At 43.0% G+C, this 72,089-nt stretch overlaps 1 protein-coding gene across 1 annotated transcript; it reads right to left on the reverse strand.

Annotated features, from left to right (window-relative positions):
* Positions 1 to 10,967: 10,967 nt before the first annotated feature.
* OPRL1 (opioid related nociceptin receptor 1) lies at positions 10,968 to 46,392 on the reverse strand. The gene is made up of 3 exons (XM_038750707.1): positions 46,128 to 46,392; positions 17,219 to 17,574; positions 10,968 to 11,653 (listed from the first exon to the last, which is right to left on the reverse strand). Exons 1-3 carry the CDS (start codon positions 46,352 to 46,354, stop codon positions 11,130 to 11,132), a joined length of 1,107 nt encoding a protein of 368 aa, XP_038606635.1. The 5' UTR covers positions 46,355 to 46,392; the 3' UTR covers positions 10,968 to 11,129.
* Between the last annotated feature and the right edge of the window lie 25,697 nt (positions 46,393 to 72,089).

Genomic DNA, 72,089 nt, shown 5'->3' on the forward strand with positions numbered 1-72,089 from the left:
CCATAACTGTAGAGAGAAAGATGCTGGGTAGAAGTAAAAAGCAGTGGTTGATAAAATCCCTAGAAAAGCTTCTTTGCTCAAGGAGCGGGACACCAGATTCCCAAATGGATGATCATCTCGTTTAAACTTGTCTGCGCCATTTCTGGTAGATGAAACAACAACGTGGCTCAGGGGAAAGAACACAGGCTTTGGAGTCAGAGGTCATGGGTTCAAATCCCGGCTCCGCCAACTGTCAGCTGTGTGACTTTGGGCAAGTCACTTCACTTCTCTGTGCCTCTGTTACCTCATCTGTAAAATGGGGATTAAGACTGTGAGCCCCCTTTGGGACAACCTGACCACTTTGTAACTTCCTCAGCGCTTTGAACAGTGCTTTGCACATAGTAAGCGCTTAATAAATGCCATTATTATTATTATTATCATATTTATTTTGTGTGGAGCACTGTACTAAGTCCTTGGGAGAGTACAATGCAATCAAGCTGCACCATAACTTAGTGGAAAGAGCACAGTCATGGGAGTCAGAAGGACCTGGGTTCTAATCCTCACTCTGCGATGTGTCTGCTGTGTGACCATGGACAAATCCCTTAACTTCTCTGGGCCTCAGTTACCTCATCTGCAAAATGGGGATTTAGAGTGTGAGGCTCATGTGGGACAGGGACTGTGTCCAACCGGATTAGTTTGATCTACCCCAGTGCTTAAAACAATGCTTGGCACATAGTAAATGCTTAACAAGTACCATAATTATTATTGTCAAGTTCCTCTAGACTGTAAACTTCTCGATAACAGGGAATGTGTCTACCAACTCTCTCTTCCAAGTGCTTAGTACAATGCTCTACACAAAGTAAGCGTTTATTACATGTCATTGATAGAGTTGGTAGACGAAATGCCAGACCACGAGGGGTTTACAGTCTAGAGAGGCTTACACCTCTCTAGGGAATGTGTCTATCATTATATTGTACTCTCCCAAGTGCTTAGTACAGTGCTCTGCACACAGTAAGTGCTCAATAAATACGATTGACAGACTGATCACTCTAGGAATTTGGTTGATAATAATGCTCTGAAGATTTTCCACTTGGTCTGGTGGGTGAGCCACACTGACATCCTCTTTATGTGGATCTTTCCATAGCACAATCAGAAATCAGTCAACCCTGGTTGATGGTTTCAAGGATTTTCAGTATCAGTATCAATATTTTTATTAAGTGCCCATAGAGTGTATAACACTGAACTAAGGGTTTAGGAAATATACAGAATAGGTAAAAGACATTCATTTCCCTACTACCTATAACCTACAATCTAATTTCCCTTCTATACCTAATCTGCAGCAAACATCAATTCCACAGTACTGCACCACCATTTTAGGAATGAATGGGTTAGCGATTTGTCGGGAATATAATCTGGGAACATCCCAAATAAGGTGCCTCAGCATGATAACGAGGCGGAATACCTCAGCTCTCTCCCAGAAGATGGTGATGATGGTGGTGTGCTTGAAATTTGAGGAATTTTCTCAGTGCTTCAGAATTTGATGGAAAGCCTGTGAAGACAACCTGAGCAGTGGCATAGTCTAGTGAAAAGAGCACAAGCCTGGGAGTCAAAGGACATGAGTTCTAATCTGACTCTGCCAATTGCTTGCTGGGTAAGCTTGGGCAAGCCACTTAACTTCTCTGTTAAATTAATGAGCATTTTCCTCCTCTGTAAACTGAGGATTAAATCCTCCTTCCCTCCAACTTAGACTGTGAACCCCATATGGGACAGGGACAGTGTCCAATCTGATAAACTTGTATCTACCCCAGCGTTTAGAACTGAGCTTGGCATATAGTAAGCAATTAATAAAGCCACGCACACAAAAAAAATCCTTTCTTTACTTGGACATTTCTGCAGATTTTCTATAAGATTCAGAAGCCTTTCATTCCTCACACTGATGATAATCTCTTAGAGTGAAAACCATATTTTCATTTTGGCAGCTTTTCTATGTGTAATAAAGTTTAAATCTCAAAGACAGAGAATTTATTCAGAAAGACTGTGAAAAGTTGCTGTTATCTTCAGAGAGCCCTTCCTTTTGCAAAGAGGTAGAGCCATCTGCCCTCTTGGAGGGGCTAGTGTCTTCAAGGAGTTTAGATGTGCTTATCACCAGTGGCAATCTGCATAAACTTGGACTTTCCCACACTTGGCATCTTGACATTGATCTCAGATGTTCCTAGCTTAAGCAAGATGCAGAGACCGATAGCCATTTTGTCAAGCTCATGAGAGTAAGGGGTTGATGATACATGACTTGTTTTATTGCAAATCAGAAAGAAATGACTGTAGACCTGTTACTATTTTTCAATTATGTAAATGTGTTTGATCTCATGTCAAATAGAGTTTGTGTAGAACAGAATCACAAAATGTTCCCAGACAGATGATCAGAAAGCGAAGAATTGAGACAAGAAATCTTAGTTCCCCTCATTATTGGAGTTGAGGCTCAAGAAAGATAATCAGGTGATTATCCAGGGACTAAAGAGGAGGTGATTATCCAGGGACTAAAAAGAAGACCTTAAGAAGTAGAGATTTGTGAAAAGTATTAGCAGAGATATCTACTTGGGCAGAAATGCCTATGTAGGCTGCTTTTCATTTCCTTTTCCCACACTAGAGTGCAAATTTGGGTTGGTCTGGGGATTGGGTATGCTATTGGTTTATTTAGAGGAAAAAACTGTAGCATTAATGTAGTCTCAAAGGCAGAATTTGCCAAAAGACAACAATGGGAATGATTCACAAACTCAAATCTTTCTGATACAGAGAAATGTATCCAGACACAAACACCTGCTTGATTTAACAGGACATATGTTGATGATTTAATACCTCTGACTTAGCTAGATGCAGATGCTATTTCATTCCCCGCCAGAGATTTTTTTTTCTGATAGCATGCCAGTTGAAACTTTAATTAGGATCTCATTCTTTTTTATCTGAAGGAAGGTTGGAAAAATGAAGGATAGCAAACAACTGTAATGATGAAAGTACAAAAGACAACTGTGCTGCAGGTCTTCCCTGGGGTGTCTGGCCTCAGGCTTCAATATCTGCTTTGCCACTTCCTGTCAACTGTTATGTGTGATTATTGAAAGATTTCTCAAGAAAGCAAATTACCATTTTGATTATGGAAACTGTGAAGCCCCTGAGGAGTAATGAATCCCCTAAATTCAGAGGTTGAATGGCTGACAGAGCCTTGGACAGAACTCGGGAATTTCAATTTGCAGGTTTTGGAATCCTCCAATCCTTTGTTTGAAATTTCACCTGCATAGGCCCTGGAGTAATGAGATTGAAACCATCGTTGTAGAATGAAGCTATCTTTTTCCAACCCAGCCAAGCATCTGAAGAAAGGGATCATTCAATATCAGTCAGCATGATTCTTACCTTAGTAACAGTTATTCACATTATTTTCCATAATTTCTAAATTTATTTTCTCCTCCCTCCTGGAGGTCCCTGAAATAAATACTATACCAGTGAGTGTATTAAAGGGTCAGAATGTACCAGGGCTCATAGCACATATTTTCCAGGTTATAGCCTCAGATCTTATCTCAGGTTGGGATAATCCAAATTTAAACTTCAACTTGAAGCTGAGCCCCACATATGAAGGAATGCCTCATTAAACATCTTGGTGGAGAGTCTGCTAAGCCAGATTCCTTTGCAGGTGTCCTCATTCTATGTTGTCACTTGGTGGTTAAATTGAAGACTCTTTAGGGCCCTAGGCCAAGCAAAAGTTCCCTGTTTAAAAAAGAAAATTTGCTTTGATTCTTAAAAAGGAAATAGGCTAAGGAGGCAGCTGCCCAAGTGCACTGCTGCCCAAATACACTGAGGCACAGCTGCTGCCCCTTTGGCCATAAATAATAATAATAATCATTATGGCATTTTTTAAGCATGTACTGTGTGCCAGGCACTGTATTAAGCTCTGGGGTGGATATAAACAAATCAGGTTGGACACAGTTCCTTGTCCCACATGGGGTTCACAGTCTCAATCCCCATTTTACAGATGAGGTAACTGAAGCACAGGGAAGTGAAGCAACTTGCCCAAGGTCACACAGCAGACAAATGGTAAAGCCAGGATTAGAACCCATGACCTTCTGAGTCCCAGGCCAGTGCTCTACCCATTATGCCATGTTGAGTTTGTCAAATCCTTCCCTGTAATTAGCAGTGTGCGGCACCCCTGCACTCCTGCTTGTGGCACCCACTGCAGGTATATGTCTGTCAGGGACAAAATAGTATAATTCATTCACAGAGGTTCTCGGTTCCCAAGTTATATGACTGGACCGAGGTTCATCCTTCACTTAGGAGAGAGACTCCATCACTTCACTGCTGGTGGCAGTTGATTTTGTTGGGATCCAAAACACAAAAGGAAATTGAAAAATAGATTTGCTTTTTAAAGAGAGTTTTCAAAGGAATTGGTGGGAACTAGGTGATCTCCTGGAGTTCCTACCAGATTTCTGTCTTGATGGAATAGATGAGAGCTCCTCATCACTCACCCAAACTACTGACATCCCTCCTCACCTCCCCTTCACACGTGCTATGGAAGCTGGCCAATAGCAGCATGTCCTAGTGAAAGGAGCACAGGTGTGGGAATCAGAGGACCTGGGTTCTAATCCCAGCTCTGCCAAATGCTTGCTGCATGACCTTGGGCAAGTCACTTAACTTCTCCATGACTTAGTTCTCCCTCCTACTTAGACTGTGAGCCCCATGTGGGCCAGGGACTGTGTCCAACCTAATTAACTTGTATTTAGAACAGTGTTTGACACATAGAAAGCACTTTGCAAATACCATGAAAAAAATAGCATCTCCCCCTGTAGACTGTAAGCTCTTTGCAGGCAAGGATCGTGGCTACCAACTCTATTATATTGTAGTATCCCAAGTGATTAATATGATGCTCTGCACACAGTAAGCACTCAATAAATGCCCTTCGTTGATCAGTTGATTGTCTATGAGAATTGTTTTAGCAGGGGTCCCTGATGTGTCTGAAAACCAAGTCAAAATGAAACAAAAGATTCCCAGTTTAATCCTGATAAATTCTTGGAACTCTAATGACTTCTTTCAGCTACCTCAGCCAGTTGGATCTGCAGGACTAATAGCAAGGAGGGAGCATTTCTGATGAAGTTTCTAGGCCAGAAATACAAGAAAAAGAATACCCTTTGTTCCTTCATTCATAATTTTCATTTAGAGCTTCATAGTGTAACCTGAAGGTATAACATGCAAAGTGTCTGTTTGAGAAAGGCAAGTGAGGCATAAATAGTTCCATTGCTGGGTAGCGATAATCACACAGCTCTGGTTTGAAATTACATTGAATTAATCAATCACATCACCTCTAAAGATGTAATAGAGTGAAGTCAATGTTAGGGCTCGAAATCCAATGCTTGTTACAACTGGCATTTCGACTATGATTGTTACTCTAACCAGTGATTGAAACCAAACCCAGAGCTTGGGGAAATCACACAACAAGTATTCATTTTATATTGAGTGTGTATTTATTTCAGTGAAATACTAGGAACATTTCCAATGAACGGAGTTCAGGGTAAATGGGACAGTGGTCAGTCTTCCTTTTCATCAACCTGTTTGGATGGAACTCCTTGACACTGTCTTTTGAATTCAGTACCTTAGGGAAGTCATGGATCAATGTAATTGATCTTAATTGACCCAGGTTTCAGATTGTCCTGAGCTAGGTTACCCTGGGAATAACAAAAAAAGTTTTAATTGCATTAGCCTTGCCACTGGCTATAAGCCTGAAAAGCCTTGTGATTTCTTGTGGGTTAAATCAAATTGTGCACTTGGTAGATAAATGCTTGCAATCTCAGACCCATCCATGGAACAAAGTGCGATCTCTAAAGTAAAAGGTAGAAATCACATGCCTCATGTCTCGGTCTCTGCCACAGACAAGGTTGAGGGGGAAGAAAGGGGCAAAAGGGAAGAGCAGAAGGAATAGTCTCCTCAGGTTCACTCTTTCTCTTCTTTCCTCCACTTAATCCATTAGGAATGGCAGTGGTCTTCATGGGGCGGGGGGGCAGAGATTGTGCTTGCTACCTCTTTTCTACTCTCCCAAGTGCCTAGTACAGTATACAGTAAAATCAAGCCTACAACATTGCTGCCCCCCTGCTTAAAACTGGCACTTGGTTGCCAAGGACAGAGCAGTATGGCATACCTCTATCAAAACAGGAATGAGATGCAAAAGGCAAAGGGTAAAATAACACCAGGAACTGCAAACATTAAATATAACACGGGAAAAGTGCCTACCAATCCTGTCATATTGTACCCTCCCAAACACTTAGTTCAGTGCTCTGCATGCAGTAAGTGCTCAATAAATACCACTAATTGATTAACAGCATAACAAAGACTTTCTATGTGTACACTGTAGCCAGAGCTGTAGGTCCACATACACACATATTCATATCAGTGGTGCTATTTTTCCAATATCAAGGACAACTACATAGAAGTCTATATACTGCATATATAGCATATATATAGATAATTCTATACACACCCTTTAAGTATTATGTATTTGAGTATTATTATTAAGAATTATGGATGAGGCCAACTATTCCTGCATGTCTTACTTCAAGCAAGCCTCATGGCAATCAGAGACTGGAAAAGAAAAAACCTGTTCTCCTCCCCACTTGAGGATACTCTCTCGAGGTGCGGCCTTTTCAGCAGCTGGAAATGCAGTTTTCTTGAACCTGTCAAAAAGAAGTCACTGTGAAGATAGAGGACAGCTATCAGTTAGGTAGCAAACAGTCTTTCAGGGGCTGAGACCACAACCTCATGTGGTGAGAACATGGGAAACAAATGCAGCATGTGGCATTTCCTATAGGGCAACAGTGTAGGAGGAATTCTTTTGCAAACATTAGTTTGTATCACCCATATTTTTATGTTTATCTCCCCGGTTAGAGTGTAATCTCATCATGAGCAGGAAATAAGCCACTTCTTTATTTTGGTCTTTGCTAGTGGCTACTACAGCGCACTGCACTAACTGGGCACTCAATAAATGCGGCTGCTACTACAACTGATTAAAAAAATGTAACAACATTAGTATCACCTGTAAACCCAAAGGGAAGAAAAGTATATACTCTCCTCTAGACTGTAAACTCCTCCTCTGGATGTAAGCGCCTTATGGACAGGAAACATGTCTACCAGTTCTGTTGTACTGTACTCTCACTCAATCAGTGGTATTTATTGAGTGCTTATTGTGTACAGAGGACTGTACTTAGCGATTCAGAGGGTACAATATAACAGAGGCAGTAGACCTGTTCCCTGCACAAAAGTTTACAATCTAGGAGAGTCAGACAATAAAATAAATTATAGATATGTGCACGAGTGCTATGGGGCTAAGGGAAGAGTGAGTATCAAGTGCTTAAGGGTACAGAACCAAATGCAGGGGTAAAGCAGAGTGAAAGTGGATTGCTTTTCATATTAGTATTATTTATCATTTCCCAACACCACCAGCAAGGATAGAAAGTTATCCTTCAGTCCCGCTTCAAAAGAATCTTCCTCACCATCATTATTGCTGTCTTCTGCAACACACATTCACACATACACACACACACTCGTACATCCCCAAATTAAAAGTTCATCTTTAATATTAAAGAAAAAGCAGTGAAACTTAGATTTAGCTCTTTCCAGGAAAATATTTTCATTACCAACAATAGGCAATAGTTATCCAAACATCTTGTGTTCTTCTTTAAATATTACCAAATATCAAACACTCATTGAACTTCTATCTTTAAAGGATAATGCACAACAAATGGTCCTGGAGAGAAAGAAATATTTTAAATTTTTAAATAAGTTAAAGGTAACATAGGAAGCTAGGGTTAAAGACAGCCAGGTTAAATTACTTTATTTTCTGAATCCCTGCTGCCTCCATCTGTTCAAAAATCAGAAATGGAAGTTTGATCAATTTACTGTAACAATGAGAAGGACACACAGCCTAGGAAACCATAACCTTGTTGCCAGTTATCAACACTGATACTGTTTTGGCTGTAAAGGAGCAGCATCAGTAAATTCATTGACATACTATGAAATGTGGTCTGGGGAATAGAGAATATATTTCTTCAAATCATATATGCTAATGGGAGAGCTAGGGCAGAGAACCATCTACACATTTGAGTTTAGTGATTGCCACATTGATCAAGCTGTCATGAACAGTTCAATATATGTTTATTACACATGTCAACAAATGATCCATCTGTTGCAACTCACAAGCATTTCAAATTCCATCCATATTGAGAGCAATAACATTGAAGGCAACACTGCCAATATGGCTCCAAATAAGGACTGGGATAACTGCATTTTAGTAGTAAAAGATACTATGACAATCAGGTTGGAAATGCAACCACCAGCCAGGAATGTAGCCCCTTGAAGAGGAATACTTCTTACTATCAGCTTTATTTAATGACTGCATAATATGAATTGAGGATATTATCCAATGACCCATATTCTGCACTTGAATAAGCTATTTCTTCCAAACTGACATGGAGACTGAAGACTGAGAGTTAGTAGAGGATAGGGAGATATCTACTAATTTTCAATGATTTCGATAGTTCAGGTACCAGGATAACCTAACATAAAGAGCTTGCAAGATTACAAAGCAATGTCATTACATTCTGGATTCTGAAAAGTACAGAACTGCATTTTCTCTTTATAAGAGCACAAGTAGCCATCAAAAAGTGGGTATTGGATTCTTACCGCCGTAATAACAAGCTCAGTCATACAACACACAGGTCAGAATGTCTTGAAAGAGCTTTTGTTCCAAATAATCAGTTGTTCTGCACTCTGCTAGGCACCATACAATAGAACTTTTTTATATTTTTGTTCCATTTGTAACAAAGGTCATTCAGCAATAATCCAAATGATCAGTTACTAGAGATGTCAAAAATGATCAAAAAGCTTAGAAGGAAGACAGTAAACTGAGTTGTTTGTAGCCTTGAGGGTGGGGGACACTCATTATACCACATCTTCTGATGGCATCTTACCTCCATTTCATCTGGTTGGTCCTTGGAAAATGCTTCCCCAAACTGAATAAGGACTCTGAATAAATGATGGCTCAGTATTTGCTGTAAAAACTTTCAAAGTCCACTTCATACCTTGAAGATGTCATGGAGGCTCTTCTAACAATAACAGTACTAACTTCAAAAGGAATTTTGGGAGCACGTTTCACATCAATTGGAATTGTGCCCTGATTTACTGATCCAGGAAGGGCACAAAGACAATCAGTTCTTCATCTTAGATGCCTATGACTAACAGGTTTAAATAGAGATGACAACAGAACAATTTTTCCTCCTCTTCAAGGAGGTGTTGATGTTCTCAAACTCCTATTCCAACTAGGAGCAGCACATATTTCATATATGAGACGCTGTGATAGCTGATGTTATTAATACATATTTATTTGCTGGCAATTTAATAAAATTCTAGCTCTGTCTTTTCCCGTTGCCGAGTACGAAATTCACGAGCTTCATTGATTTCACGGCCAAACCGTTCAGTTATAAAAACCTTCCTGAATCCCAGAACAAGTGGTAGCCATCTCTTGTTCTCCATCCCTTGTCAGATTTAACAGAACACATTCCCATCCTAAAGAAATTGCCATGGTAGATCAAGCTCCACCCAGAGACACTTTAAGATCCTTTTCTTGATCTATACACCCATAAAGAAGGATTTTCAAAGGTACAGCATTAAAATATCAGTGAATCCACACATTGAAAAAATAATTTCATCAAGTCATGCGGAAAGGCTAACTTCACATGAAATCTTTATAGTCCTTCAGGAGACATGCTTTATTTGGATATCCTCTCCCATCCTATGGCGATACCAATTCCTTTCCTCCGCAACCCAAAAGTCCATGTCCCACCCCTATGGTCTTGTATTAAGAAAACAGGCTTCTCTGTTATGCATAGCCAGGTTAAGCAGTAAGGGATCCTAATATTCATATTGACTCTGCTTCCTGTTGGACTACCTTGGTGAACTGATCTGATGGAGATCAGGGGCTGAGCAAACTTTAAACCAGAACTGAAATGAAAATAGAAAAGTGCCCCATCACCACCTCCCATCGGCACTTTCTAGCCTTTCCTTATCTTTAGGTTCCGCCTAACTCGCTGTGGCAAGAACTAGGAGTCAATCTTAGAAGATGCTGCAGGTGAAGAGAGCTCCAACCTGGAATTTCATGACGGGGTGCCATATCTTCAGAGCCAATGTCATTCCAGAGTAGTTCTTCCTTGACCCTTGACCCAAACCCCACCAAGCCTTTTCTACATGACTGGAGGAGGCAGGACAGAAGCGCCAGTGGTCGTATATACAGACAAGGAATGTTATTCTATACACATGGCAGAATCATTCATTATTATAATGAAAATATATGTTTGTAAAAGCAAACTGCATTTTCAAGTGTATTTTGGTTCAAAGAATATTTCTGCTGCCATAAAATTCCATTTATCACGTCTCACAAACTCATTCCAAGGTCATCCTGAGACATGGAATTTTGACTTTTCAATGTTTGAAAGGTAAAAGTAAAGTTTGGAAGTGTTTGTGGGTGTGCATATGTGTTCATGACAGTCCTTGTGTGTGTATGTGTGTGTGCATTAGAGTGTGCATGAAAGTTTACGTGTTTGTATGTGTGTTTGTGTACCTCTCAGTGTGGCTGTTCATCGAGGCTTATGTGAATCAACATCACATTGCAGAGAACTCACTAGACCCTCTCAGCTCACTGCACTCCTTAACGATTTCCTTTTTCCTGCTATGAATAATTTCACAAACGATCCTTGATTTTGTGTACCTTGTTCAATTGCAGTCCTTTCCTTTGGCTTCATTGAGGTCTAATTTCAGAAGACCTTTTAGTGATGGACCCTAGGTCCACCCAGGAGGCAAAAAAGATCCCTGGAACAGAATCTTTGCTCTAGCACTCAAACCCCTCAGGCCTTCTTGGTTAGAAAGTGGCAATTCACCAAATGCCCCTCCCCACCCCACCCCCGCCACAGACAACCTTTCCCGCATTCTTCGAACTGGATCCTCATCCTAGCCCAGGCTGAGGGTGAACGGGAAGTTCCCCACTAGAGCCCCGTGACCTGAGTGAGTTCCGTGTTCGGGGTTGTGGGGCTCTGCGGGCTGGCCGGTATCACCGGCAGTTCCATGCCTAGTCATGCGGGGTTGTTCGTCCCATCTGAGGTCTTGCAGGCATAAGCCACATCCTTGGCAATGCTGCACATCCGGTTGGACATTTGCAATTCAGGCCGGAAGGTGGAAGGGAAGCAGAACTTCTTGAAGCAGGTCTTGAAGTTCTCATCGAGGAAGGCGTAGAGGACTGGGTTCAGGCTGCTGTTGGCGTAGCCCAGGACGATGCAGAAGTGGAGAATGACGACCTTGACCTCGCTGTCCGGCTGAGTGCCCAGGCACTGGACCAGCACGAAGATCTGGATCGGGGTCCAGCAGATGACAAAAACGGCCACCACCACGAGGACCATGCGGGTGATGCGGCGGAGGTTCCGGTCCTTCTCCTTGGAACCCGACAGGACCCGCACATTCTTTAAGCGTCGGATCATCAGGCTGTAGCAGATGGTGATGATTAAGACGGGGATCACGAAGGAGAAGAGAAAGACACAGACCCCGAAGACTGGAGACCAGTAATTTTCTGGCACTGGGATTTGGACCAGGCACTCGATCTCTGTGAGATGAGAGAGAAATGCACACTGAAAGGGGACAAATCTCAGTTTCCCCTTCAACCTTTATAAACAATTACTATTGGGCCAATTAGAGGAGGGATCAATCTGTCAATGCCTCATCATAAAGCGGCCTTACCCAGCAATCCTGTTGAGTAAAAGAAGGAGTGTGGCCTACCAGAGAGAGTCAGAACACTTGGGTTCTATTCCTGGCTCTGTCACCTGCCTGTTGTGTGACCTTGAGCAAGTCACTTAACTTCTCTGAGCCTCAGTCTCCTCACTGGTAAAACAGGGATTCAATATGTATTCTTCCTCCTACAAAGACTGGGAGACCTATGCGGGGACAAGAACAGCTTCTGACCAAATTGTCTTGTATCTACCCCAGCATTTAGCACATTTAGTGCTTAGCACACAGTAAGCGCTTAACAAACACTACAATTATTATTAATCCCCTCTACAGCCTGCCTGTACTTACTCCCAAAATAAAATATATTTGCTCTGGGACCTACTTTTTCTCTGCCCCACATCCCTCAACCTTGATGCTGACTCTCCCAGTAACCTCATGGTTAAACCACACAGTGCAAGAGTTTGATAAATGTTTTGGAAATGTTATAACTTCAGGTGGGAAAATGGAATCCCCAGGGCACCTTCGAGTATCAACTTTGCCTTTTTCTTCGTTTGAAAATTGCATCAACATCCAGGGATAGCATTAGGAGAGAGGATATTAGAGATGAAATTGCATAAACCACAGATTAGAGCATCTCATTTCAAGGTTGGCAACTAATCAGGAAATGTCGTTTGTCCTTGAGGGCTTTCAAGGAAATGAAGGGCAGGGAATGAAGGAAAGGTTACTTAGGGGATGAGAAACCTAGTTAAAATCAAAGGGGGCCTAAGGTTCTTAATTGTTTTTTTAATTTTTGTATTTCAAAAATGGTTCAGACTTCAGAGATAAGAATTAACTTTCTTTGTTCACTGGTGATTATGATTCCAGCCATCTTCCACTGGGAATTTACAGGGCTCTGATAAATCGAATCTGGCTGTCTTCATTTCTCAGTTGCCGATCCATCTCCTGTTGACAGGATGATTTATAACGTACCACAGTAATTCCACTCAGTGAATCAGAGCTGATACCCCTCTGTCTTGCCTCATGCTCTATTAATAAATCATGACTTTCTTTGCTACCGCTTTACCAGCTATACATATCGCTTTACCAACTACACTTCTAAAAGCAGAATCAGAGAGCACTGAACTGCAGCTGCTTCTTAGAAGCAGCACAGCACATGAATAGTCCAAACAAGTTGGAAAGGAAAATTCACAGTAAATTTTTATCCACTGTTCACCCAGATCCAGGAAATGTGCTATGCCTTCTGGGGGTGCTCAGTTAACACTTGTTTCTTTATTTGATTCATCAATCTCCCATTTAGGGGTGGGGAGAATTCTCTGCCATCTAGTAGTTGCCATGTTTTACCCTCATGGTGCCCTCTGTAGTCACACTGACAGCAGATAGGGGAGCAACAGACTCGTAAAGAAAGGAAATCACTTCATTTTTCATTCTTCTAAGGAACTGTCAAGAAGCCAAGTTCAATTTTTTTAATGTTATTTGTTAAGTGAGCTCTTTGTGGTAGGGAATGAGTCTGATGTCTTATTGTACTCTCCCAAGTGCTTAGCACAATGCTTTGCACACAGTGAGCACTCAATAAATGTGATTAATAATAATAATAATAATAATAAGTGCTTACCATGTGTTGATGATACAAGATAATCAGATTGAACACAGTCCCTATCCCAAATCAGGTGCACAGTAATAATCCCCATTTTACAGCCAAGGTAACGAGGCACAGAGAAATTAAGTGACTTGTCCAAAGGTCACACAGCCAACAAATAGCAGAGACAGGGTTAGATTCCAGGTCCTCTGACTCCCAGGCATGTGTTCTTTCTCCTAGGCCTTGCTACTTCTCTATTCCAGACTAAGGCTCAGTCAAGCCTCACCAACCGGAAGGACGGAGGATAAGGGGGAATGAAGAAGCTCATTTTCAGAAGATCAAGCTCATTTCATCATGCTACCAGAGGAAAAAGATGTTATCAAGAAAATTAAATGAGGAAGAGAACCACCTATGAACCCTCTCCATCTGGGTGCCCAGACACTGTTGGTTTGTTTTGGAATTGGTTTTCACTTTTCCATTTTGGACAAAAAAGTCCAGAAAGCTTATTCACACAGGGGAATGGATTTTCTATGGGTTTTTCCTTCCAACTCACTAATTGAGCTCCTACTGTTGTAGTAATTGAAGTAGTAGTCATCGTTGTAGCAAAACAAACCCTGCTTTACTGAAGAAGGGGTTGGGGATGATGTGGGAGCCTCAGGCTTAATCACTTTTATTTTTATGGCATCTTTTAAGTGTTTACTATGTGCCACTCTCTGTACCAAGTACTGGGGTACATACACGATAATTAGATCGGATATAGTCCGTGATCCACATAGGGCTCACAGTCTTAATCCCCACTTTATAGTTGAAGTAAATATTAAATTATTAATCCCTGCTTTAAAGATGAGGTAGATATTAAACTTTTTACATGCCATAGTGGATAAAGCACAGGCCTGGGAGTTAGAAGGACATAGGTTCTAATCCCAGCTCCGCTATGTGTCTGCTGTGTGACCTTGGGCAAATCACAACTTCTTTGGGTCTCAGTTGCCTCATCTGTAAAATAGGGATTAAGAGTGTGAGCCCCATGTGGGACAGGGACTGTGTCCAGTGTGAGCCCCATGTGGGACAGGGACTGTATCCAACCTGCTTAACTTGTATCTATACCAGTGCTTAGAACAATGTTTAGCACATAGTAAGCGCTAAACGAGCACCATAATAATAATAACTGACTTGGCTGTGCCCAGTGTATCAAATTCCTACATAGACTTTCCCAAGTTCTGGCAGGAAAAAAATGCAGGATGGAGAGTGGTAAAGGGTCAAATGGGCTTCCAGGCATCAGAATAGGAGGGCTGACTTGGAAACGATTTTGCTGATCAATCGATCAATCAATCATATTCATTAAGCACTTACTGTATACTTAACACTTGGGAGCATATAATATAATGGAGTTGGTAGACACATTCCCTGCCCACAGATGTTCATGTAATTTGCCAAGTGCTCCTAAAACCCCAGATTTGGGGGCATTAAGCAGTATATCTTAGGTTCCTCTCCTGCTGCCAATACAAATGTGTTTTAACAGTAAAAGCTGCTAGGAAAGGGCTGTGAAGGAAAAATAAGCACTGTCTCAGTGAAAAGGAGCTGCAGTTTCAAGCAGGGAGAGAGGGGTACAGGAGATACAGGACAAAAGCAAATAGGTTGATGTTTATCATGGTTCAGTCAAAGAGATTTTCTTCTGGAGACTTTTTCTTTACTATGGGAAAGATATGGTTGATACCCTAAGGTTAAAATGAATTTTTCCAAACTCTCACCCTGGCTTGTCAATGTAAGGCTGATATTAGCAAGGTACGAATGCAAATTCACCCACCATCTGAATAATTACTGAGTTTGTCGCTATGGGGACAGGCACACCATGTGGTTACCAATGTGTTACCAACTATGTAGGTGGGCACTTTGGGTTATCACTGTTAACTCTCAATACTTTTGTTCACTCAACTTTTTTTTCACATTCAGCTTTCTTGAAAAGGTCAGACTTTTTAATGGGCTATGGGATTGGGGGATTATGCCTATGTTAATCAATCCATTAATCAGTAGTATTTATCAAGCCCTACTGTGCTTGAGAGAATACAATAGATTTAGCAGACATGATCCCTGCCCTCCAATACCTTACAATCCTGTGGGGAAGACAGGCTTTGAAATAAATTACAGGTAGAAGGAAGCAATAGTGTTTAAAGATATATACACAAGCGCTGTTGGGGTAAGGCAGTGGGGAATATCCAAGTGTTTAGCAGGTGAAGATTCAAGTGCTTGGAGATGCAGAAAAGTTGATGTGGCACTAGTGGGTGGAGATAAAGTGGTGAGGTGAGAGGGAATTTTTAATATGGCATTAGTTAAGTGCTTATTATGTGTCAGGCACTGAACTAAGTGCTGAGATAGGAACAATATAATCAATTTGGACAGAGTCTTTGTCCCACATTGGGCTCACAGTCTAAATTTAGAGGGAGAAGGATTTAATCCCCATTTTACAGATGAGGTTCCTGAGCTCAGAGAAGTCAATTGACCCACCCAAGGTCTCATAGCAGACAGGTGGCAGAGCCAGAATTAGAACCCAAGTCCTCTGATTTCCAAACCCACGCTGGTTCCACTAGGCCACATTGCTTCCCAGTGTATTAACTGCCCCATCCTTCGAACAGAAGCATCTAGACCTTGAAGGAAAGGACTGTCTTCTACAATGTATCTGTGCTATTCTCAGTACTCTAGTTCTTTGTACATTATAAGTACTTAATATATTATTAACTAATTGACTATTTGGAAACCCAGGGATTTCCAAATGAGACCCTAGGGAAGGATCTAGGGAATCCAGTCATTCCTCTCAGTGAGAAGAGTTCTTGGCCAGGAGACCCAGGATTTATTAGATAGCTCAACTACAAACAAGGCAGTACTATAACCTATTGAGGTGATGACATAAGTACATAAGTAATAAGCATCACATTCCCAGTGGTCTGAGCAATAAAACACCATTGCCTTACACAGTTGTCTGAAATGTTCCTTATTAATCAATCAATCAATGGTACTTATTCTCCCAAGAGCCTAGTAGGGGGCTCTGCCCACAATAAGCACTCAATAAAATGCCACTGTTCTAAGAGCTTGGGAGAGTACAACGCAATAGAGTTGGGAGAGGTTTTCCCTTTTGGACAGGATTTTCCCTGTCCAAAAGGAGTTTACTGACTAGGGAGGGAGACAGAAATTACTATAAATTACAGATGTGTGCCAATTAATTGCTCTTATCTCCCTCTTTTCTGCTTCTTCTGCCTGACCTCCTAAAGTCCCCAAACTCCAACTTTCCATCCCCCAAACCCTCACCAAATATGAACAGGAGGCAGGATAGAGCACCCACCCAGTGGCTGCTCAAATGACACCTGTTCCCCTCCCAACAGCACCCCAAAAATCTGCCTCCATCTCCTGTTTGCCAAGCAAAGCTGGCAGCTCCGTGCCACGTGTTTGTCTTGGTTCCTGGGCATTATAACACAATTTATCCCTGAACCCAGGCCTGTTGCCTGGATGGGATTTGGGTTCAAAGGGCTCCCTAAATAAATATTCAAGCTCCCAGCCCTCTTCCATCTCCTTGTGGGCAGGGGACATGCCTACCGACTCCATTTTATTGTACTCATCCAAGAGCTTAGTACAATGATCAAGCCCTCAATAAATACCACTGATTGACTGATGCTACAATGTGCACTCTTCAAACTTCATATCCCATTTTAGAGAGCCTGCTGCTAGGGCTGTATATTTCAAGCCCTCCTCGTGAGATAGGCAGATATACAGATGGAGCTGGAGTGCTTAGTTCAGTGCTCTGCACAGAGTAACCACTCAATAAATATGAATGAATGACTGTTGGGAAAGATTCTTCACCGGCCATCTTTGACTAACCATTGTTTTCCATCTCCGCTGACCCCATCACCATGACTGGGATGCCTATGACCGAGGCCAAGGCCCAGATGCAGATGTTGACCACCTTGGCCTTGTTGGGCGTCCGGATATCCAGTGCCTTGACGGGATGGCAGATGGCAATGTAGCGGTCCACGCTCATCATGGTCAGGGTGAAGGTACTGGTGAACATGTTGTAATAGTCGATGGAGATGACGATCTTGCAGAGCATGTTCCCAAAGGGCCAGAAGCCCAGGAACATGTCTGTGCCTTGGAAGGGCAAGGTGAGGAGGACCAGGGCATCAGCCAGAGCCAGGTTAAAGATATAAATATTTGTGGCTGTCTTCATTTTGGTGTACCTCATAAACCAAAAGAGCGAGAGGGAGAGAAAGGAGAGAAGAAGAGTTAAGGCTTTAGTACTACATTTTCCCACCACTGTTCTCCATATTGAAGATGGAAAGTTCATAGTACAGTGCTCTATCCATAGTAATCACTCCATAAATGTCGATTGATGGAAAATGTACATAGTGTACACCTATTCAATCCATTCTGGAATAATAGTAATAATAAGAATAATAATTGTGTGTTTTTGAAGCACTTACTATGTGCCAAATACTGTATTAAGTACTAGGGTAGATACAAGATAATCATATCGGACACAGTTCCAGTCCCCTGTGGGGACTGGAGGAAGAACAGGTATTGAATCCCCATTTTACAGATGAGAAAACTGAGGCACAGAGAAGTTAAATGACTTGCCCAAGGTTACACAGCAAGCAAGTAGAAGAGCTAGGACTGGGCCCTATTGATTCTCCGGACTCTGGAATTTGTACTTGTGGATTATCCAATCTATCAGGAGAAGCAACGTGGCTCAGTGGAAAGAGCATGGGCTTTGGAGTCAGAGGTCAGGGGTTCAAACCCCAGCTCCGCCAGTTGTCAGCTGCGTGACTTTGGGCAAGTCACTTAATTTCTCTGGGCCTCAGTTACCTCATCTGTAAAACGGGGATGAAAATTGTGAGCCCCCCGTGGGACAACCTGATCCCCTTGTAACTTCCCCAGCATTTAAAACAGTGTTTTGCACATAGTAAGCACTTAATAAATGCCATTATTATTATTATTATTATCAACTCACCTTGACAAATTTCGAAGCCTTCACCAGCTACACCAGCTACAGGCTTTCCTTTCTTAGGCTCTTCATCCCTGTCATGGCCCTCACATTCCTCCACAGTGATTTCTCCAGTCACTAGGGCCAACGGTCCAAGTGTGACCCAAACTGCTTCCCCATTTTGTACTTTATGTTTGATAATATTCTTTTTCCCCTTCAATAGCATGAAAAGTAAAGAGTTGACATATACCTCTTCCCCAAGCAACCTCTCGGAGTGCTAAAATGAATTTTCTTTCCTCCTGGCTTCATTTTTGGGTGGAAGGATGGGGAAAAAGGAGAGTGGGAGAGAGAGAAGAACTGGGGGAGAAGGAGAAGAATTGGGGGAGAGGGAGAAGAAGTGGAAAAGGAAGAGGGAGAGAGAGAAAGAAGGGTATGGGGAGAAGGAGAGGAAGGTGTACATGAAAATAGAAAGAGACAGGTAGGGAGACAGAGAGAAATGGAGAAGGAGGCAGAGAGAGACAGAGAGTCAGGCAGAGAAGGAGAAAGAAAAAGAGAACATGAGAGAGGAAGGGACTTTTATACCTATCAAATAACAGGTTGGAATGGGAGACCTTAGAGAAGTTTCAGGGAGAGCTACGAAGTTAACAGTCAGCTTGGGCTGACTGTTTCTCCCTTCTCCTTCCACAGCATCCCCCTCTTAGAGGCCCCATTCCCTCTGCAGCCAAAGCTCTCTTCCCCTCTCTTTCCCATCTCTCCTCAATGATTCCCCTTCTTCATTTCCTCCCCCTACCACACCCCCATCTTCTCCCTAACCCCTCCCTTACTTTTCCCCATTTACCTGCACTTCACCAGAAAACAGGTAGGCTCATTTCAGACCACCAGTTTGCTGGTGAAAAGGGAATAGGAGGAGGAGGAAAAAGAGGTAATGAGTGTGGAAGAAAAAGTGGAAAAAAGGGAGAGAGGAAGGGAGAAGTAGCAGAAGGGTAGGGGGAGAAGGAGGAGGGAGGAGAGAAGAGAAACAGAGATGCAAGGTAACCTGACCTTGGATCTTGGAAGTCCCCTATAGGGTCAATCCAGTCACACTACAAGGCTCCATTGCCAGATCCCTTGGGCGAGTCACTTAATTTCCCTCTGACTCGATTACCTCATCTGTAAAATGAAGAGTAAATCCTTCTCCCTCTGATTTAGGCCGCAAGCCCTATGTAGGACAGGGCTTATGTCCAACCTAATTATCTTATTTTCTACCCCAGTGCCTGGCACACAGTAAGAGCTTATCTAGTACCATTTAAAAATAAGTAAATAAAATCGAAAGTCTATCTTTCTGCAAGGATACCCTCCATTCCTCCGATCAATTAATTGTATCTACTGAGTGCCGTGTGCAGAGCACTGTACTAAGAGCTTGGGAGAGTATAATATGTCAGAGTGGGTAGACCTGTTTCCTGCCCACAGAAGCCAGTTTCTCAGCTCACTTTTTAAATGATATTTGTTAAGAGCTTATTATGTGTCAGGCACTGTACTAAGTGCTAGGGTAGAATCCAGCTAGGTTGGATGCAGCCCCTGTGCCACATAGGGCTCACAGTTTTAATCTCCATTTTAGAGATGAGGTAACTGACACAGAAAAGATCAGTGACTTGCCCAAGATCACACAACAGATAAGTGGTGGAGCCGAGACTAGAACCTAGGTCCTTCTGACTCCCAGCCCCATGGTCTATCCACTAGATATCTGCTTCTTGACATTGAGAAGAAGGGGCACTGAAGAAAGAGGGAGGATCTGGATTGGAGCTTCTGACTGTTCAAGTGAAGCCCTGGAAACCTACAACTCCAATCTCCTCGGGACCGCATTGGCCTATTGAAAATCAGGCAGTGAGGGGCTGGGGGACCTGTTGGCAGGTTCTGCCACTTTAAGGAGAGTCCCTCTTTGGAGCACCTCCAATCTGGACTGGATGAAACATACCAGCCTATCGAATTGAGATGATGTATCGGAAGGAACAGAAACAGCCCTTTGGGTGACATGGTAAAAGCAGTTTAATTGGAAAAAACTCTCTTAAAGTTCTGCAATTAGTAGAGCAAAGAAGCGGTTCTCTATAGCTGAACTAATAAAACCCCTTCAGTGCTAGATGGGATGAGTCTTTGGGCACTTCATTGGAGATTTCATGCAACAAAGGGGGATTCATTGCACTGGAATTCCACTTTCTCAATTCAGTTAGAGCTACAATGAATAATGATAGTAAAATAAGAGTAAGAAAACCTAATAAAACTTGTCCTCATTTGGTCAAGAATGTTAAGGAAAACAAGAACACCAGATCATGGGATATGAGTGGTATGTGGGCCTTTTCTCCTCATCTACCACTTTGAATCCATCTGGCTAAAGAGCTGTTTACAAGCAAGTGAAGTTTTGGTTTTTTTTTTTTTTTTTTCATGGTTTTTGTTAAGCACTTACTAGCTACCAGGCATTGCACTAAGTGCTGGGATAAAAACAAGAAAATTAGGTTGGACCTAATCCCTGTCTCACATAGGGCTCAACCTTAACCCCCATTTTACGGATGAGGTAACTGAGGCACAGATAATTTAAGTGACTTGCCCCAAGTCACACAGCAGAAAAGTGATGGAACTGGAATTAGAACCTAGGTCCTCTGATTCCCAGGTCTGTGCTCTCTCCACTAGGCCACACTGGTTCTCATAATAGAACTGTTTGGTTGGCTTCCACATATTACAAAGGCAGACCAAACACTTATGATCTCTACTTGGAAGAGGAAATCCAAAATATTGTAATTTAAAAGGTTTTGAAGCTAATTTTGCTTTGGCCGGACACTTAACACTTTCCTTACATTTGGGGTTTTTCTGTTGCAAAACCAAAACCCAAAGGCCTAGATTTGAAAACCTGGTGGAGACACCAAAGGTTACATAACCCATTAAAACTCCCTGGAGACATTTAATGTACAGAAAGCACATTGAACTAATGTTCTCAGAAAATAAATTATGTTATGCCATGCTCTTTACAATATCAAAATTGTGTCCAATTTAGTAGCACAGTAAAGCTATATTTGTAATGTATTTCACTCTCAGGCACTTATTTTCTGCCACCTGTTGTGCATTATACTGCCGCTATTACTCAAAATAGCCACTGAAATAGTTTATAATTGGGGAAACTTGTCTCCAAACTACCAATAGCTCCTAAATAAATATTAGGCTGTAAGCTCCTTGTGAGCAGGGAACGTATCTACTCAGTTATATTGTACTCTCCCAAGTGCTTAGTTTAGTGCTCTTCTCTTAAGAACCACCCCATAAATATGATTGATTGACTGCTTAGAGGCAAAACTAGAACTTACGAGTTGAAAACTCAATCAACCCTAGGTTCAGATGGTAAAGTAGAGAGTACAGATGTCACAGAGAGTACAGACCTCACTGGATTCCTAGGAAAGTTTTTCTCTACTTGGGTGTTCCAACTTCACTTTTAGAAAACAGCCAGATGCTCCCCAGTATTCCTAAACTGAGGGGTGGAGGTAGTAGAGGAAGCAGAAGGTCCTGCCTCCTCTTAGCCCAAACACACTCCCCTGTCCCCAGCTGAGATAAACGTTCACCGTCCCTACTTTTCCATAGCCTAAGGAAGGAGGACTAAGATCCTATCACAGGATTCAAGTTAATTTATTATTATGGTATTTGTTAAACTCTTGATATGTGTCAAGTGCTGCTCTAAGCATTGGAGTAAATGCAACTTGATCAGACTGGACAGAATCCCTGCCCACATGGGGCTTACAGTCACAGGAGAGAGAACAGGCATTTCATTATCACTATACAGATGAGAAAAATGATATCCAGAGAAGTTAAGTGGCTTGCCCAAGGTTACCCAGAACCTCTTCTGACTCTAGGGCCCTTGCTGTATGCATTTTGTTTCTCAAAATTCTGTTCGATTTGGAGTCCAAGACTCCAAACAAGGAAAACCACATAAGGGTCTCATCAAAGATCTTTCAAATAAAAATCAGAATCTCTCTCAAGCTTCCTGGAGGCTTTGAGTGACCTGTATATTGACAAGAAGAGACACTGGCTTTGGGGACACCTACAGCTTCTGGTGCCATTTTCCTCCTTGATTCCCTAGGCTACTGTTGAAATTGACAATTAAGGGAATTTGTGGTTGTGTTTTCTGGATGTGAAAAATAAAATGCAAAAGACCTTGGGACTTGCATCACATTAGTCACTGGAAAATACATTACCCTAGTTTGTCTCAACAGAAAAGCACTGAGTCCCTTACTTAACCAGGCAGATTTTAAATGAGTTCATTTCATAGAAACCCAGGCAGGCATCTGCTTTGCTGAAATGATTCAGAAATTCTACAAGGAGATTATTTATCCAAGTAGATTGGGGAGAGGGGGGTCAGAAAATTAGAATGAAATGATTTTAAGAACATGGAATGGAACTTACTATGGGAACGTGCGGGAATTTTTTTCCCCCATGGGGATATGCATGTGATTTATAGTGTGCAAAGAGCAACATAAAATAGGAGAGCCAGAAATTTGATACTCATCATGCCACAGTTCAAAACTGAAGCAAATTGTGCCCCATTTCCTTATACTAAATGCAAAGTTTTACAGCTGAGAAAGCTGAAATGGGAAAGATGCTGTTATTGCCTTCTCTTCTCCCCTTCTAGACTGTAAGTATCTTGTGGGCAGGGAAAATGTCTACCAAATTTGTTATATTGCATAGCCCCAAAAATTTAGCACAGCGCTCTGCACACAGTAATCTCTCAATAAATAAGACTGATTGATTATTTTCTGAGTAATCCCAGAAAAAAGAAAGTATAATAAGTAATGAAAGACCATTAGCTAGTCTGGTGGTTGGAAAATATTACAGCTGGTTTTAATTTAATTTTCCAACAGAATAAGATCTGTAATTTTTTTTTAAGTGTCTGGCTCCCCTGCTAGATTGCAAGATCCTTCAGGGCAGGGCTCATGTCTACTAATTCTAATCTCTTCCAAGTGCATAGTATAGTGCTCTGCACACAGTAGGTCAGAAAATGACATTTGTGGTTTTTATTAAATTCTTATGGGCTAAGCACTGGGGTGGGTATAAAGTTATGAGATACCACTGTCTCTGTCACACGTGAGGATCAGTCTAGTTTATCTCCATTTTACAGATGAGGAAAGTGAGGCTCAGAGAAGTTAAGTGACTTGCCAAAGATCACTCTGTAAGCCAGTCGAAGAGCTGGGACTCAAACCAGGCTCTCATGACTAACAATATCGTGCTGGTTCTCTCCAGTAAACACTATTGATTGATTCACTTAGAGATGACTGAAATGATTCAAATGCAGGGAATAATCCCCTGCAACCCTCTGTCTCTGAAGCATGAGGTGATCAATTTGAATTTTTTTACCAAAATGCCTGACCTCCCATCTCTTCTTCTCAGTAGTATGCTGTCCTGGTTGGCATAAAAAGATGTAAGATAGGAAATCCAGATTTCTAAGTATAGCCACTTCCTCTGTAACACAGTAGGTGTGTTTTTGAAAAATATGCCATGGGGCAATTGGGGTAGCATAACCATCAATTCAAAGAAAACTAATGGATTGCCAGTAGTAGATGGTTCCAGAATACCACTCTGAAAACATTTTAGATCACATTTCTATGTTGTTGTAATGCTCACTAGCAGAACACTTTACACCCTAGCCACTCATTTTTATTTTACGTGTTAAATACCATAAAATAGAGGAAACACTAAAATGCAAAATAAACAATCTGGTCTATATGGCCAAGGTTGAGGCTGGAAAGCACAGCAGCATCATTTCTTACCCAACCCCATACATAAGGCCACAACTGTTTTATTTTTTATATGATATTTTTTAAGTGCTTATTATGCGTCAGGCACTAAGCACTGGGGTAGATTTGAGATAATCAGGTTGGACATAGTCCGTGTCCCTCATGGGGTTCACAGTCTTAATTGTGAGCTGAGGCACAGTGCTTGGTACACAGTAAAAGCTTAACAAATGCAATGTATTATTGCTATTTGTATTATCATTATATTCAAATATAATATATAGTATTATATAATAAAAATAATCATAATAATAAACAGTGGGGTAAATACGAGACAGAGCATCCCTGTCCCATGTGGTGCTCACATTTTAAAGAGGAGGGAGAACAGGAATTTAATCCCCATTTTCCAGATGAGGTAACAGACTCAGAGAAGTTAAGTGACTTTCCCAAGGTCACACAGTGGACAAGTGGTAGAGTTGGGATTAGAACCCAGGTCCTCTAACTCCCAAACCCATGCTCTATCCACTAGATGCTGCTGCTTCCAATACCAAATCTCTCCTTGTGTCAACTTGAGGGCTGTGTTTCACCCAGAGCAGACTCATGGTGCAGGAAGGAGTTTCCCTGATATTTCCATCAGTTATAGCCAATTCATTCATTGGGACCATGTATTACAGCAAAATTGTTAGAAATAACTGAAAATCATTCTTCGGAGGCTTTCAAATAAATAAAAAACTCCTTCACAATGAGGATGGCGGTCTCAGTGCTGAGAAAATAGTTGTCTTTATAAGCAGGGAACTTGTCTGCTAATTCTACTGTACTGTACTCTCCCAGGCATTTAGTACAGTGCTCTGCAATTTGTAAACACTCAATAGATATGATTGATTGATTATCTAATAAGCACAGATTACAGCCCTAGCCTTGTACCTCACACTAGGTTTGATTAATGTTCATAAAGATGGAGATGAAGCTTGGAGAGTCTCTTCTTTGGACTTCCTGTTGCGAAGACCACACTGGAAATCTATGAATTAATCAGAGGAACAAAGGCACTGGACCTCTATGTTGGAGCATGGAGAGAGCAGATGAAATGGTGGACAGGCACTTTATGGTACTAAAAACACCTTGCTTTATTTTTTTCCCCTCCATTTACTTTAGAACTCTTCTGCATCACTGGACACAAAGTTCATTGTCTGGTTTTCTGGAAGCTGGGGCTCGGTGGATAGGAGTATTCTGGGAACCTTTCAGCACTGTAAAAAAAAGGTGTTAGGTACTTCAGCACTTCTTTTGAGGTTGGTCACAGACATTTCATGGTTATTGAAATGACCCAGCTGTTCCTAAGGGCTTCTCTGTTCTCTCAAAACAAAACAAGAAAAAAATCCCTTTCCTTTTTCAGTACCCTGGTGGATGGATGATTAATCTAAGATGGACTGAAGGTCACAGTTTGATGGACTCCATGGAATGTCAAACAAAGCTCTTTGTAGGCCCACTGGCCAGGAGAAGACAAATGAAACCCTTTAATCAAAACATTTATGGCCTCAACTATTTGCACCATAAATCTAGAGCCCCAGGGGCTTCTTCTTGTCATAAATCTCCCAGCAAACCAACTGCTCCTAAACGTGGACATCCAGAAAACTAACTTTTCTTGTGCTTCCCTTCCCCTCTCTCCCAGAGGGAGGCATTTGACGGACACAGCAAAGTTCTCAAGGGCAGGACCACAGTGCTTTGCTTGTTGAGTGTCCACAGAGATACCAGAGGTCAGAACCAGGAAAGTAATTTAGAGTAATTGAGAGCATGTGATAGATTTTGGGTAATTTTGTTCCCCCGGTCCCAGCTAACAAAGATAAAGCTCTCAAGGCATCCTGAGAGAAGCAGCTATCTGACTTGTCTCACCCTATTTGACAGTACATGTATCAGCAGCAGCCAGGAAAGGGGAGAGAAAAGGGCTCTTGGGTTGGCGAGGTTCCTGGAATCCATCCATCAATCAATCATATTTATTGAGCACTTGCTATATGCAGAGCACTGTACTAAGAACTAGGGAGAGTACAATATAGCATACACATTCCCTGCCCAGAACAAGCTTACAGTCTGGAGGAGGATACAGACATTAATATAAATAAATTGCTGATCTGTCTACAAGTGCTGAGGAGCTGAGGCGGGCGGCAAATAAAGGGAAGTGCGGTAAATGAAGGGAGAAAATCAAGGCAACACAGAATGAAATGAGAGAAAAGGGAACAAGGGCTTATTCAGGGAAGGCATCTTGGAGGAGATAGGCCTTCAATAAGACTTTGAAGGTGGCAAGAGCCTTCTTCCTTACTAGTGAAAGATACCAGCCCCATTGCTGAAATAATGAGTTGGTTATTTCTGATCTGCAGTATCAATGTCTGTTTGAACAGGTTTCCACCAATTAATCAATCATGTTTATTGTGTGCTTACTCTTTGCAGAGCAAAGAGCACTTAGTGCTTAGCACTTGGGAGATGTACTGATGGAAAGCAAAGTAGTTGTATCATGGGTTTTAAGGCTCTCTAAAGACATCTCTCTGGGGCTTAGAGGAAATTTTGCCTCTTGAAAAACTGTGGAATTCACAAGACAGACTCTCCAGGGAGAGTAGGACTAGGACCGTGGGAGCAGTTTCAGTGTTTTATCAACGGCTAAATGCAAGAGCTTTCGTTTACCAACCGAGGAGCACTTCTAAGTGGGAATATACCAGGAGATCAAACAAAATCCACAAAATCCCTGAGAATGGAAGGAATAGTCTTCTGATGTTCAGTCACTATGCATTTTCTTTTTCCTGGGAAAAGAACAGAGTTGAATGCAAGAAAAGAGTCTTTGACCCCAGAAATCCAAGTAATAATGTAGTTAGGGATGGAATCTATTTTCAAAAGAATCCACTAGGAGAGAGGAACTCGAAAATAACAACATTAGAGCATGCACAGCGAGCATGAGCCCACTGGAGCCTTAGGAAAAGAGATGGAAAGAAACAGAAATGGAGGCTGGTTGGGAAACTCAGAGATGGAGAACAGAGGAAGGGTGAAATTGAAGAACTCCATATCAGCATGCACTAGCTCATGCAATTCTAATCAGGTACTTAAAAAAATTTCCATTTTGTTCTGTGTAATGAAATCAAAAGTTGTTAGCAGTTAACATGAGGTTAGGTGGCCCTTGCCCACAACTGCCTTGCTCTTTCAGCAGAAGTCAATTGAAAGACTGAAGGAATAAACCTGATTAAGGATACTGACCTGATCCAAAGCTTTAAAAATGACTGGTGATGGTTAAAAAGTGAGACATCTTTCTCCGGGCACTGAATCCTTCAGTTTTTGATTTCCTGTCTCTATTGCGACCAAATATCTCCTGAGCTCTAGCTAAAGAGTGTTGAAAATGGGTACTGATTGCAGGAAAATCAATCAATGATATTAATTGAGTGTAGGGCACTGTACAAGCACTTAGCAGACTATAATATAGCAAAGTTAGAGGACATATTCCCTGACCACAAGCAGTTTACAGTTAGAGAAGGAGCTTTCAGTCTAAAGGAAATGGAGTCCTATAACCCCATATGGGCCAAACATCCTCTATTTCTCCATCTCTAGGATACAGACTCTTCTCAGAGCCCAAAGATCAAAGCCAGGACAATAAAAAACAACATAATATGCCCCCAAAAAGATCGTAAGAACAGGCTCAAGGGAAATGTTACTGATGCAGTCCATTGTTTAAACCCATGCTTATTACGAAGAAAGAAAATAAGTATTACATCAGAAGAATACAAAATAGTGAAAGAGAGGGGGGCCAGGAGTGAGTGGTGTATGTGGCAGCAAATGGAGGGTGAACTTAAAAACAAACCATCTATATGTAATACATATAGATGCATAATATAGAGATGTAGTGTGTGTACTTCTTTGAGCTATGTCCAATCTGATTAACTTGTATCTACCCCAGAGTTTAGAACTGTAACTGAAACAAAAGCACTTAAAAAATAACACAAAAATAAAAATGATTAAAATGTGGTGCAATAACTGGGGTTTTTTTTATATTTGATAAGCCCAAGTACAGTCCCTGTCCCCCATGAGGTTCACTGTCAAGCAGGGGGGAGAACAGAAATCCCCATTTCTTGCAGTTGAGGAAAGTGAAGCACAGAGATGTTAAATGACTGCCCAAGGTCACACAGCAGGCAAGTGAAAGAGGCAGGATTCAAACCCTGGTCCTCTGACTCCCAAACCCATGCTTTATCCACTAGGCCACACTCCTTGATATGCAATGCAAGATCATCCTCATAGAAAAAGTATCCACCAGCCTATAATTTCCTACACTCCCTAGAGTCAGTGAGGTGAGGTATTCCTTAGCCCTGAGTATCAGCTGCCTAAAAAAGGAAGTACTAACTCCGATAATTTACTTTCAGTTCTTTTGAGCTCTATTTCTTTGAGAAATTGTCTAATTTGTTTTACACCCTGGACTTGCTGACTCCTGCTCATTTTCACCCCGAGCCCAGCATGACACAATACAGGACAAACAAGAGTCATGAAAATTATTTTCATTCGTTTTGTACAGGCCTTAAAAAACTGTTGTGGATGAGCTGATATATGAAGCAAAGGGAGTGTGTCAGATACGTCACAAAATGGTTCCTTACCAAAACAACAAATCTTTTGATTAAATGCAACTTTTATTCTTCCTTGGTATCTGCTGATAAGCTTCAAGAAAACAACTATTACCCACCTGTGCCCTTCATGCTTCCAGAAAACAAATACAAATAAAATCCATTCATCAGCTGGCCATGTGATTTCCCCTGAACAGGCATTAACTAATTCTCAAATCAATCCCAAACAAAATGAATTTAAGACTTTTGGAGTCAGAAGCAATCACTTTGTTTTTACACTCTCTATGTAAATGAGCATCTGTACCCGGCAAGCGCCTGCAGGGTTCTCCACCAGTTCCATTTCACGAGAAGAGGAAGTGTTACCAAAAAGAAGGCTGAAACTCAAGCTCAATCAATTGATCAAATCCATCAGTGGTATTTATTGAGTGTCTAGAGGTATTTATTAAGAACAGAGCACTGCACTAAGTATTTGGGAAAGGAAACAGAAGCCAATACTCGTTCTCTGCCTTCAAGGAGTTTACAGTCCTCTAGGAATGTATTACCCACGCTGTTATATTGGATTCTCCCAAGTGCTTAGTAGAGTACTCTCCTCACAGTAGGTACTCAATAATATAATTCATGTGGGAGATGGAGCAAAATTATAAATATTGGGATTCAGAGGATAATAAAAATACTTGAAAATATAATAATAATGATAGTAATATTAGTATTTGTTAAGTGTTTATTATGTTCTAGGCACTGTACTAAACACTGGGGTAGATACAAGTAATTAAGTTGGACACAGTTCCGGTCCCACAAGGGGCTAACAGCCTATGCAGAAGGGAAAACAGGTATTCAATCTCCATTTTACAGTTGAGGAAACTGAAGCACAGAAGTTAAGTAACTTGCCAAAGACCACAGGCAGGCAAATGTGCAGAGCTGAAATTAGAACCCAGGTCGTCTTGCTTCCCAAACTCTTTCCACTAGGCCACTCTGCTTCTCAAGGATTAAATAGGTGGTAGAGCATGTCAGGATCAAGTCACAATAAATGCTGGAAGAAAAAACTGACTATAGATAGGTGCTGAGATTGGGGAAAAAAGGAGCTGAGAAAGGCTGTTGAGTTAACATGACTTGGGGTGTGAAGCAGTCAGTAATCAGGGAAGGCTTCTGAGTGGAAGAGTGGGATTGCAGAGAAGCAGCGTGGCTCAGTGGAAAGAGCACGGGCTTGGGAGTCGGAGGTCATGGGTTCTAATCCCACTCCGCCACTTATCAGCTGTGTGACTTTGGGCAAGTCACTTAGCTTCTCTCTGCCTCAGTTATCTCATCTGAAAAATGGGGAATTAAGACTGTGAGTCCCATGAGGGACAACCTGATTATATTGTATCTTCCCCAGCGCTTAGAACAGTGCTTGGCACATAGTAAGCGCTTATTACTAAAATTATTATTATTATTATTATTGTAAAATGGCTTTGAAGATGGGGAGGGCTGTGGTCTGGCAAATATGCAGGAGGTGGAAGCTCATGAACAGGGGAACAACACAACGAAAAGAGCAGGTTCCAACGGTAATTTCATTTGGTCCATCCTTGGAATGACCTAGTGATGTAGGTCTAGGGAGCAATGGAGGAAGATGTCAACTAATTCATGGCTTGGTCCTCACAAAGGGGGTGTTTCTTCCAAAGACGAGGATGAGGAATGGATAGCACCCCACCACTGGTTGTCTGAGAGGCCCCGTGCATGCCACCCTCCTGCTCTCCCAGGGGATTAATTTCCAGGTTAATTGAAGCAATGATTTCAACCCAGGCTGTGGGTTCCCAGAGGTTGGCCACCAAGTGCCAAAGCAAAATTCACTGAGCCCAAACCTCTCTCCCCTCTGCATCAGGGCAGAGCAGGCACCAGGCTGTTTTAATCCTGTTGGGAGGGAGGGGCCTCTGCAAAGAATACTAATTCCTCTCCCCCACACCCTACCGAAGGATACAGCATGCCATGCCTTCCCCGGGCAAAGCCCTGAATGCACACATCGTTGTTTGGAGCTTTGCCCAGAAGCATCTTGGCACACAGGGGAGATGGTCTGCTGTCAGAATGCCTGTTTCAAACGGAAAATAAGGGAAGGAGAGGAAGAGGAGGAGGAGGAGGATGGGTCACCCCAAAGGGCCCCTAAAGGACCATTTTGCCCTACCTTAGGCAGTGCATCCTAGTGGAAAGAGCAGGGGCCCGGAAGTCAGAGAGCCTGAGTAGTAGCTGTAACTGCTTTGTGACCTCGGGCAAATCACTAAATTTCTCTGTGCCTCAGTTTCTTCATCTGTAAAATTTTTTCAAAAGCCATTCTCTCTCCAACTTGGACTATGAACCCCATGTGGGACAGGGACTGTGACTGACATGGTAATCTTGCATCTACCCTGGTGCTTAGAACAAGGTTTGAGACGTAGTAAGCACTTACAAATATCACAGTTATTATTATTATTATTACCCTCAAAGTGAATCAGATAGACGAGTAAGGAAATTTGCTAAACAGGTGCACTTGGTAGTGAAAGGCTACAGAGACAGAAACCTTTACAGTACGTACAGATACTCTGTATTCAGCTCTAACCTCTCTTCTAAGGAATGGATAATACTTTAGAGGCATTAGAAGCAATGTGGCTCAGTGGAAAGAGCACAGGCTTTGGAGTCAGAGGTCAGGGGTTCAAATCCCGGCTCCACCAATTGTCAGCTGTGTGACTTTGGGCAAGTCATAACTTCTCTGTGCCTCAGTTACCGCATCTGTAAAATGGGGATTAAGACTGTGAGCCCCCCGTGGGACAACCTGATCACCTTGTAACCTCCCCAGTGCTTAGAACAGTGCTTTGCACAAAGCAAGCACTTAATAAATGCCATTATTATTATCCCATTAATCCTCATTGCATCCCGAATGTAAATTCATGTCAAGCTTGCACAGTTGGTTTTCAGAGTGTTGTTTATATGAATGTAGTTGGTGGCCCAGCAGAAGCTTATCATCAGAGAGATTTTCCCCCAAAGCTCTGATATTCCTCCACAATGTCATGTTCAAATGGGAATGCAGAAGCTAAAGGACAGCATCACTTGGCACTTCTTAAGTGCCATAATGGTGGACAGCTGGGAGACCCCAGCAATAGACAAATCAACTGGGAGGGGAGATGCCACAGTCTTGGAGCAGAAATTTCAGGAAAATCAGTATAACAAAAGGCAGATTGGAAAACAGGCTGCCCAACTGGCAAACCTGTCACTCCTTCAGAGGACTTTCTTTAAGTGCACACTTTGGTGAGTGGGTTATCAATCACATTTTGGACTTAGTAATAATAATAATGATGGTATTTGTTAAGTGCTTACTATGTGCCAAGCACTGTTCTAAACACTGGGGGGAATACAAGGTAATCAGATTGTCTCACATTGGGCTCACAGTCTTCATCCCCACTTTACAGATGAGGTAACTGAAGCACAGATAAGTTAAGTGACTTGTCCAAAGTCACACAGCTGACAAGTGGCAGAGCAGGGATTAGAACCCGTGACCTCTGACTCCCAAGCCCGGGCTCTTTCCTCTAGGCCACACTGCTTCTCTTGGACTTCTCAATAAAGCAAGCAATAGTATTTATTGAGCTCTTGCTTTGTGCAAAACACTATACTAAACATTTGGAAATGTACAAGAGACTCAGTAGACACAATCCCAATCCTCAAGGATTTATAATCCATCATGGGAGATAGACACTAAACTAAATTATAGGTAGGGGGAGATGACAGGGTATAAAGATATGAACAGAAGTGCTGTAGTAGTAGCAGGGGTGGGAAAACAGGGTGGGGAGAAAGAATAATCAGGAAAAGCTTCTTGGAGGAGATGATATTTTCAACCACATATGGATTGGAGCTCACCACCAATGCTGTCATCTTAGAAATGAGGGACAGATTATGCTCTCTCTCTCTCTCTCTCTCTCTCTCTCTCTCTCTCTCTCTCTCTCTCTCTCTTTCTCTCTCTCTCTCTCTCTCTCTCCCCTTTAAAATCTTGTTTTAAAATCCAAGCATCTCTGGGGGATAGTTCATATTTTATGTTTACAAATGGGTAAACTGAGACTCCAAATTGCTTCTCTGTAGTTATTTAGCAAGCTAAGAATCACAGTCTCCTGAACCCTTGAAGAGACCCAGGTTGGAACCACTCCTAGACCCCCTCAGTGACAATGGCCCTCATCCCTCAACATATCACTCCAGGATGACCCAACAGAACCAGGATATTCTCCTCCATATTCAGAGATTCCACCAAATCCAGTACCAATATCCTTTTATAATGCTGGGTGCAATTTCTTAAAACCAGACCATTTGCCAAATAGAAGTCTGCAAAATGAGGTTGGCATCCAGCTAGTGAAATCTTCCTAAAACCCAGTGCAGTGGCCAAAGAAAAAAAAAAAGCTTTCAATGGTTCAGGTTCCAGTTTCTCCCTCAACACCTCTTCCTGCTTGGCCAGAAGTCAGCTAGCACACCCTGAAGAGTTACTTTCAATTTCAGAGAACTAATTACCTCCAGGAAAGACTGGCCTGTTTCTCTTCCACTCAGGTAACAGGACCCACCCCTAAAATTTGCAGTTTGATAAGTAGGACAACCCCTGTTTTGCGTCTAACAGCTATCTGATGCTTAGTTTTCTCCATCCTCATTGACTTTCTAATTGTCCAGTCTTGATGTCCCTCCAAACCAACCTTATTTAAATGAACCTGGCAGGGAGATTCACAGCGGTGAGTGATGCCAACCCACCTCCCTGGCCTGACTTCAACTGTCTCCCTCTCTAGTCTGTAAGCTCCTTGTGGGCAGAGACCACTCCTACCTACAGTGTTGTATTGTACTCTTCCAAATGCTTAGGGCAGTGCTCTGCACAGTGAGTGTTCCATCAATACCACCGACTGAATTAGTTGTTTTGGGTCTGCTGTTCCCTGAAGTTATAGCGCTACCCCTAGATAGTGCCAGGATTCAGAGACCCATTCTACGGATTCCTCCGCTGCCAGACAAATACACTATTCATGTTAGCCAGTGCTCCCTCCCACCAATCCAATGCAGAAGCAGCGTGGCACAGTGGATAGAACAAAGGCTTGGGAGTCAGAAGGAGATGCGTACTAATCCCGGCTCCACCGTTTGCCTGCTGTGTGACCTTAGTCAAGTCACTTAACTTCTCTGTGCCACAGTTACCTTATCTGTACAATGAGGGTTAAAACCCTGAGCCCCATGAAGAACAGGGACTGTGCCCAACCTGATTTTCTTGTATCTACCCCATTGCTTTGAACAGTGTTTGACACAAAATAAGCACTTAACCAATACCAACATCATCATCAAAGATGCTAGCTTGTGTTCCTTTGTTCCTTGGCCTAGCCTTGCATCATTCAAATTTGAGCTTCCCTTGAAATGACAGAGTGCTTTTTATGCCTTGATCAACATTGACCTGGGGAAGAGGCAGAAGGGAAGGAGAAGGAGGGGTTTGTGGGGAGCAAACTCTCCTCATTGCAACATGGGGTGTGGGGGAAGGGAGGAGACTTGACAGGACTATGTACAGTGTATATGCTCACACTGATGTGAACACAAACAAGCCAGAATGAAAGAATTCCTCACTGACCTCTGATGCCTGCTGTTTCCTCACTCTCCTACAGGGCTTTATGACACCATTCCCTGCAATGCAGTTTAGCTGATCTCTGCCTTGCCTTCCCTTCACCTGAATCTACTTCGCTTCTGATGTTCTAGTTTTACTGTGTCCCATTACCAGATTAAGGATTTTAGGCGTTATTACTGACAAGTTAAGCAGACCTCCTCTTGGGGGAAGTCTCATCTGCCAGTAGACTCAACAGGGCAGCAGAACAGATTGTCTATTATGAAATATTTGTGGTCAGAACAGAAACTTCAGACTAGGAAAAGGAGCAAGAGGGAGCTGCAAGAGACATTAGCATAACTTTAGGGGCCCTTTGACATGTCTCCCTTGATTATGTTGTCCTAAATTCTACCTCATTTACATGCAACAGTAATCACAAACAGAGGCCAGCTGACAACCATCCTATCGTCCAACAGACTTGCCGAGATAATGATGGGATTTTTTTTTCCCTTCCTCTTGTCTTTGCCTTCACACACGGTGACTCAGAGGAGCAACAGCAGCTTGCTGCAGTCTGCACACATTGGCTGAGAGCTCAGGGAAAAGAGGGGTGGAATATGGCCATTCCCTGTTGTGCAAAACAGTCACCATAGATGAAGGTACAAGCCATATCCTCTCTGTTTTCCATCCCACTGACACCCAGTTTGTCCTCCACTCTCCAAGGGCTGATCGCATGTAACCGTCCTAGGGAAATGAAACAACTTCTGTCACAAAACTGTTCAAGCCCCTGATCAGTCAGGAATGGAGTCATTGCCTAGCCTGGAAAAGTTGGAAATGGGGTATTGCCAAACTTGGAATAGTGGGAAGAGTGCTAGGAATGGGGATATGGTCTAGTCTGAAGACAGTGGGAATGGGGGCATTTCCAAGTATGGGAATTGCAAGAATGGGAACATCACAAAGCCTGGGAGAGCCAGGAATGGGAGCATGGCCACACCAGATAATGGTGGGAATGGGGCAATCCCAAAATTGGGAGAGATGGGAATAGGGGTATAGCTAAGCATGGAAATGACAGAATGGGGGCACCTCCAAGCCTGGGAGAGTCAGGAAGGAAAGGAAGCAAGGCAGGGTTTGCAATTAGTAAATTAAGTATATTTGTTTTAGTCTTATTCTAATGCTACTTATAATAATTACAGTACTTGTTAAGCACTTACTATGTGCCAAGCACTTACTATTTGCCAAGCACTGTTAATCAGGTTGGACACAGTCCATGTCCCACATGGAGCTCACACTCTTAATCCCCATTTTATAGATGTGGTAACTAAGACCCAGAGAAGTTAAGTCATTCATCCAAGGTCACCTAGTCAGAAATAGAATCTAGGTCCTCTTGGCTCCCAGGTTTGTGCTCTGTCCACTATGCCATGCTGTGTGTACAGCACTGGACTGAACTAAACACTTGGGAAAATACAGTACAAGTAGATGGCATGATCCCTGCCCTCAAGAAACTTACAACATATCACTCTGGCACAGTAAACAAGAGTGCTCTGTTGAGTCAGGCAGAAGGTAAACAAGCCAGAATCTCTTGCCTACCAGCATGTACACTGCTGCCTACTTCAACCAGGAGAACAGACTTTTTTCTTGTCCTTGGACTTAATAGTGCCCCTGATGGACATAGAAGACTTCAGGTAATGAACATTCCCCACGTTCACTCTAACACAGGAAGAAAGGAAATGCCTTGGGGAAAACAACTGTATTTGAGTTGAGTTAAAACTGTGTTTATTCATAACAATAAGGAAACATTTAGAATGGTTTGTAAACTGGGAAAAAACTCTGGAAGGTAGGAGAAGTCAACTTGGACTCAAGGAAGGAAATGGAAGAATATTCATTTATTCATTCAATCATACTTATTGAGTGCTGTGTGCACAGCACTGTACTAAGTGCTTGAGAAGTACAAGTTGGCAACATATAGAGACGGTCCCTACCCAACAGCGGGCTCACAGTCTAGAAGATCCCTCCAAAGTTTTAACTTCAAAACTCTATAAGTTCATTTCTCTACTGATTTCACACACCAAGAACCCTTGGGTCACTATGATGTCAAAATCTATCCCATTCAGCTTCCAGAACGCCCTGCCTTGTGACAGAAAATATCCTCCAGGCACAGTTTCACTTCTAAGTAGTTGAAAGTTGTAATTATTTTTAAGTGTCTACCCCTGCTGACTAAAAAGAGGTGGTTTTTTTTTTTTTGTTTTTCAGACTAGTGTGAAGGGGAATCAGAGAAGCAGTTTGACCAAGAGGAAAGAGCACAGGCTCTGGTAGTCAGAGGACCTGGGTTCTAATCCCATCTCTGCCACTTGCCTGCTTCATGACCTTGGACAAGTCACTTCTCTGTCGTTCAGTTTCTTCACCTATTAAATTGTGATCGAATCCTACTCCCTCTTGCATTGTCTGTGTCCAAACTGATTATATCTTGTACCTACCACAATGCTAGGCACAAAGCAAGAGTTTAGCAAGTACCTTAAAAGGAAAACGAGATTACTGAAGCTTTGGAAAACTGAAATAATTTGCAATTTGCCTAGTAATGTAGTTCACCTGCTTCCAATCAGCTCTCCCCCATTAGAATGGGGGGAGAAAGTGTCTACTGCTTCCATTGTACATTCCTAGGTGCTTGTGCGGTGCATGGCACCCACTGGATACTAAATAAATAAACCCTTACTGTTCTAGCTGGCACCACCTTCCTCAGGCTAAGAGGAGTTCTCAAAATGGTGCTTTTCATGTGACCTTCACTAATCACTCTGAGTATTACCTTTAATTGGGCTGATCACTGGGCTTTCCTGAAATAATATCGACCTCAATGGGAGAAATGCACATTGTACTTGTTGTAGCCTCTGACCCTCACAGAACTGAAGGGCATTATGCTCCATCATTTTGTTATTATTTGTCTTTGCTTTGCTTCCCACACTGCTTCTTAAGGCATAATAGATTTTGATGACTCTCATTCAGAAGAGGCTATTCAATATTAATTTAATTTCCCTGTAACAAGTACTACTCTACCCTTAGGACATAAGAGGCAAAGGAAAGGGCTACACCTGAAAAGCTTTGTCGTTGCCTTTTGGATTATGATTAATGCTTAACCCAATCAACAAGTTGGGGGCGGGTGGGGAGGGAGGAAAATTACATTAGTTTCAACTTTTTCCTCTGTAATTCCGGGTCTATACCTGGGCACTATCTCATTAAGTAGACTTCCTGGGAGCAAACTGTGTAGCTGAAATGTCATTCAGTTCATGTTCCCTCTGTTCCACTTGTTCTTGTACAGGTACTCATGGAGTGACCCTCTCTGGGTCCAAAGTGTTTAAACTCACAGCATCTGTGGAAAAGGCTGAAGAAGGACTGTGACCAGAAACTGCATCTGTGGCTCTGTGCACCGAGCCTGAAATGGTACAGTGGATGCAAAATGGTAGAGTCGTTCCCATTTCCAAGTCTTGGAAATTGAGGCTCACAGAGACCAGGCTACTGATCCAACATCAGTTTGGCCTAACATCTCAGACAGATCCAGTGGGACGTGTTTAGGTTGAGGTCCAAGGACATGCCACATTCTCTCCTTAACAATGAGCCCCAGCACTTGGTAAAATGCTTGACACATAGTAAGCACTTAAATACTATCATTACTATTATTATTATTATTATTATGAGCCAGAGTCTACCTCCTTGATTAAAAGAATGATTGCTAATCCCAAACTCCTGAAGAACATAGGAAACACACCCGATGTTCTGTGAAGAGTAACAGGACTGTAATTTTTCCAGCAAGGTGGGGAACACACAAAATAAATCATGGCCAAGAAGCTTTCGCACCCAATCTTTTGAGATCTGGTTCTCTCTTTTGAACCAGGTGCTCCCAGAATATGCACATTGTTTTCTGGCTCATGATCATATGAAACAGGATGCCAGGAGAAGTCGAATTTCTTTGTGAAACTCATTTTAATTTTATCTGATTTGGAACTAAAACTCGGAGGGAGAGGAGAAGGAGGAGAAGAATATTTGTTTAGCACTTGGAGAATATTTGTTTAGCACTCACCTGTCTACATGTTTTGTTTTGTTGTCTGTCTCCCCCTTCTAGACTATGAGCTCGTTGTTGGGTACTCTGCACACAGTAAGCGCTCAATAAATACGATTGATTGTTGGGTAGGGACTGTCTCTATATGTTGCCATCTTGTACTTCCCAAGTGCTTAGTACAGTGCTCTGCACACAGTAAGTGCTCAATAAATATGACTGAATGAATGAATGGATGAACTTAGACTGGGAGCCCCAAGTGGGACAGGGACTGTGTCCAACGAATCAACTTGTATCTACCCCAGTGCTTAGAACAATGTTTGACACACAGTAAGCACTTAAATACTATAGAAAGCACTCTGCTAAAGACAGCAGTAGGCACAAGATAATTAAGTTCCTGTCCCACGTGGGGCTCACAGTCTGAGGAAGAGAGAAAATAGATTTTTAATCCATATTTTATAGATAGGAAACCGAGACACAGAGAGGCTAAGGGACTTCCTCGAAGTTATACAGAAGGCAAGTGAGGGAAACCGGAGTAGAACCCACTTCCCCTGATTCCTAAGCTCATGCACTTTTCCTGACCCATGCTGCTTCACTGTAGGAAACCACAGTATGACACTGGGGAAGACCAAGCAAACAGCTGTACATCTTTAAAAATCTTCACGATCTCCCCCTCGAGCACAGAAGTATCTGCATGTTCCAGGAGGCCCACCCATGTCCATCAGGCCCAGTCTCAGTGGAAAGAGCGCGGGCTTTGAAGTCAGAGGTTATGGGTTCAAATCCCAGCTCCACCAATTGTCGGCTGTGTGACTTTGGGCAAGTCACTTAACTTCTCAGTGCCCCAGTTACCTCATCTGTAAAATGGGGATTAAGACTGTGGGCCCCCCCGTGGGACACCTGATCACTGTGTAACCTCCCCAGCTCTTAGAACAGTGCTTTGCACATAGTAAGTGCTTAATGAATGCTATTATTATTATTATTATTTCGGGAAGGCCACGGCTTCCCCTCTAGAGACGAGGTCTTATGGCACTGGCAGGGAACTACCAGGCCACTGTGAACCTCAGCCTTGCTCCCTCGAAGAGACGTAAGGAGGCTGAGTGGGTCTCCGTCAAAAGCCAGGACCAGAAACCTGGACCTTTCTTTGTAATCCAAAAACTAAAGTTTGGTTTTCTGATCCTAAACTTCAGCACAATTTCCGGTTTCGATTCACACCCATTCTGACACTCTGCAGAAATATGTGGCTCCAAACAAGGCTCTTGTCCCTTGCGGTCTTGCATCTCTTGAAGGAAAAAGGACCAACCTAGAGAGGAAACCTGCCACTGAGGACAGAGCATTCACTCTTCAAGTTTGGTCGGTCCTGGAAGAGCAGCATCATCTGGTCTTGTCTGTTCATGGATGTGGAGCATTAGGAAACAGTAAAGTACAACTTTGGACTATAAATCAGTTTTGCATCTCATTATCTGGAAAAGTATCCTGGAATTTATCTAACTTCCTATGCACTTTAAGCACCATTCTTCCAGCCATTGAGATAATGGATTGTGAGGAGGAGAACAAAGTGAATCATCTCATTTCAAGATTGCAGTTCCCCTGAAGCAGAAGTTTCTGTGACAACATGTGACATTTTATAATTTGAAGAGCTGATTTTAGGTTCACTTTTGGAACTGACAGCTAGGAATTCCACTCACTAATAAAGTTTCTACTAATTCCCTAGGTATGTATCACACTGCACACTGTTTGGGTAGAGATCATCGGTGTCTAGTGCATATGTGTGCTTCATGTATATATATATACAGATTTAGATGCACATACACACACTCAGAAACAGCCTCTCTGCAGCCAAAGAGAAATGTGAAGTTGAACTCTCCAGTGATAATTAAATCAGCTTATTCCAGGCCAAGACACCCTTTCCTCTCAACAGCAATTTTTTTGCATGTACTGCCTGTAAAATTCCACTTCTTTGCCGTGCACTCACGACCTTATTCATGAGTTGTTATGTGTTTCTCAGCAAGGGGCTTGGTTACCTGCACCTTGGCCTGATATCCAAAGCCCATCATTTCAACTGTGAGACATGAGGAAGAGACACATTGTTTTCCCAGTCAAACAGCAGTGAGTTGTTTGCTTTGTTTAAAAAAAAAAGTAATAATAAAGCAGTCAGGGAATGCTGACTTGGCTGGATAAACAAAGTTTTGGTTGATGTTACAAAAGTGTCCATTTTGTGACCCAAAAGTGATAAGCTCACATCAGTGCCACTGGTGCTTTTGTCATTAATCAGTTAAGGGACTGGGAGGAAGGAAGGGGTAAAATCAATTCAGTTTTTCTGGGTTTCTTCTCTCAACATCAGTAATCTCTCTTGGTTTTGTTTGCAGCAGGGATGAATGGAATTAACAAGGACTGGTAGACAGGAGACCCACGTCTAACCCCAGGTCTACCACTGGCCTGTGGTGTCATCTTGGACAGCCTCTCTGGGTGTCAGTTTCACCATCTGCAAAATGGGGATAAGATATCTGCTCTTTCTACCTTTCACAAGGCTTAAGGGAAACATCAGGGGTTGTGTCTGAATTTATTATTTTGTAGCAATAAATGCCATAAAAAAAGGATTGTTACAAGGAGTGTCCCAGGGACAAGAACAGTGCTTGGCACATAGTAGGAGCTTAATACCATCAATATTACTATAGATCACTTAAACTGCCTCAGTGTGTGATGATGATTACCCTGAGATTCCCATGGGTAATTTCACTGATAGGAAACTTAGGGACATCACTTTGTTTAGTAGCAGTAGTAATGGCATTTAACAAGACCCCTATAGAGTACAATCCACCATACCAAGTGCTCAGGAAAGTACAAAAGAAGTGCAAAATACATTCCCTGCCCACAAGGAGTTTACACTCTAACCTTTGGGATTAACCCAACTCTTGGATGGTATCCAAAGAACTGTATTTCTGAGGCAGCCTGAATCCATGATCCCAGACTCCAACTGCCTCATATGAAGAAAGAAGGAAAAGAATGAAGATAATGGGCTAATGAGATTTCCAAATTAAAGAGGGGCACATGATTTTGACATTAGTCACCTCCAAGAGAATTGTCATCAGAGATGGCGACAGGAAAGCCGAAACAAGTGCCAGTGATATAGGATACAAATCTGAACAAGTTTGAAGTTTCAGTGGTACAGAACTCTACAGTGAACTTTGGATTTTAACTCCACTTTGAACTCCAAAGAGAAGCAGCAGCATGGCTTGGTGGAAGGAGCACAGACTTTGGAGTCGGAAGACGTGGGTTCTAATCCCGGGCTCTGCCACTTGTCTGCTGTGTGACCTTGGGCAAGTCACTTAACTTCTCTGTGCTTCAGTTACTTCATCTGTAAATTGGGGATTAAAACTGTGAGCCCCACATAGGACAACTTGATGACCTTGTATCTACCCCAGCGCTTAAAACAGAGCTTAAACAGTGCTTGGCACAAAGTAAGCACTTAACAAATACCATCATTATCACTATTATTATTACTATTATTATTAGTAGTAGTAAATCTTCCCTGATTACTTGAGGATCTGAGACACCAGGGAGATTTCTGAAATGAGTCCAGGCATTTTCAGAAACATATGGAACCAGCACTTAGTACAGTGCTCTGCTCATAGTAAGTGCTTAATAAATACAATTACTATTTTCCAAACACCTTTTCTTTCCATAAGGAAATAAAATCACCCCTCCACAGATCAATCAATCAGTGGTATTTGTTGAGTACTCACTGTGTGCAGAGCATAATTCTAGGGAGAGTACAATAGACCAGGTAGAGATGAGCTTACATGGACATTGCTTTATTTTATCAAGGTTTTATTTTTAATCAAGACCAGAGGCTGTTTCAACTGGGTATTAGTCGACAATGTTTAGAAGTACTTGTTCAAAATATTCTGGGTAATGGACAGGTAAAGATTTGGTCAAAAGCAGAGGGCTCTCCTCTGAGTGACCACACCAACGGGAGTGTTAGCCCAGCTCTCTAGGTTATAGCTGCTGCAAGCATCTGAGGTTGAACAAATCCTTGTCTCCCTGATAAGACTACACACAACCAGCTGATTCATCCGAATCAACTCAAAAGCCACATTCAGTACCCTGGGAGGTAGGGCATGGAGAACTTCGGACACGGCAAAGCAAAGCAAATAATAATAACAATAATAATAATAATAATAATTGTGGTTTTTGATAAGCACTTACTATGTGCAAAGCACTTTATTAAGGACTGGGATAGATATATGATAATCGGGTCCTGTAAGTGACACAGTCTAAATAGGAGGGAGAACAGCTACCGAATCTCCACTTTGCAGATGAGGGAACTGAGGCAGAGAGAAGTGCCCAATGTCTCGTATCAGGAAGGTGATGGAGATGGGATTTGAACTCAGGTCCTCTGACTCAAACCCATGCTCTTTAATAATTGAGGTAATAATTACGGTATTTATTAAACGCTTACTATATGCCAAACACTGTACTAAGTCCTGGGGTAGATACAAGATCGTCAGGTTCCTCAAGGAGCTCGCACTCCCACTAGGCTATGCTATTCCAATGTGCCCACTAATAACCACTTGGGCACAAAGGAGCAATCAATGATCAGTGGTATTTATTGAGTGCTTACTGTGTACAGAGCATATAGTACTGCACTAAGCACTTGAAAGAAAACAGTACAGCGTAATTTGTTGCCTTCCCCTTCCCAGCCCATTATGACGCAGCCTGGCCTTACAGAAAACAAGGACCTGGGCGTCAGAGACCCTAGGTTCCAATCCCAGTTCCACCACTTACCTGCTGTGTGACCTTGGGCAAGTCACTTATCTATGCCTCGTCCCCTCATTGACAAAATGGGGATTCAATACCTGTTCTCCCTCCTACTTAGATTATGACCCCTTACGGGACCTGATTTTGTTGCATCTCTCCCAGCACTTAGAACAGTGCCTGACATATCATAAGTGCTCAACATAAACCACCAGTACTATTATTAGGATTAGACTTGTTTGATTTTTTGAGAGATGCAGCAAGGTCTAGTGGATCCTGAGTTCTAATCCCTACTCCACCATTTGAATGCTGTGTGACCTTGGCAAGTCACTTAACTTCTCAGTTACATCATCTGTGAAATGGGATTAGGACTGAGCCCAATGTGGTACAGAGACTGCATCCAACTGATTTTCCTGTATGACCCCAGCACTTAGTACAGTGCTTAGCACCTAGTAAGCACTCAAATATCACAATCATTTTTATAATATAGCAAACATTTAAATATCACAATTATTATTATATAGTAAGCACTTAGCAAATAACACAATTATTATTATATAGTGAGTGCTTAGTAAATACCACAATTATTATTATAGTGAGCACTACCCCAGTTATTATATAGTAAGAACTTAGCAAATACCATAATTATTATTATTACTATTATTATTATTGTTCCCCCATATACCACTGTCTGAATTCTGCTTACTTCAGAACCTGCCTGACCTCACCTGAATGATGTCAGACCTTCTCCATCTCCCAGCTGCCATATGAATATTCTTCTCCAGGATGCTAGAAGCCAGAACCCATAGCCTCCAGGTTCTCCCTGATCCATGATACAATTTCTATTGGAAATGACTCACTGAAGGGATGTCCGAGCTGCCATTCCTCCTGTGATTTTCCACTGGTCCCCAATAGTAAAGAGAATTGTCCATCTCCCAGACCATCCTGTTGTCAGTCCCACCAGAAACGCGAATTGCATAACCAAGCCAGTGCCTCTCACTACCAGAACTGGACTGTACCAAGTTCTGAACCAAATCCTAATTTTCAGTGGATTGTAATCAATCAGTGGCATTTATTGAGCATTTACTGGGTGCAGAGCACTGTACTAACCATTTGGGAGAGTACAACCCACAGAGTTGGTAGACACGTTCCCCACCCACAACAAGCTTACAGTCTAGAGAGGGGGTTACTGAAGCTTGTAAACTCCTTTAAGACCAGGAATGTGTATTTTGCTCCTGTTGTACTTTTCCAAGTGCTTAGTACAGGAGATTACATTCAGTAGATTAAATACCATTTCTACAGTCTCCCTTTCCAGAAGTCTTGGGTGCTCTGGCTCTAGTCTTTTTTCCCACCTTAGTTTCTTCTTCCAAACTTTCCTTTTTTAAAGTAAAGGCAAATAGCCCCACTGCACAGACTCACTGGGAGTTCACACAGGTGGGTAAGAGGTTGGAGAGGGTTGTGTTTTCCTTCAGCCCTTTACCCATTCAAACTACAGATCCACTGGGGAAACAGCATGTTCTAGTCGAAAGAGCATGGACTTTGGAATCAGAAGACCTGGGTTTTAATCCCAGCTATACTCAGATGGTTACAATCTGCTGTGTGACCATGGACAAGTCACTTAACTTCTCTAGGCCTTAGTTTGCTCAACTGTTAAATGGGGATTTAATATGTGCTCCATCCTACTTATATTGTAAACCTCTTGTGGGGCAGGGTCTTTGTTCAACCCTATTATGTTACTTCTGTTCCAGGGCTTAATACAGCACTTAGCACGTAGTAGGTGCTCAACAAAAACCATAATTATTCTTATTCTCATCTCATCAAGCTTGGGACTCAGGGACACTCAAAGCAGAACTGTGATGGAGTCACTTTGCTTGTTGCCCAGACTCTCATCATGTTTCCCAAGACCGTCCTGGTCACAGGCATCCACTCCACATGGACAGTGGGAGTGATGACCCCCCCACAACTTTTTGAACTGGGCTCCCAGCCCTGCTCATTCTGGTCAGCTGAAAGACCTGAGAGTCTCCAATCACGACTGAAAAGATCCAGAACATCTTTCTGACCTCTTTGCTCTTTGAAGCCTGCTTCTCCCAACCCTCATGCCCCTACAATCCCTACCCCCTTTCCACCCCAGTGCTCAAAATGAAAAGTAAGTCTCTCTGGTCCCAAACCTTTCCCCTGAAGCTTTTCAAAGAAAATAATTAGGTCTCCCAAGGCCCTGGTGCAGTCATCAATATTCATTCCAGCCCATAATCCTGATGCATCTCAGCCTTTAGGTCCCAGATCATGGTCCCTGGGGCTGAGTCTTAAAACTTTGACTCTAGGCAGGAAGTTTTCCAGCTTCTTAGCCAGAGTTTCCTATCATATCCAATCTCCTCATGGTGATGGAGAGGCCAAAGAAGAAGTCACTGTCTCTAAGGAGGACTAACACAGGGAAGGAAGGGCCTCAGAGCTCTGCTTCTGCAGCTGAGTCTTGGTACAGGTACTGAGGCAACAACCAATGTTACATCTTTTTAAATCTTTTGCCTTTCCCTCAGGTCAAATCCAACTCTCTGGGTGAACATGGCCTCCTGTAGGGGGCACCAGAGAGCCATCGAATGGTTAATAATAATAATAATAATAATAATAATAATAGCATTTGTTAAGCGCTTACTATGTGCAAAACACTCATCATCTTGAAGGAGACAAGGGCACAGGAGAGAAGGGGCAAGAAGGATCTTTACTGAAAAGGGATGAACTTCAGATTCACTCCCCATCCCCCCGGCCCTACCTCCTTCCCCTCCCCACAGCACCTGTATATATGTTTGTACAGATTTATTACTCCATTTATTTTACTTGTACATATTTACTATTCTATTTTATTTTCTTAATATGTGTTGTTTTGTTGTCTGTCTCCCCCTTCTAGACTGTGAGCCCGCTATTGGGTAGGGACCGTCTCTACATGTTACCAACTGGTACTTCCCAAGCACTTAGTACGGTGCTCTGCACACAGTAAACGCTCAATAAATACGATTGAATGAATGAGTGAATGAACTTGTAAAACCACAGCCACAAAAGAGTCCTAGGTTTTTTAGATTCAGTTTCCCCAGCTTGCCCATCCAGCCTACAGAGGGTCGGGGGATTGATTTTGCCATCTCCTACCTGATAATCACGTACATGACCAATAGGTTGCCCACCAGTCCAACAACACACACGATCAGGTAGACCACCACAATGGTCACTTTGATGCCCAGGGGGAGGAACGTGTCCTGGGTCTCATTGAAGAGCGGATAGTCGGGCCGGAAGGTGATGTTCAGCAGGGAGGCATTGCCCAGCAGTTTGTTCACATAGAAGTCTTCCCAGAGGGAAGGATGGAAAACAGGATCCATGGTCTCCCCTCCCCCCGACCCGGCGGTGGGAGCAGCAGCAGCAGCAGCGGCGGCACCTGAGGGCTACAGAATGAGAGCGACGTTACCAGGACTGTCCCAATGTCCCATCCAGTCTCCCTCATTGCGCATCAGAACCAACACCACCAGTCTGAGAAACACAGGGAACCCATCCGTTTAAAACAAACCAGCTAAGATTATGTAAAGTGTTTACAGACACCACGTACACTCACACCCTGAGCACACCACTAGAGATCCAGATACCCAGAGAGAACAGCTGTACTGCAGTCCTTTGAGGTGCATAACACAATTCTCCCCAGTTTGAGCTCTCTGCTCGCATTGTATTCACACACACACACACACACACACACACACACACACACACACACAATCCCTAGGCTTTACACCACAAAACTGCTCCAGTGAAAGAACAGACATGGCAAACGCATTCCCTGGCTTTCCCATGAAACAATGACCATGGCGAGCTATCCGGTCCTCTCCAGGCACTGCACCAGGAGCCCGGCTGCATCCACTCTGACCAGAATAAACAGCATTCGGCTGGAATCAGGGACTGCATAAAGTTAAAACGGCTGGACTGGCTCCTTACCTCAGTGAACACTCCTTTGCCTCCTGCTAGAAAACCGGAATCAACCCCCTAGGTTCTTTCAAGCTCTGGTCCACAGATTAATCCGGAGGGGGGGGAGAGAGAGGGAGAGAGAGAGAGGGAGAGGGAGGGAGAGAGAGGGAGAGAGGGAGAGAGGAAGAGAGAGAGAGAGAGAGAGAGAGAGAGAGAGAGAGAGAGAGAGAGAGAGAGAGAAAGAGAGACTCACACGAAGATAAGCGAGAGATCTCCAGATCTTTTCCTGCGTGCGAGAAAACTCAGTGCATCTGAGGCTTTGCAGTCATTTGCATGTACGGCTCAGACCATCCAACTTGCACGGAGAGATTTCTAAGGGGGAGAGCCCCAGGCACACGTTTCTGGCTAAGGGAGGATCATGGAGAAGGAGGAGGGGTGTTATTTGAGCCCAGTTTCACTGCTGATCCGCTAACCAAACACACAAGCTGCTTCTGAGCAGCCTGCAGTTTGGCGACTCGGGAGCAGACATTCACTTGCCGTCCCAGACTGGCTTACGTTTGACTCTCATTTCTCCCAGAGCATGTACCACTTGCTTTAGCCTTATTTTCACCCCTCTTTGCTGATAAAAAATTGCCCACCCCCATCAAAGAAGCCTGAAAGGGGTCCAGGTAAATTCCGATATCATCGCCTTAAGCAGCCGTACCGTAGAGAAAACTTGAGCAGTGATCATTTGTTGGCTAGCCTCCTTGTCACTGCAACTCATCCCACCTCCTGCTCTGCACATCATTAATGCATCTGTCTCTCAGCAAACCAGAGACCAGAGAGCACAGATGACTGCCCAAGATGGAACAACTCTTCCAGAAACAACTAACTTAAGGGAGGTTAGCAGAACCCTGAAGCGCTCAATAAATACAACTGAATGAACATTTGCCCTCCCTATAATTCACTTCAATGTCTCCCCAACTATGCTGAAAGCCCGTTGAGGGCAGGGATCATGTCTACAAGCTCTGTTGTACTCTCCCAAGTACCCAGTGCAGTGTTCTGCACACAGTAAGCACTAAATTAATACTACCAGTTGATGCAAACTGTCCAGTATCACCACTGCCATAGTGACTTTCTGCATAGTGATTCTACTACCTTTCTGGAAAGTGATTTTAAAATGCTTTTTAAAAATCTATGTGTCTGTGCTTTGGTTCCCTCCTTGGGTGTGGATTGAGGGAGTAGGAGGATGGTGGGGGAGGTCACTGTTGATCATGGAATAATAGAGATAGAAGGGCTTTTAAGAGGTCATAATCATAATTGTGGTATTTAAGAACATTCTATGTGTCGACCACTAGGATAGAGACAAGACAAGGACACTGTGCCTGTTCTATGTGGGGCTCACAATCTGAATAGTAAAAAGAATGGATGTTGCATCCCCATTTTACAGATGAGGATATTGAGGCAAAGAGAAGTGACTTGCCCAAGGTCACACAGCAGGCAAGTGGGAGATCCAGGGCTAGAACCCAGGCCCAAGTTCAGCCTCCTGCTTCTAAGCAGGTCAGCATATGGCTGACAATTTCCTATTCTTCTTTTAAAGATCTTCAACCATAGAGACTCCACCTAAAATTGGTCCAGAGTTCAATCAGCTCAGTAGTCAAGAAAGTTAAGCCCGCTCCCTCCTCTTGAGTCAGAACTGAGCATCTAGATTGTAAACTCCTTGAGGACAATTAAAGTGTGTGTTTCCTGTTTCTCCTGTACTTCCCAATTGCTTAGTAAATTACTTTGTCCTGAGGAGGTGTTCAATAAACCTCACTGACTGAGCTAGGTATTAAGGTGTCCACAGAGGTTGCTCAGGCTCACAAAGCAAGTCCTTGTCCAGGAGTGTGTTAGAACCCAAGAGTCCCGTGTCCTCCACCTCCAAGTGAAGTGTATTACCTCCTACCTTCAGTAAATTGGTTATATAGACTTCAAGTAGTCCTAAGAATTTTCATAACTAAATATCAAATTTTTGACCTTATAATCAAACCTGATCTCTCCTCCCCCTCCCTCCTGGGATTTAAATCACACATGGCTTGGCTCAGAGGCAGGCATAATACATTAGTTGTAACTTGGGGCTGCTTCTCTCTCAGGGTTCTCGATGAAAAGACCTGGAACTCCCCAGGGAACCAGGATTAGGTCTCCTGCAACTCATGATCTCCCTCTCCCTTGCCCCACTATCCCCAGAGTGAATTTTACCTCCAGGTTCACTCAAAGCGTAGAAAAAAAAAACCATTGTGTTCTCTAACCCTCATTAAGGAACATATGCAGTGCTTTTCTCCAGCACTGGCGTAGACACAAGACAATCAGGTAAACACAGTCCTTGTCCCACATGTTTAAGCAGAAGGGGGAATGGGTACTGCATCCTCATTTTACAGATGAGGATGCTGGCATGTAGAGAAGTGCATATCAGCACTTGGAACAGTGACTGACACATAGTAAGCACTTAACAAATACCATAAAAAACAAACGAAAAAAGTTTACCTGACAAACCTGCCAACTCCTAGGTTTGTGTAGTAGTATTCATTCAATCATTTTTATTGAGCGCTTACTGTGTGCAGAGCACTATATTAAGTGCTTAAAAGCACTGGGGTAGATGCAAGGTAATCAGGTTGTCCCATGTGGGGCTCACAGTCTTAATCTTCATTTTACAGATGAGGTAACTGAGGCACAGAGAAGCTAAGTGACTTGCCCAAAGTCACACAGCTGATAGTAGTAGTAGTCAAAGCACTTATTGAGAACTTTCTCTGTGCAGAGGACTGTACCAAATTCTGGAAAAGAATACACAAGTGAGAATTGGACACAGTCTTTATTCTTCAAAAGGCTTATAATCTAAGGATAAAGTGAGGGAAAGAGATGAGCGCTGGACACATATGGAAAAAATAAAAGAGTGAGAGCACACAGTCAACATAAAAGGCTAAGATGAAACAAATAACCTGTGCTGTTTGCTGATGAGCAAGCAGCTCTTTTGAAAACACTCTCTCTCCCATTTTTCTTTTCCTAAACTAAGAGTTAGTTGTCCTACCATGTGCCAGCAATGATTGTTCCACCTGTGGGTGTGAGGCAACAAGAGGCTGTCCCCGAAAAGCAGTAACATATAGTTGCATTTTTTACTGCAGATATTTTGAATATCTTCTTTAATTTTCATTTAATTCCCTTCCACCCCCAAGCTTAGAACATGAATAGGACCATGATAAATGTTTAGCAAATGTTTGTTATGATGCCGGTGATGGCTGAACCTAACTGGGTGCTTTTCACCTCCACTATTCAATCAATGGCATTTATTAAGCACGTACTGTGTGTCTAGTGCTCTATTAAATGCTGAGGAGACAGCATGGCATTGTGGATAGAGCACAGACCTGGGACTCAGAAGCTCATGGGTTCTATTCCCAGATCTGGTATTTGTCTGCTGTGTGGCCTTGGGCAAATCACTTCACTTCCCTGGGCTTCAGTTTTCTCATCTGTAAAATGGTGATTAAGACTGTGAGCCCCATACAGGAAAGGGACTGTTTCCAACCCAATATATCTGGCATATAGTAAGTGCTTTTGAAATATCACAATTATCATTATTACAATATAACAAAGCTGGAAGACACAAACTCTACTCAGAGAGCTTATAGTACAGAAGGGGATGTAGTCATTAAAATAAATAAGACATAGGGGAGATGGCAGAGTGTAAGGATATGTACATAAATTTCTGAGGGGAATTAGAAATATTTCACCCCCCTGTGTGTGAAAATGCTAAGTAGAAGATGCATTTATTGGCAAAAGAGTTGCTTCCCTTACCTGAGGACAGGCACTCCATGTTCTCCAAACTCTGGAGTACTTAGCATAGGACCTAGAACAGAGGGAGCTCAATGAATACTACTGTAGAACTTGGGTTAATGATGAATATTTAAGGAGAAGCTCCCCAAACCTTAAAAAAAAATAGATAAATAAAAGCCAGAGTGAAGACGGAGCAAAGAAGGAGCTGCTCCCCTGCTTACTCTTTCCCCCAACTTCAGATCAGATGAGATTGAATGTTCTTCAAAGGCAGGGGTTGTGTCATCCTGCTGATGTCTCCCAAGCAGTTGGGCAATGACCTGCACACACAGGAGTTCAACAAAGGCTGTAAGTGATGAATGCTGCTGACAGTGACTACAATGATGACAGCAATGATAATTCACGAGTGCCTTCAACAGGACTAACAGTAATGATGCAGCAAATAGAGAAACAGTTTGCCTACTGGATAGAGCATGAGCCCAGAAGTCTAAAGGATTTGAGTGCTAATCCCAGCTTTGCCATTTGTCTGCTGTGTGACCTTGGACAAGACACTTAACTTCTCTGTGCCTCATCTGTTAACTGGGAATTAAGGCTTTGATCCCCGTGTGGGACATGGACAGTGTCCAACCTGATTAGCTATTTTTGATGTTAAGCACTTACTAGGTGCCAGGCATTGTAGTAAACCCTGGGATAGATGGAAGCTAATCAGGTTGGACACATGATTGTGTCACCCAGGGGGCTCACAGTTTTAAGCCCCCATTTTACCAATGAGGTAACTGAGGCATAGAGAAGTTAAGTGACTGTTCCAAAGTCACAGAACAGACAAGTTGGGAAGCTGGGATTAGAATTCTATCTACCCTATTTATCCCAGAGTTTAGTTCAGTGTCTGGCACATAGCCTCAACAGATACCATATAAAAAATCCAGTAAAGGCAGGGTTTACCTTGTTGCATTACTGATCTTTAATTAGAGTCTGAAAGTGGATCAGGTGGCATTCCTCAATTTAGCCTTAAGATCCTGGCAGCCCTTCTGGAGACAGTTTATAATGGTGGGGAGAAGGGGAGGCAACAGTTTATAACGGTAGGGAGAAGGGGAGGCATCCAATGAGTTTGCAGGGTTAGACTTCATTAGACTACTTCCCATTCCCACCCTATAGCCATATGAAACAGCTCCAGATTCCCAGAAAAGACCCCACCTTAGGACACAGGTAATAATTCTGCTCCACTAGTTTTTATGGTGCTCATTCCTTGCCGGGGTGGATGGCGGGGCTCTCTGGGCTGGACTGCTCCTTCATTTCTTTGATTTTAGATGCTCAGGAGTCAGAATTTTGGGAATGCAAATTGAAACACTGTAGACATAAATGCAAAATGATATGAAAAGTTCCCTTCACCCCACCACCTCTTCTGGAGAAGTCCAGGAGCGGCAGTGTACAGCTTCAACAAGTTAATGAAGTGTCAGCCAAAAAGTTAATAAATAGAGCCAGAATATATGAACAAGGGACAGTGTTGAGTAGAGAGCAGGGCAGAGGATACATGGAGAAAGTTGGAGCATTCTGCTATTTCACATTTCATTTGAGCACATTCTCAAGACTGCTTCTATGACCCAGTTGTAAGTTTGGCAATTTAGAAGCTGCATTGATTCCCTTGGGTCTCTGGGGCCGGTACAGCTCCCTGAAGACATCATTAACTAAGCACTATAAGACCAAAGAGGCTGAGATTAAAAGTCCTTCCGTGAAGGAAACTCTCCCTGCCAAATACCCAGGGAATCTGACTGCCCCTCTGCTGCCTTAAAGTCCAGTTGGAGGTCATTCCTTATTCTCCACTCTTTCTGAGACTGTGTCAGCTCTGTGGCTGGAAGGGGAGGTTCCAGTTCCATCCAAGGGGTGCCTGGGGGTCCAGTTCAGCCCAATCCCTGCAATTAGCCTCTGTGGACCTGGGCTAGTCCCCTGAGGCTATCCAAACCAGGACCCTACACCCAAGGGCTGAAGAAAGATGATGATGATAACAATGGTACTTGTTAAGTGCTTACTATATGACAAACACAGTACTAACCACTGGAGTAGATACAAAATGATCATAGACAGTCCCTTAGTCACAGGAGAACAGGTATTTAATCCCCATTTTATGGATGAGAAGTTAAGGTCATTCATGACGTGCATATAGCTTTAATTCTATTTGTTCTGACGATTTTGACACCTGTCTACATGTTTTGTTTTGTTGTCTGTCTCCCCTGGGGGGCTTCTAGACTGTGAGCCCGTTGTTGGGTAGGGACTGTCTCTATAGGTTGCCGACTTGTACTTCCCAAGCGCTTAGTACAGTGCTGTGCACACAGTAAGCACTCAATAAATAGGATTGAATGAATGAATGAATGAATTCAGCAGGCACATGGTGGAGCTGGGCATTGAACACTCTCCCCAAATGAGGACCAGGCAAAAAAGTCCTGGCAACTTCCCTCGACATCAGGGAATTTCATCTGGTTCCCTGAAAAGCAACATAGCCTAGTGGAAAGAGCACAGGACTGGGATTCAGAGGGCCTAGGTTATATCCCAGCTCCTCCACTGGTCTGCTGCATGACCCTGGGCAAGTCACTTATATTCTCTGTGCCTCAATTTCCTCATCTGTGAAATGGGGATGAAATCCTACAATGAGGGAGCAGCATGGAACTTTGGGCCGGAAGTCTGGTCATAAGCTCATTGTGGGCAGGGAGTGTGATTGTTCATTCTTGTATTATACTTTCCCAACTGCTTAGTACAGTGCTCTGCATACAGTAAGCATTCAATAAATACAGCTGAATGAGTGAATGCAAGAAAGTAATGTGTTCCCATCAACAGAAGCATGCATGCCTTGGTGTGGGTTTTAAAGTATCTGGAAGGTAGTAGAGGAAGATGGGTGGAGAGGAATTAAGAGAATGCATCATTAACTGTGGCCTAGTGGAAAGAGCATGGGCCTAAGATTCAGAGGACATGGGTTCTAATTCTGACTCCACCACTTTTCTGTTGTGTAGCTTTGGGCAATTCATTTAACTTCTCTGTGCCTCAGTTCCCTCATCTGTAAAATAGGGATTCCACTTCCTCCTACATTTTAGTCTGTGACCCCCATGTAGGACAGGGACTGTTTCCAACCTGATTTTCTTGCATCTACCCCAATGCTTAGTCCAGTGTTTGGCATGCAGTAAGTGCTTCATAAATACCACCATCATCATCCCTCATCATCAGTGCATCAAGAAGGGACTAAAGCAGACAGCCACACCCGGCTTTAGGTCTCTCCCAGCAAGTTCTGTTTTCTGACAGTTCCATGGATCAAGAGTAGCCTGCTGAAGATCTCAACTTCATTATCACCAAGGGTCAATGAGAAGCCTAGAGTGTTTCTCTTCCAAGAGTAGTTGTTGCTAATGAGAATGTCTTCCACAACTTGGATGAGATGTCAAAAGCCCTTTGAAAGCAGCAACAGTGATTGCTTAATTGCACTCTATTATTAATGATGCACGGAACATCTAAATTGGAGCATTCAGGACCCAAATAATGAGTGCTAATTTAGAGATCTGTAGTTATTGGAGAGTCCTGTGTTTATATTCACAGAGTTTCAGTGTGGCAAGCTCAATTGTCTGGACTAAGATTCCGGTAACTGCATAAGCAATAATTAATGCCATATGTTGGAAAAACTGCCCAGTGGAATATCTTTTAATTGAATTTTCCAACTGAATCTACTCTGGTAGGTCCACATTCTGTAATATACTAACTGGAACAGTGCCCTCACATTGTGGACCCCCATTTTTATTTATTTGTTGGCCCTTGGGTTTTCTAACTTTTCTTAAACAACCATACATCTTTTTCATCTTGATTGTGAGTTAGAGGGGTAATAAAGCCCAGAATTTTCCCTCTTCCAGCTGGCAAGGAATGCAGTTTGGTTCCCCATATATTTCTCTTGAGTGTGAAGCAGTATTTTATTTCCCCCGAGCTGAAAGACCAATGCGTTGTGTAAGTGTGAAAGTGAAGGAGTATATGTTAGAGGAACAGACAGCCTGAGACCAAAGGGGCTTATCTGAGTCAGACTACTCAGAGACAGGAAAACCAGGGAGAAAGGAACTCTGCTGTTTTCACATTTATTCCAGGCTCAATCCCCATTTTCCACATGAGAAACGAAGGCACAGAGAAGATAAGTGACTTACCCAAGGTCATGCAGCAGACAAGTGGCAGAGCAGCGATTAGAACCCAGATCCTTCTGACGCCCAGGCCCATTCTCTATCCACTAGACCACACTGCTTCTTTGTTTGGCAGGTTAAACCTTCTGCAGAGTTAAAATCACAGGAAATAAGCAATGCTTTCACTAGCCCAGGAATATTTCTCTGTCAGTGGCAATGGCATGCTTGGAAGAACCATTAGAGGGATGTGTCCCCTTTTTTATGGAATTTGGTAAGCGCTTACTATGTGCCAGGCACTGTGCAAAGTGCTGAAATAGTTACAAGGTAATAAAGTTGGAAACAGTCCACATCCCACATGGGGCACAGAGTCTTAATCCCCATTTTACAGATGAGGCAACTGAGGCCCAGATAAGTAAAGTGACTTGTCTAAGATCACACAGCAGGCAAGTAGAGTCAGGATTAGAACCCAGGTCCTTCTGAGTTCTATGCTCTATCCATGCTCTATCCACTAGACCATGCTGCTTCTCATCAACCTAGGAATTAACTGTGACATTTCCATTCTCTCTCTAACGTGTATAGTTTGCAAGGCCCATAGTCTGATACTACATTTGGGAAGCCATCACAAACCCAGACTTTTAAGACTAAGTTCACTCTTCTGATCTGGAGTTGACCAATATGTCCAGGAAGTTCTGGACAAGGATCTCCCTGGGCTAAAAAAAAAAAAAAAAAAAAAAAAGTCTTTCTTGGAAAATTAAGAGAAGAAGTTTATGTCCACCAGAAGGGGGTGAATTAAATAGTCTAAGAGAGTAGGAGCAGTACAGGCAGAAATGACAGGGAAGTGGCTAATAAAAATAATTATAATAATAATGATCCCTTCTCCCAGCACAGAGAAAGAGTGGTAGATGTGGGATGAGAGGCAGAAGGCTAGCTAAACCAATTACCTCCAGAAGTGGGCCCATTCGAGGAATTAGAGAGTTGCTGATAAAAGAGCATTCATTAAGTTGCTCATTTGGTGCTCTTGGATACAGCCTGTTAATATGAAGTGTCGGGTTAGATACAGCTGGACCTGAGTGGGAGAATGGAGGTCACACTGGCATATTCAGTCTTTCACCAAATCCTATCTGTTCTATCTTCACAACATTGCTAAAATCCCTCCTTTCTCTTCCATCCAACCTCCACCATACTGATCCAAGCACTTATCCTATCCCACCTTGACTACATCTGCCTCCTCACTGACCTCCCAGATTCCTATCTCTCCCCACACCAATCCATACTTCACTCTGCTGCGTGAATCATTTATCAACAAAAACATTCAGTTCACGTCTCCCCACTCCTCATGAACTTCCAGTGGCTGCCCAGCCACCTCTCCATCAAACAGAAACTCCTTACCACTGGCTTTGAAGCAATCAGCTTGCCCGATCCTATCTCAAATCATTTATCTCCTACCACAGCCCAGTCCGCACAGTCAGCTCCTCTAGTGCCAGCTTACTCCCTGTGCCCCATCTCATCTATCTCACCGCCAACCCTTTTCCCACTTCCTCCCCACAAGCCTGGAACTCCCACCCACTCCCTATATGCCAGACCACCACTCTCTCCCTCTTCAAAGCACTACCAAAGTCACATCTCCTCTGAGAAGCCTTCCCCAATTAAGGCTTCTTTTCCCATTTGCTCTCCCTTCTGTGTCATCTATTCATTTCAATCTGTGACATTCAGACATTTGATATTTGCCCCACCCCCAACCCCACAGCACATTCATTCATTCAATCATATTTATTGAGAGCTTACTGTGTACAGAGCACTGTACTAAGCACTTGGGAAGTACAAGTTGGCAAAATATATAGATGGTCCCTACCCAACAACAGGCTTATTTATTGTAACTTACTTATTCACATGAACATCTGTCTCCCCCTCTAGACTGTAAGCCCATTATGAGCAGGGAACGTGTCTGCTAATTCTGTTGTATTGTTCACTCTCAAGAGCTTAGTACAGTGCTCTACACATAGTAACTGCTCAATAAATATGATTAATTGGCATGGGCAAACACAGCTCTGAGCAGCAATGTCTTTAGCTCAACTTCACAGGAAGGGGGAAGACTCAATAGCCCAGGAGACTGAAACAGTTAGTCAGACAATCATTTATTGAGCACTTACTGTGTCCAGGCCCTCTCAGGATTGCACCTGGAGAGTTTCCAGTATTCTACCAATCTCGGCTACGGGAGGCAGAGTCATACCCCTAGCTTGGGCAGTGGCTAGCTAGTGGAAGACAATCTGCTGAAAGTCAAAACTCAACTGTGCTGGGCAGCAGCAGCAAGGGAGAGAGTCATTGGGGGAGAACTCAGATTTACTGCAGGGAAGAAGGCAATGTTAAACCACTTCCATATTTTTACCAAGAAATCTCTATGGCTACATTACCAGAACGATTGCAAAGGAGAAGTGGAGCATTCTGGCAGAGATGTGCCCATGGAGTTGCTATGCATTGAAGATGACTTGGCAGCATAAGACAAGACCGTCTGCAGAGCACTGTACCAAGCGCTTAGAAGAGTACAATATAGCAATAAATGGACAGATTCCCTGCCCACAATGAGCTTACAGTCTAGAGGGAGAGACAGACAGTAACATAAATAAATTCCAGATATGTACATAAGGGCCGTGGGAGAGGCATAAAGGAATTGGACAAAGGGTGCTTCTTCTCCTGAGTTGAATCCAGAGACTGGCTTGGGTATATTCGTGGCAGTCACAGGGTAAATGCAGATATCCCATATATTAAAGGTTCAAACATCCATGCTCACTTTATAGGTCATCTAACCTATATATCCCTCGATTTCCCCCCTGTGATACATGTCTTCTTCATGGGAGTGTCACATTATCATTATTATTATCATTATCATTATCATTGTTATTATTACTGTATTTGTTGAGCACTTGCTATATTTCAAGCACTGTTCTAAATCCTGGGGTAGATACAAATCAATCCAACTGATCGAAGTCCTTAACCCACATGGGGCTCACAGTCTAGGTAGGTAGGACAACACTTATTAAATTCCTATTTACAGATGAAGAAACTGAGGAACAGAGAAGTTAAGCAATTTGCCCCAAATCACACAGCAGGCACCTAGCAGAGCCAGGATTAGAACCCCTGGCCTTCTGATTCACAGGTCTGTGCTTTTACCACTAGGCCATACTGCTCCTTCTAGACTGTGAGCCCACTGTTGGGTAGGGACCGTCTCTATATGTTGCCAACTTGTACTTCCCAAGTGCTTAGTACAGTGCTCTGCACACAGTGAGCGCTCAATAAATACAACTGATTGATTGATTGATTGCTCCAAATCAATCTGGACTTGGTGATGGTAAAGTGGCCCAGGAACCTTAGAAGTAAATTATGCCAAGAATTCTGGGGGGCCCCCACACCCGTGATAACCCTGTCTACCACTGATTAACCCAGTTCTGCTAAGTGATTAAATGGCTGGTTTTGTATAGATTAGTTGCAGTAACCTTCAAGACACTTCAGCAGGTGAGAAATCAGTCCTGATGGCCTTGGAATCTGTTTTAATATCCTGTTTTTTCAGCTTTGAGAAACTATAAATGGATATTGCATTCACTCACCTTAATTTGCTTTCCAGTTTTATACATTATTTTCCTAAAATGAAATAATTTTTTAATTACCAAAAAGAATCAGAATACATACTTCTGGTCTTCCTCAGAAATAAGTCATTATGAAAAAATAAATTGCATTTTATTTCCCCAATGATTTGAGCATCTGCTTCCAAATTTGTTCTATTGCTCATGTTGCAGCAAATACAGGATGAAGAGACAATGGCATATCTTTCTCGTTTGAAAATCTAATGAGATATTTTTACATAGAGGAAGATCCGTTTGAGCTCACAGCATATTAAGCTTAAGAATTATGGTGGTGAAGTACTTGCTCTCAAAGCCAAAATCCTGGACAAAATATGTTACATTCACTGTTCACAAAGAATGCTCTCCTATTCAAAGTAGAACATAAAAGTGTAAAGATTTTTTCATTCATTCATTCATATTCATTGAGTGCTTACTGTGTGCACTGTACTAAGCACTTGAAAAAGTACAATACAACAATAAACAGACACATTCGCTTTTAATCACAGGGACCCAACTACCTGTTATGTAGTTGAAACCTTGAAATTTCGATTTTAAGCTCTAAACCTTGGGCAAATAGAATTTTGATTTCACTGTGATCATGATAAACAGAAATATTTCTACCAACAATGAACCACCATCTTTTTAAGAGTTGGGGGAAGCCAAATATGTGGCTAAGATTCAGATAATAATAATAATAATAATAATAATAATAATTGTGGTATTTGTTGAGCACTTGCTAGGTGTCAAACACTGTACTAAGCACTGGGGTAGACACAAAATAATCAAGTTACACATGGGGTTCACAGTCTGGAGGGAGAACGTATATTGAATCCCTATTTTCAGATGAGGGAACAGGCACAGAGAAGTTAAGTGATTTTCCCAAGTTCCCAAGGTCACACAGCCAACAGGTCACAGAGCCAAGATTAAAATCCTGGTCCTCTGATTCCCAAATTCTTTCCTCTGATTTTTTCCACTGGGCCATGTCACTTTTCGATGAAAGAAAGGTTTCCTCCTTATGAACTTGGTCCAGATATAATAGATGTTAGGGACAACCCCAGCTCTTCAGACACAGGATTAGAGAATACAGTCAACTCTCCATAATCTGCACAAATTTGGTGGGGGTGAATGGGATGGATAATATGAGACAACGATTCAACATAGGGAAAACTGTTTGAGCTCCAGCTGGGCAGAGAGAGGGGAGAGCCAGATGAATGGAGCCTAGAGCTAAGAGTGTAGGGTACCCTAGAGTCAGGAAAGAAGTGCTTAGTACAGTGCTCTGCACACAGTAAGCGTTCAAGAAATACGATTGATGATGACGATGAGGAAAGGCCACAGAAAAAGCAGCTAGGGCAAATAATTCACCAAATGGAGCATCCCCTAGAGGGTAGTTGAGAGCAGCAGACCAGTGCCAGTGGCAGAACTGTAGCATAAAATTCACCAAATGAAGCATCCTCTAGAGGGTAGTTTAGAGGATGATGATAATAACTGTACTTGTTAAGTACTTACGATATGTCAAGCACTGTACTAAATGCTGGGGCGGATACAGGATATTCTTGTCGGACACAGACCAACAGTCTTACATTGGGCTCACAGTCCAAAGGAAACAGCAGACTAATGACAGAGGCAGAGCTGGGGCCAATAATTCATCAGATGGAACATCCACTAGAGGATCTTTCTGGCTTCTCATTCAGCGTCTTTTCCACTGAACCACACTGTCCCGTGAAAGTGCTCAAGCGGATCCGTGTTCCCCAGCGTCACCCCAGTAGGACAGGACAGGAGCCAAAGGAATGGGTTTGCAGTTGACAGTAAATCTGATCCAGATCCCCCAAACCAGTAGCCCTTCCTACAGCCCTCAGACACCAGGCTGAATCATTTCTTGCTTTGGAAATGATTTTTTTTTTCTTTGCCCTGCTCTGGCAGCCGACCAGAAGGGCATCTCTCCTCATCCTCACTGCAGTTCTGGCCGGAAACACCAGGGGATAGATTTACTCCTTCTCTGAATCATCCATCACAGCTCAGACCCAAGTTACAGCAGCCCTGCAGGCTCAGTCAGTGACAGCAACGAGGAAAAACAAACTGCCAAGAGAGCAGTTTAGCATCTTACCTAAGGACCGGTAGACACACAAACACCTCCCTCCTAATAAAAATAGTAGCATTTGTTAAGTCCTTACTAGGTGTCAGACACCGTGGCAAAAGCTGAGGAAGATACATTACCATAAGAGCAGACACAATCCCTATCCCACACGGGACTATCAGACTGCTGTACTCTCCCTAGTGCTTAATAAGTGCTCTGTACCACAGTAGGTGCTCAATAAATATAATTATGTGGAAGAAAGGACAGGTATGAAATCCACATTTTAAGGGCTTTCTATGTGCCAGGCACTGTGCTAAGAACTGAGGTAGATACAACACAAGATCAGACACCGTCCCTATCTCACATGAGGCTCACAGTCTAAGTGGAAGAGAGAACAGGCATTGAATCCCCACTTTACAGATGAGGAAGCTGAGGCACAGAGAAGATACGTGATTTGTCTGAGGTCACACAGGAGGGAAGTGGAGGAGCTGGGATTAGAACCCAGGTCTCCTGACTCCTAGACCTATGCTCTTTCCAATAGGTCACACAACTTCCCTACCTTACTGCTCATCTCCCCCTCAACATTTTCCTTCCCCCACTCCCACCTTTTTCTTTTCTGGCACTACCAAATACAGGGAAAACTGCTCTGACAAGAGGACTGTGAATTTCTCTGAAGGAGGTGGGGGCTCCTGATTTATGACAGCTCAGTGCTTTGCACACAGTAAGCTCTCAATAGACATGATTGAATGAAGGAATGGGTGGGTGGACCCTGAAGGTAAAGATTACAAATCTCTTGATAAATGACTTTGAAATTCTTTAGCCCAAGTTTTTGAAGTGCTGCTGCGGGCAAACTCCCCTGAGCCTCTCTCTACCAAGCTCCACTGTGGCTCCCTGGACCCTGCTCCCAGCCGCACTTTGGATCTCGGAGCCTAGGTCATCTTCTTCCACCTGACCACCATGCTGCTTCCCTGGAATAATAAAAACAGTAATAATAATGACATTTATTAAGTGTTTACTATGTGCAAAGCACTGTTCTAAGTGCTGGGGTGGTACAAGGTAATCAGGTTGTCCCACATGGGGCTCACAGGCTTCATCCCCACTTTACAGATGAGGAAACTGAGGCCCAGAGAAGTGAAGTGACTTGCTCAAAGTCACACAGCTGACAATTAGAGGAGCTTGGATTTGAACCCATGACCTCTGACTCCAAAGCCCGGGCTCTTTCCACTGATCCACACTGCTTCGCCAAATACTAATACTGCTACTACTACTAATAATAATAGTAATAGTGCTTTTTGTTAAGTCCTTACTCTGTGCCAAGAACTGTACTATGCACTGGGGTAGATGCAAAATAATCAGGTCCCACATGAGGCTCTTAGCCTAAGTAGGAGGGAGAATAGATATTGAATCCCCATTTTGCAGATGAGGTAACTGAGGCTCAGAGAAATTAAGTGACTTGCCCAAGGTCACACAGCAGATGAGTTGCAGAGCTGGGATTAGAACTCAAGTCCTCTGAGTCCCAGCCCTGACCTGTTTCCAATAGGCCACGCTACTACCTGGAAACTTTAGCATAGCCACATTTCAAGAGGAGAGACCTATTACCCCCACCCCACCCCCACCCCGGGAGTCACCCTGAGCTGGTGCCTGCATTCTGGGCTCCTGTGAGGTAAAGGACTTGGGATGGGTTTCGAGGGCTGAATTTCATTCAATCGTATTTACTGAGCAGTTACTGTGTGCAGAGCACTGTACTAAGCATTTATGCAGCAAGGGGATCACATTCCTCTGGTTGGGCCCACCCAAAATTACCTCCTGTCATTTCTTCGGGCATCACTAGTCCCTTTTCTCTGGACTATAATCTCACTGTGGGCAGGGAATGGATCTGCTATATTGTTATATTATATTCTCCCAAGTACTTAGTACAGTGCTCTGCACCCAGTAAGTGCCCAATAAATATGATCGACTGACTGACTTTCCTCCTCTTGAAATTTTCCCAGAAAATACCTTCGACCCTCCTGCAATCAGGCTACACTGAGGTAGGCCAGCGGTGGAAAAGTAGAAAGTAGATCCAAAAATAGAAAGGGAGGCCTGGCCATCAGTGGAATGACAGAGCAGTGGGAGACTTGAAGGTTGTGGAAGGAAAACAAAGTTCCAAATGCAGAATCACTGCAGGTGGTTTTATCTTTGGATCATAATGCAATTTGGGGGTAGGTGGGGAGGGGGGGATAGGATAGGAAGGAAATGGAATTAATGGAAATCATTGGCCTTGATGAGGGAGGAAGGGGTAGCAAAAAAAGATGCGAGATAGGGCTTGGCCCATCTCATGAAAGAAAAGAGGAACAGATGCTCAGTCCCTTAGAGCCAAGTTTCCTGGCCCTTTCTAACCTCAATCCTGTTCCCAACAGTCTGTCCCTCCCCAGTGCAGCAATTTAGCTGACTGCGGCAGTAGTAGCTCTCTCCTGCTGATGCAATCAGTTCTGGATGTGTGAATTTGGGGAGCTCGATTTAGACCGCTACCATAATGGTCGCCGTTTCTTTTTGTAAACGGGGAGACCTGAGTACAACGTTGGCTTTGGGGCCCTAAAGAGATTTTTTTCTTTAAGTAGAGACAAAACTTCCAGAGGGCTCTGGGAGGGGCATGCGGGGAAACTGGGGGAGCGAATTATGAGGCAAAAGAGGAAATCACAGTGTAGAATTGGGAAACGGAGTCCGCTTTTAGAATGCAGGGAAATTTCAGACCTTCGCGTTTCACAGGCTGTCAAGAGAGGTGATTCTGAAGGAGTTACAGTGCTGCTGTAGAGATATGAGAGATGTGGTTTTGTCTGAATAGGATGTAATCACAAGTCGGGTTTTACAAAATAGATAAAATGAGATGAGACTTGTGTGGGGAAATGGGCTATCAGTTGAGTCCAATAGCAGAGAGCTAGAAGCAAAGAGGAGCAAAAACAGATTTCCACAAGGCTTCCAAATTTTAACTTAGCTGTCTCGGCAGAAATAACGTCCCCTTTTGGATTGAGCTGTGCTGGTACTTTTCTCCCAGGGTACACCACCTCCCAGTATGTGATCGCGTATCTGTGGAGGAGATCTCTCATTGATTGCTTCCCTGTTCAACTGCTTCCTGTAATCTTTCATCTTGGTTTCACTGGCCATCTTCAGGATGATTTTTTGAGCTATCCTTGAGAAGAGGGGAGGGAAGGAGGAAGGGGGAATATGCATGTGCATTCATTACCTTGTCTGTGAACAAAATAGTCATTTTAGAAGAGACGTAGTTACCATACACCTGATTCCAGAGGCAAAAGATCCTCTCCTTCCCAGCTCCAAGTGACAGATCAACCAATCATTCAGTAGTATTTTTGACTTTGTGGAGAGCACTGTTTTAAGCACTAGAAGGAGTAAAGGAGAAAGATTGTGGCTTAATGGAAAGAGCACAGGTCTTACAAGTCAGGGGACCTGGATGCTAACCCGCCAATTGCTCTGCCAATTGCCTGCTGTGGGATCTTGGGCAAGTCACTTAACTGCTCTGTGCCTCAGTTTCCTCATCTGTAAAATAGGGTTTCAATACCTGTCCTCCTTCCTCCTTAAACTGTGAAACTGGGACTGTGTCCAACCTGATTAAGTTGTATATACTTCAGTTCTTAGCACTGTCCTTGACACATAGCAAGCACTTAACCGGTACCATAATTCATAATTATAATTATCATCAAGAATAATGCTAATAAAATAGAGTTAGAAGACATAATGCCTACCCTTGAGGAACTTACAGTCTAGAGGGATCAGTTCTTAAGGATCTCTGGAAAAAGGAAGAAGTATGGCTGACCAGAAAGAGCTCGGGCCTAGGAGTCAGAGGACCTGGGTTCTAATCCCCGTTCTGCCCCTTGTCTGCTTAGAGATCTTGGGCATGTCACATCTCCTGTTTACCTCAGTTTCCTCATCTATAAAATGGGGATTTAATCCTACTCCCTCCTACTTAGACATGTAGGACAGGAAATGTGTCCAACCTGATTATCTTGTATCTACCCCAGTGCTTAGTGCAATGCATGGCACATAGTAAGCATTTAACAAGTACCATTCTTAAAGAAAATTCCACTGCTTCTTTTCCCGGTAGCAGAATTTACCATTCTTAGAGGAAATTCCACTGCTTCTTTTCCCAGTAACAGAACCTAGGAGAAAGAGCACTGGATTGGAAGTCAGGAAACCCAAACTCTAGTCCTGGATCCATTTTTCACCTGTTATGTGTCTTAAGGCAAGCCTTTTCACATCTATAAAATGGAAATTCTCCCCCACCCTCTCAGATTGTGAGCCCTGTGTGAAACAATGACTGGTTCTGAACTGATTATACTATATCTACCCCTGAGCTTGGTAGTCAGTCAGTTAATCGTATTTGAGCACATACTGTGTGCAGAGCACTGCACTAAACACTTGGGAGAGTACAATGTAATAATACAACACATTCTCTGCCCACCACAAGCTAGAAAGCACTTAATATTATTATTATCATTATTGTCAGTAACTCTCATTCTTCAATGGTTACCCAGGGTCTCAGAACCATACCATCCCAAGAGTGAGAACCCTCTCTTGGTTCTGTCTGAGATGACCAGCTATCACTGCCTGCACTTCACACCTGTTCAACTCAAGCACTTGGGCTGGAAAACTCCCATGGGTCAAGCAGATACTTTAGATGTCAAAAATAGTACCTGTAAAACATGTATCCGTTTCTTAGAAAGACAGTGGGAAATTCTTGCACTTCCATACCATATTTCCTCTCTGCACCAAGGACGCCACTGAGGAAATGAAACACATTCAGCAAATCGTCATTATCCTTTCCCTAGATTAGCAGTCATCCTTCTGCCAGATGGGGGTTAAGTTCTACTGTTCATTCTGAAGAAAAACGTTTCCCTAGTCTCACTGGGTCTCCAGTGGAAAATCTGCATTTGCCTTCCCTCTCTGTTCCTTCCATAGTCCCCAAGATCCACAGTCCCACTCTCTCAAATAATCAAGTAATCGTATTTATTGGGCACTTACTCTGTGCAGAGCACTGCACTAAGCCCTTGGGAGGGACATGATCCCTATCTAAGAAAAGGAGCATGGCATAGTGGATAGAGCATGGGCCTGGGAGCTGGAAGATTGTGGGTTCTAATCCTGCCTTCGCAACTTGCCTGCTGTGTGACCTTGGGCAAGTCACTTCACTTCTCCGTGCCTCAGTTACCTCATCTGTAAAATGAGGATTAAGATTGTGAGCCCTATGTGTGACGGGGACTATGTCCAACCTGATTTGCCTGTATCCACTCCAGCACTTAGTACAGTGCCTGGCACACAGTAAGCACTTAAATACCGCAATTATTGTTATTGTTATTAAGGATCTTACAGTCTCGAAGAGGACTTTCTCCTGACCCATTAAGTGCCAAAATTTTAGGAAGATGAGAAGCACCCCAAAAAGCCTAGAGCCTGGGCCTTATTTCTAAACAAAAATGGGAACGCAACCCTCTGACACCTCTTCAAAGCCCTGAAAAAAATAAACTCAGCCTCTTCTGACACTCTGATAGTTTTGCAGGGGAATCTGGGTATGAAGGAAAACTGCCTGTGGCTAGGATTGCCAGAGTCTTCTTCCAGCAAACACATTCACAATTCCCTCCAGGCACAAATCTGCTTGGAAGCCTAAACTCTAGGGAACAGAAAGGAGATGGAGAACTTAAATATATTTGAGACCCATTACTCACTTTAAGAACTTGGCACAACAGGCCAGATAGCTAGCAGTGCTGTTAACCCAGGCTGTGTAATTTGTGAGAACCTAGATTTTACACAGCCACAAAACTACTCTGCAAGGCTATTTCGATGAATCTTGGACCGGATCCCCAAGATAGATGGAGACTGCCTTTAATGAAGGATCCCCAGGCTCTTCCTCCTCACAGTCACAAGTGCTCAGTACAGTGCTCTGCACACAGTAAGCGCTCAATAAATACGATTGAATGAAAAGCCGCAGCTGCTCCTTACTTGTCCCTAACCCACTGGAGCATCACACTGTCACAGAGATCTCCAACACCCGCTTCCCTCATCTGTCAAATGGGGATTAATACTGTGAGTCCCATGTGGGACATTCATTCATTCATTCATCCAATTGTATTCATTGAGCGCTTACTGTTTGCGGAGCACTGTATTAAGACATAGCCTGTGTTCAATCTGACTAGCTTGTACCTACCCCAGTGCTTAGAACTGGCTCTCCACCCCCACGCCCCCTCCTACCTCACCTCCCTTCTCTCCTTCTACAGCCCAGCCCGCACCCTCCGCTCCTCTGCCACTATCCTCCTCACTGTACCTTGTTCTCACCTGCCCCACCAGCCCACATCCTTCCCCTGTCCTGGAATGCCCTCCCTCCACACATCCACCAAGCTAGCTCTCTTCCTCCCTTTAAAGCCCCACTGAGAGCTCACCTCCTCCAGGAGGCCTTCCCAGACTGAGCCCCCTTTTTCCTCTCCTCCTCCCCATCCCCCCCACCCTACCTCCTTCCCCTCCCCACAGCACTTTTATATATATTTGTACAGATTTATTACTCTATTTTACTTGTACATATTTACTATTCTATTTATTTTGTTAATGATGTACATAGGAGAAGCAGCGTGGCTCAGTGGAAAAGAGCACGGGGCTTTGGAGTCAGAGGTCATGGGTTCAAATCCCGACTCTGCCACTTGTCAGCTGTGTGACTTTGGGCAAGTCACTTCACTTCTCTGGGCCTCAGTTACCTCATCTATAAAATGGAGTTAAAGACTGTGAGCCCCACGTGGGACAACCTGATCACCTTGTAACCTCCCCAGCGCTTAGAACAGTGCTTTGCACATAGTAAGTGCTTAATAAATGCCATTATTATATAAGCTTTAATTCTATTTGTTCTGACGATTTGGACACCTGTCTACATGTTTTGTAGTCTGTCTCCCCCTTCTAGACTGTGAGCCCGTTGTTGGGTAGGGACCGTCTCTATATGTTGCCGACTTGTATATGTTGCCGACTTGTACTTCCCAAGCACTTAGTACAGTGCTCTGCACAGAGTAAGCGCCCAATAAATACGATTGAATTAATGAATGAGCATAGCAGATGCTTAACAAATACCATAAAGAGCTCTGTTGTACTTTCCCAAGTGTTTAGTATAATTCTCTGCAAACGGTAAGCACACAGTAATTAATTATCTGGGCCTGGCCAGTGTGAGCCCCTGAACATTCTGCCCTTACATGAGCAGTAAAGCAGAAGAAGTTCCAGTGCCCAAAGGAGGTAATAGCTGACAAAGTTCTGAGAGATTTATGACTTGGATGTGGAGGCTTCAATCAATGGTGTTTATCAAGTATTTACTATATGCAGAGCACTGTATTAAGTGTTTCATCAGGGTTGCTGGGGAGCTGGGAGGGTGGAGGGGCTGTCACAGCCCTGGGAGTGTACCCTTACAGTATGGAGAGAAGCAGCGTGGCTCAATGAAAAGAGCCCGGGCTTGGGAGCCAGACATCATGGGTTCTAATCCTGGCTCTGCCACTTGTCAGCTGTGTGGCTTTGGGCAAGTCACTTAATTTCTCTGTGCCTCAGTTACCTCATCTGGAAAATGGGGATTAAGATTGTGAGCCCCACGTGGGACAACCTGATCACCTTGTATCCCCCCCAGTGCTTAGAACAGTGCTTCACACACAGTAAGTGCTTAACAAATGCCATTATTACTATTATTATGGAGAATGTATTCCTGAGGGTCAGCTCTTCTCATTTTTGAGCATCAACGTCTCCCCTGATAGAATGTAAACTCTTTGTGGGCAGGGAATTATTTTGTATTTTCTAGGTGCTTGGCACCAAGTGGGCTCTCAATAAATGTTGTTACCACTACTATTATTATGACTACTATTAAGTTGCGAGACGCAGTATAGCCTAGGGGATAGAGCCTGGGCCTAGGAGTAAGACGGACCTGGGTTCTAATCCCCACTCTATTACTTGCCTCCTGTGTGAGCCTGGGCAAGCCTCTTCACTTCTCTGCATCTCAGTTAACTCCTCTGTAAAATGGGGTATAAGACTGAGCCCCAGTAGAGGCAGGGACTGTGTCCAACTTAGTTATCTCGTATCCACCCTAGCACTTAGCACAGTATACGAGAAGTAGCATGGCTTAGTGGAAAGAGCCCGGGCTTGGGAGTCAGAGGTCATGGGTTCTAATCCCAGCTCTGCCACTTGTCAGCTGTGTAACCTTGGGCAAGTCACTTAGTTTCTCTGGGCCTCAGTTACCTCATCTGTCAAATGGGGATAAAGACTGTGAGCCCTACGTGGGGCAACCTCATCAACTTGTATCTACCCCAGCGCTTAGAACAGTGCTTGGCACATAGTAAGTGCTTAACAAATGCCATCATTATTATTATTATTATTACTACTTCTTCAGAATTTAGTTCACTGGTGCCCTTATCTCTGCCTCCACCCCTCATTCCCTTTCAGAATATACACAGGACCCAACTGTCAGGCTGGAGAGAACTGGATACACAGCTTGTCAAGGGCATATGGTGCAGGAATGCTAACCTCTGACAAAAGATGACAAAGAGCTGGCAGAGCCTTAGGCAGAAACTTCTCAGAGACCCTTGGGGTGGCTTAACTCCATGCTTTGATCTCTCAAAGGAAATGTAGCTTTCACACGTTATCTCTGACACCTGAAAAACAGGGCTACTTTTCTGGGCAACAGTGTATTTCATCAGAAAAGCTTAGAGTCCCTTATCCACCATTAAACTGGGTCTCAACCCAGCTTCTCCTGTTATTCTTTGGAAAGGGAGCCTATCTTATCCTTCCAAGCACAGCAGATGGATCAGTGCCATTCAGATCTCTATGTTTCCCTTTAGTGATTTTGTGTCACTCATCTGGACCCTTGCCAGTGTCTCTGCATCCTTTTTAAAGGGCATTGACCAAATTTGAACACAGAATTTTCATTAAGGTCTGACTAGTCCAAGATAGCAGAAGGAATGGTTTCATGAACCTAACACGCCTTTGTTTCCTTTGGCAACATCTCCATATCAAGTTGGACCTTTGGACTCATTCAGCTACTGATGATTCAATCAAATTTATTGAGCACTTACTGTGTGCAGAGCTCTGTACTAAGCGCTTGGGAAGTACAAGTTGGCAACAAATAGAGACGGTCTCTACCCAACAGTGGGCTCACAGTCTGGAAGATGACTGACTATGAACACCCTAGATAAGAATAACTAATAAAGAGGCAAGAGCCAAATGGGGTCAGTTGTATAGCATGCTCAGCCCCATTTCCTATTGGAGACTCACAGAGCAGACAACATTCAAACAGGCAATAGCAAATCTACTTCAGATTTCATTTACAGAGCTCTCTTCGGAGAGTCTTTCCTTGGACTCTGGTGGCAATTCTTTGTTGTTTGAGAGAAGAATGTGAGAACGTGACGAGAAGTAGAAAAAGCAATCAGCTTTATAAAGGACCAGGAGAATACTGAGAGGTTTTGCTGGAATGAGCCATTTACCCAAATGTAAAGATTAATATTGGAAATGTAATGGGCTGCCTAATGATTTTATCACTAGTATTATTATTCATACTAATAGTAATTTTGATACTTCTTTAGCACTTAGTATGTGCTAAACGCTGGGGTAGATACAAGATATTCAGTCAAGACTTGATCCCTGTCCCACATGGAGTTCACCATAAGAATTATAATAATAATAATGGCATTTGTTAAGCATTTACCGTATGTCAAACACTATATATTAGATAGAAGATACTCAGGTAAAACACAATCTAAGAAGGAGGGAGAACAGATGTTTAACCCCCATTTTACATATAGGACAACTGGGGCACAAGGAAGTTAAGTGACTCGCCCATGGTTACAAAGCAGATAAGTAAAATTTCCAGGACTAGAACCTTATGCTTTGTCCACTAGAGAAGTAGAGTGGCCTATTTACTGGAAAGAGCCTGGACCCAGGCGTCAGAGGACCTGGGTTCTGATCCCAGTTCCACCACTTGTCTGCTGTGTGACCTCAGGCAAGTCACTTAACTTCTCTGTGTCCCAGTTCCCTGATTTGTACAATGGGGATTAAGACTATGAGCCCTAGGTGGGACAGGGACTATGCCCAACCCAATTATCTTGTGTCTACCCCAGCATTTAGTAAAGTGTCTGGCACATAGTAAGAGCTTAATACTATAATAATAATAATTATAATTATTAGCAAGGGTCTGTGCTAATGGCTGACTGGGGCTTATATGCCAAAGGAAGAGTCAAGTTCTTCCAGGTGCTATTGATAGGGCATCCCAAAATGACAAAGCAGATCAGCCTTTCCTTGGACACTGTCATTTAGCTGAAAATACCTTTCAAAGAATATCACAGAACCTGCTCCCAAGAGATTTCTACTTCAGAGTGCCTCACTGACCACCCTCTTCAATAGGCAAATAAATCAGGAAGCAGCAGAACCTTTGGACAAAACCCGTAAATTTCCTAGCTGAGACATGACAAATCCATGGTCCAATTTTTATCACAGTCAGAATCAAGGAATAATCCACAGAACATAGAGGTAGAGGACTCCCAAAATAAGAACTTAGCATCTTTCACACTCCATTAATATATTTCCCATTAATGACCATCCTCACAAATGTAGGAGAACATCCGGAAGAATATGTAAAAGAATTTCCTTATCTGAACCGTGTTTACAGGAACGTGAGTGACCTTGGAAAACTTAGCACACTTGGAAGCCCAGACTTTGAGGGAGGAGGTTGGGGGGCAGCAGGGGGAGAAGTGGGGGGGGAAGGTAGCTTTTAACCTAAGAATTAATTAGCAGAACTGGGCAATAGATCTTTCAAGTCCCACTGAATAGCTGTGGGTCTTTCAGAAACAGTGACAGCATCCCAGCAGGTGTGGCATTTTAGAGAATCTGCATGCCTCTAAGAACCAGTGTTGCTATGAGACTCATATTTGCAGTTGCTAAGTTACCTGTACCAATAACAAGTATGAAGTGCCACAAAGTATCTATCAGAAATACCTATGGTGTTGTGCTCAGTACCCCCATCTCTTCCTATTCCTCATGAATCTGCTTTCAGGCTCCATTTACACACAATTCTCAATCAAAGGTGATGATAAAAGTAAGACTGTATGTCACAGGATGACAACCTCAGTTGCACAGTGACAAGCCTGCTTAAGAGAGGCACCTACCACTGACCTAGAGCGATATCAGGGATAGAGCAATTAACCTTGCCATGGAATTAAGAACGGGCCCCCGCATCTACAAGAAAAACTGTTTTATCTTGTGTGTCTCCTTCCTATTCCATTTGATTCCATTTCTAGAATTAGAAATAAGAAATTTTTAAGAGGGTTTTACTGCAGGCAAATTCTGATAGTCATAGCCTAATATAGGAGGCTGCAGGAAAGGGTGGAGATTGCTTATTGGTAAATGCATTTCATAATAAAAATAATAATAATAATAATAATAATAATGACATTTATTAAGTGCTTACTATGTGCAAAGCACTGTTCTAAGTGGTGGGGAGGTTACAAAGTGATCAGGTTGTCCCACGGGGGACTCACAGTCTTCATCCCCATTTTACAGA

The sequence above is a fragment of the Tachyglossus aculeatus genome, chromosome 8, assembly GCF_015852505.1.
Source record: "Tachyglossus aculeatus isolate mTacAcu1 chromosome 8, mTacAcu1.pri, whole genome shotgun sequence".
NCBI classification, from domain to species: Eukaryota; Metazoa; Chordata; class Mammalia; order Monotremata; family Tachyglossidae; genus Tachyglossus; species Tachyglossus aculeatus.

Bases quoted from the DNA above. Each gene is read 5' to 3' on its own strand.
- OPRL1 (XM_038750707.1), bottom strand. From the start codon at position 46,354: ATGGATCCTGTTTTCCATCCTTCCCTCTGGGAAGACTTCTATGTGAAC. The intron at 17,575-46,127 runs GTAGGAGATGGC...TTGGTTTATGAG, and splicing joins GTCATGTACGTGATTATCAG to GTACACCAAAATGAAGACAG. The intron at 11,654-17,218 runs GTTAGTCAAAGA...CTCATCTCACAG, and splicing joins AGCGGAGATGGAAAACAATG to AGATCGAGTGCCTGGTCCAA.